The sequence below is a fragment of the Amblyomma americanum genome, chromosome 7 (genome assembly GCF_052857255.1).
Source record: "Amblyomma americanum isolate KBUSLIRL-KWMA chromosome 7, ASM5285725v1, whole genome shotgun sequence".
Taxonomy (NCBI): Eukaryota; Metazoa; Arthropoda; class Arachnida; order Ixodida; family Ixodidae; genus Amblyomma; species Amblyomma americanum.
Genome location: NC_135503.1, coordinates 71,810,511 through 71,882,310, shown reverse-complemented (window position 1 = coordinate 71,882,310; position 71,800 = coordinate 71,810,511). Strand labels below are relative to the sequence as shown.

Below are 71,800 nucleotides of genomic sequence, written 5' to 3'. Positions count from 1 at the left end.
TTAGAATTTCCTCATTTTCATGCGTTGAGTTAATTCTTTAGTCCCTTATTCGGTAGCAAACCGTCGACAGGCTGTTCTTGCTAGCCGACTGCTATGAAATCACAGGTGATTGACATCAATGGTAGAAGAACAGAATGCGAATCAAGAAAAAATTGTGCAACCCCAGAACAACGACAGATACTCGTTAATGAAATTGAAAGTTTCGATGAGACCCATAACTAGCGCGCTGCTGATAGCACTCCTCAATTCAAGCATTGAAAAATGCACAAATAACGAAACCAGCATTGTTACAAGTACCTCAAGCTACGCTATATAACATGTGAACGTAAACGTGCCAACATCAGCAGGAACTAAACAACGCATGCGCGTTGAGGCACAGAACAGAGTTTTCGTATAAATTTTTCATTTTAAGTAAACTTCTTACCACGCTAAGCAGTAATATGTGTGTGCGTGTGTGTGTTACCTGCTCGTGTGAGCAGTGCAGTATAGGAAAACATGCAAACGCTTTTTTTTTCCTTTTGGAACCATGTATCTCCTACCACAGCCATGAAGAATGAAGACCGCAGCATACAGCACGATCAGTGCATGCAAGAAAAACTTATATTTCTTGTATACTTGTGAATGGGTGTAGCGACGACAGCCAGGCTAATGTGGACTCAAATAGCGCGCTTTCTAAATGGTGGTTAACGTTTGTGTATGTGCCAAATATGGCACTAAGAGTGCGCTTCCTTTCTGACAGTAATGATTCATTTATAGCAGCGTAGAACATTTGTGCCCCTACCTAACAAAATTGCATATGCCTGACAAACTTCGCTGGAGGCAATCTTTGTACCGGCTTCTTTCGACACGAGCAGCGGTTTTAAATTTATTCTATTTGATCGTATTATTTCGCTGTAACATTGTTCACATGGCACGCTGGCACATATGCCTTGCCCTGTGCTCGTGCTGGCTTCGTACGACAATTACCAACAATTTCTGCCTACACTCCACACTCTAAGCTGCCAGTCACCAATAAAAATGTTCCTAACCTACCGTGATAGACGACAGCAGGGAGACTCCACTAGCAGCTGCGGCCTCGGGATCGTTGTGCGCCGGCCCGACAACGATGACCACCGTTAACAGAACAACCAGCAGACCACCGAAAGTGATGAGGAAGCGGCTGAATGCGAAGCAGTACGTGAACATGTTGAACGCCTGTAAGTAGTCGCTGTACAGGCGTCGGAACCGGGTGCAAAAGCGGTCCATGACCCCATAGCAGCGTATCAAGCACACAGAGTCCAGGGTCTCGGTCAGATTCTGCAGCACCCTAGACAACCTCGTACTCTCGTACAGGCGCCCCCGCATTGTCGCAGGCAAAACGTACCACTGCGAGAGCATGGCGGATGAAATACTGAAGGTCAATGTTCAAAAACAATGATTAGCGGATTGTTTCGGGTACTGAGGTGCAGCAGGATTTTAAGAAGCCTGGCTAGTTGGCACAGCTGCAAGCTTACTAAGACAGACATTTCCCACTGAAACGCATGCGTATGACACGCGCTCGTCAAGCACGCACGAAAAGAATGTGCTTCAATCGCTAAATCAACGTAGAACGACAGAAGCCACTAGTTACATGCCTCCCTAACAAGTGCTGGAGCGGATGTTTTTCAAGTACGAAACTTGTTTGATGACTGTAATGAAGGGCACTCACTTTATTATTTCCGCTCTTTCTCACTTTTTTCATTTTTCTAACGTCCTTTTTTGCGCTTGTGTCTTAGCGTGCGCATGCAAAACAGCGTGATCGCCACTCCCAGTGTCGTTAAAAGTGGTCCAGCATTTGACTTCTCCTCTACAACCCACCCCTCTGCCGCTAACATATGCCCTCTGCCATTGTCTGTATCCCTGCAGACGTCCTCTTCCTTAGCCCTATGTGGGTGTTCAATACGCTCATCAGCGCCTTGAACTGGCTTTTCGCTTCCGCATACCATCGATCCGTTTCATGCTCCTTTACCAGCGTTTCGCACTATCACTGCGTTGAACATATTTGCCTCTGCGTAGGTTACCGCGCATTGTCCCCCCTAACGCGTGTTTTCAGTTTTCAAGTATTCACATATTTGTGCAGTAAAGATAAATTTCGCTCAAAACACCCGTGGAACTTCTGCATTTCTTATTCAGTCACAGCACAGTCAGTAAATGTGTGGCGTACGGCATGTATCTTTTGCCGCTTCTTGCAAGTTCATAGTGCAGACGTGACCATGTGCATAGGGCTGGCATGCGTCTCTGTGCAGTTCTCAGATATTAGCATTCTGGATAATCGATCGGGAAAGGCAAGTGACAGCTGCATAGCGAAAGCTTAGTCTGTCTTTCTTTGAGCACTATGAAGTCAAGAACAGCAGCAAGCCGACAGCTAGTTTTCTTCCGCTGTGCACAATCATTCGATGCTGAATGTATTTTCTTTTGCACTAACCAAAACGATATATATGCCCCCGTCATAAACACATGTCTCGTAGTATTTTTGCCCGAATTCAACTTCCTTGATGCAACCAGCGTTCAAATGGATGCCTCCTGCGGTTTCCTTCGTTTCCGACTGTGTTCTCCCTAGCATACAACTCGCTGATGTGAGTACTCACCAAGCATTTAATGAAAACTCTCCCGAAAGACGTCAACGCGTGACTCGCAGCATTAAACTTAAATCAATGGCTTTGCACACCTCCGCACTCCCAAACGTGATCTAATGGTAATTATCCCTTTTGCTTCATCTAAAATTAATATTCATTCATACCGCTGGAAGGGCTAGCGAGGTAACAACTGCTAACCACAAGACTCACCATTATGAAAACCAGGATGATCTCTGTGCCGCAGGCGAGTCCGAACACCAAGGGTGCCTGCACCCCTATCACAGCGAGGCGTGCCCCAATGAACAAGAGATTCTGAAAAAGCTGCTTGTAGTGAACGAAGACGCGGCTGTCGTTAACTTCCAGGTCCACGGAGAAACGATTGAAGATCCTGCCCCGCGGCGACGCATCGAAGAAGGAGAGTGGACTGCCGGCGATCTTTTCCAGCATGCTAGCGTGAAGCTTCAGGGAACGGTGCCGGTTTGACCGGGCAAGCATGACGCCTCCGACAAGCCGGAAAAGAACTGCGCATTTGCAAAACGGCAGTCAACGAACGGAACAATCTAAATCAACTGAACAATTTAAAGAATAGATTTCAAAGCAACCAACAGCTTACACATAGCGTCTATACTAAGACTATCTATCCGCACTTGATATCCTTTGTTATACAAGCGATGTGATGCCACCATCTGACTACGCCTACAGCTCGACAAAGGCATCTCCCATATCCCTCGAATTATCCCTGTCCTCTGCCAGCTGCGGCCACCTTATACCCGCAAACTTCTTAATGCCATCCGCCAACCTAATTTTCTGCCGCCCCCTGCTACACTTTCCTATCCTTGGAATCTAGCCTGTTGCCCTTAAGAACCATTTGTTATCCTGACTTCGCATTACATGTCCTGGCCAAGCCCATTTCTTCTGCTTGATTTCGACAAGGATGCCATTAAGCCGTGTTTGATCCCTGGCTCACTCTGCCCGCTTCCTATCTCTTAACATTAGACCTATCATTTTTCTTCAATGATTGGGGCATCCAAGAATTCTTAGCTGCAGCACCACAGGGAGACGAGAACTACGAATTCCTGTTTTGCGTACCGTAGGAAATCAATGTGTCAAAATCCTGGCACTTCTCTTCCGCCCCATGCTGTTTCAATAGGAAGTGCGCGCCGCCGATGCTTGCTGGTCAGCTGATGACCTTCTTCTACCTTTCTCTCCTCGCCTCTATTGTTTTATGCCAAAGCGTAAGTGCCCCATGTCCACACACCCACTGGCGGTGTCATACTTTGCCTCTTGCAAAGTGGCAAGTGACACCTGACAAGAACACGGATGAGCCGCTTGCGACCTGCCACAATTAGCAGATGGCGAAGTGAAGAGGGGAAAATCCTTGCCACCTCTTTTAGAGGATAGGAAGGAGAAACCCCAAAATAGCTGCCATGGGAAAAACCCTGTCACCTGTCAAAGTAGTGCATAAAAGAGGCAACTGCGGCCTGTCGCCTGTCACGGTTGGCAGGTTGCAAATTTTTGACATGGAAATCCGTCTCTACTTGCATTTCTATTTCACCCTTATTGCATTTCCTATTTCACTGTTCTGTTGTATGTGTTTAATTGTTGTATTCCCAATGGTGCAGAAGAGCTTCAACTTGCACGGTTATTTTTGTTTACTTTTGCCTGTTTTATTAAACTGCTTAGTTTGTATTTCCACCCTGCTAAAATCTCAACTCCGGGATTGCAGTATCAATAAATAAATAAATAAATGGTATGTGCGGTCGCGCATGGCGGATGACAGTAAGGTTTTTAAGCTATCGCATTGCTACTCCTCATGGTAATTAGGTTCCCTCCTAGTTTTTTTTTTCTATATTCTCGGCGTGTCCTCTTTCATTTAGCTTCCCTGTCAGCCTTTTCCTATCAACAGGCCTTTTAACTTTGCCTTTAGATAGCATCGTTTTTGCAGCATACAAATGTTTAAACTTACAGGCTCGGAAAAATAATTTTTTTATGGAGTGATGAACTGAAAGCAACTTGATAATTTCGCCTCTCTTATTCTAGTTTCTCGTTATTTGCGACACTACCGACACGGATGGCCTATCGACAAGTGCTTGTGTTCTACTTTTGAGCATATTCTCTAATGACATTCATGACGTCAACCGACTGATGGAGACAAAATTCAAAAGAAGCAAGCAATCCCAGCAAATCCTTGCAGGCGTCGCTAAATTCCAGTGAAGTGCGCAGTTATACACTTAGTTACGTTTCCTTATCGCCATCATCGTCAGCTCTTGATTTTCGCGCGCTCTCAAAATCTGCGGCAAGACATCGCGGCAGCATGCTTCCCAAAATACAACTAGCTTCAGAGCCCATTACCGGACACATTCAGACATTAAGCATTGGTTACGCTTTCTAATGTAACCTACTCACCATCTCCGGTGCAAAACACAGCCAGCCATTGAACAATTTCTTGTCCGGAACGGCTTTTTTCTATGCTGCTGCTCACACGCAGCAGAGCCCACGCTTTGATGGAAAGCAGCTGACCGACGACAAACACAGCGCTGGCTGCGAAGCATAACAATGCGAGCGGTGCCGAGACACCCGAGTATCTGAAGTATTCGACAACGATCTCCAAAAATCCCTGCAAAAAGGATGAAAGAGCCAGGTGAATATGTGCTGTAAGTCCTACAGAGCCTGTTCGGTTGCCTCCGCATTTGCGGCAAGCGTGATGACTTCCTACAATTATCGATGTTATTCATTTGACCATCGGAAAGGCGAAAGCTTGAGTTTCGTTTTGTCACTCAAGGACTACGACCCCCTCCCCCCTCATTCTCAAACAGACGTTTGCTGCACTTACGGCCACCGCAGAGGGCGGCTCTCGCCGTCTACAGAAGAATACTCTCATAGTGCGGACGATCAAAAGCCTTCAAGGCTGATTTAAGAGAGCCAAGTGTCTACGCACTTGTGGAAAGCGCAAGAAGACATCGCGGTTTCTCTGCCACCCACGGAAGCACGCCATGTCGCTGTGAGCGCCAGGTCATCCTGACGTCATATGGGATGACCCATCCTATGCTTCCTCTCAGGCTGCCCTTCTGCATTTCCTTTCCGCGTGGCCAGCTATCTGTTTCATTCACACAACACTGACCTCGACACAGCAATATCAGAGGGAACAGTATGTGTAATTAAGCCATTCCTTACTTAATTTTCTGCCCCTGCACTCCCCAGCTTAATGTTAAGAAGGCTGCATTTGATGGCAAGCGCAAATGTACTTTGTACCTACACGACACCTTCTCTACCACATCCTCAACCACTTTGGATATTCCTCTAAAACTATACGCACTGGCCATCCCGGCAGCACAAACGTCATCAGGAGCTGTAATCCATAACGCAGCGGCTGACAGACCGATAGGTCAATCTGACGCCATGCTACCGATAGTAAACATTATGTATGAGCTGAGCGTCACAGCAACAGCAGTGTGTTTAACCTTGCCCGAGGCTGCAAACTTGGGGTTCTCTTTCAATTGTAATAAAAGCTTTCTGTAATCAGCAGCACAATTTCTCTTCTCCACAGCAAGTTATACATGTATTAACGAGATCAAAAGTAACTGAGTTCCCCTCCAAGTTCCGAACATGCCGCACTGCATACGGAGGTCACCTCACGATGCACCTCTGGTGTAGAGACCGATGCTTCCGGTCACCGTAACGCAGCTTATGCGCCTTGCAATACCTTGCAATAAACACAACCATAACTGAGTGGGAGAGTGGTACATGTGAAAGAACGTTACCCACTTAAGAGCTTCCTCAGCACGAACGTATCGTCTTAAATTTAGCTCTCCGTAGGCATTTTCGCGAGTTGAAGTGCCCAGGCAAAAACCAATAATTCCATCCTTCGATCAAAGTAGGCTGAGCTTTCAAACTTTCTGACCTTTTTAAGCGTCATTCCTTCTTCCTTGACCACGCGAAGTGATTCTTCCTCTTCTATCAAGAGCTGTTCGCCACATCTGAAAAACACACTAAAAAGTTAGCGACACTCTGATGTCAAAAATAACGGCCGCGAAAGCATTGAGCGCGACCTCTATCCAAAGAACTGTTGTTGGAAGGTTACTGAAAAGAACTCCACCCGCCATCGCTACTGAAGCTTGCGTGCTGATCTTGAACCACGTACACATTGCATGCGTTAGAAATTTCAGAAGACTTCAGCATCTGCCTGGTTTCCTCACGATGCGTGCTGTTCTTGAACTGCCTCACCTGAAGCTGTTGAGTCTTTTAGGCGAACGAGAAGTGCTTTTTTCCTCGAACAACATCACCGGTGCTCCAGGGTGTTCTTTCATTTCGCTCAGATCACGAAATGAGAGTGTCGTCTTCTCGTGCATCAGCACCCACTGGTAGACACAGAGAGGTAGCCGAGTGTTGTTTGTAACCAGCATCCGAGTCTGCAAAGCCGAACATGCAGATCAGCAACCCTTAAGAAAAAGAGGTCTTCGTGGAAGCTATAGACAGAGTGAAGAAAATGTTATTTTCCCTGGCAGCTGGTTTTAAATTTAACACAATACCCGCGTGAATGTTAGCCACGAACCGTTTTATTCTTAGCGAAAATAACCGGCCGGTACGTGCTACACATATCCTCTAAACGCAGTTGTGCGATGCCGGCACTTGCTCAAATGTAGATTGTAGCCTGATTGTGAATTGTCAATTGAGTTGTAAGAGAAAGACCTCGTCCGCAGCTGTAATGTACCGTATGTTAAGCTAAGCGCCGCAATGCACTATTTAAGTGCAGTTATTGCATAGTTTCGTTTTCTTGCAGTACAAGCTGGATACTTCAAATTTCAAAAGGAAAGTTGTCGCTTCGACGTCAGACACATAGCTACGCATGTCGGCATTGGTTTCACTCACCGTCAGTACAGCCAGCCTAAACGAAACAAAAGTAGATTCAGTCGCCCCAAAAAAAGACAGTAGCGCCCCTACACTTTGTTGCGACGAGGTTTCACTGTTTTCTGCTACCGTACAACGCTTTGCGGTATCTCCCTTCGTGTCCGTGTTCGTCTTTGCGCAGTGAATGTAAGCATGAAATACCAACTCGCCCAGCAACTGATTTTCAGCTGAGTTCTCGACGGTAAAGTCGACCGCATAGTTAAAAAAATGGCAGTGGCTTAGCTCGGCTATGCCAGGATATATGTAGCGAAAGCAAGTGTGAAACTCCCCGGTTGGCCTTGTTCACATATTCCACAACGTATAAAGCACAGGCATAAACGTCCAGTATGACCTGTAGGTGCATGTTTGATTTCAGCACCGAGGCTATCCAAGGATTGAAGGGGTCGCGTCACTCTTACGCCTATTCTCTAGGCTAACGGCACGTCGTTCTTCGGTTTCTTGAGCCCGCCGCTGAAGTCTCTTGGTCGCATTCCATCGTTCATCACCGGCCGTCTTCAGTGAAGCAGGACTCACGTATCTCCTCCGGCTGCTGTCACTGCTGCTAGCGGTCGAGACACCGGACGTTAAACGTGCCTGTCTCGTGGCGGCATACTGACGGCGGCGTTTAGCCAGTCGTTCGGCGCGCTGTTCGTCTGTTTCCTGGGCGATTCGTTTCCTCTTCATCTCGTTCTGCTGTCGATTCCAGGCCTCCTCCAGCTTACCAGAATTGTCGCCGTCCATACTGTCGCCTCCGCTGTGGTTGCGGCGCACGCCAGCTCTCCTTTTCAATCCTGTGACATCTTATCACGCATGCGACGCAGCTGTCGAAGCGAGCGGAGGCGAGCGCAATGACGAGGAACGCGGTGTCACGTCCTACCAAACGGCGGCGGCGGCGAGCGGTGCGTGTGACGTCATGCCAGATGGCGCGAGAGCGCGCGAAGCACAGTAACTTTCCGCGACGAGGCGCGCGTTGTGGCGTCACGTGCCTCGATGGAGTACCGCCACGGCGAAATCGCGAGTTTGCGGCCAATAAAGCTTTCGCTTTAAAAATTAGTTGTAGTTTAACGACTGTTGAATCTGGATAGAGCGCGAAAGCTGTGGTCTATCGGGTAACCATACGCGGCTTGGCGCCTGTAACGTTGAGTGCATTCCGGACAACTTCGCTATTCGCTTAATTGAAACATCTGTAATTTACTCGCTCATAACTAAATTATTCATGAACGCATCAGTACCTAACTCGAAGGTACGTTCCTAAGGCATCTGTTGACGGACGCACAGATGAACGGAAGGAAGGTAGGAGCGTCCCTATTGTAATGAGGTGATGGCAGTTGCTACCATGCTCAGCTTTTTTTCCTTTATTTTTTACAATGGTGTAAACTTTTAAAAATCGCCAATCTTCCAACCGCTTTTTGCTTATTTCTACCACAGATTTATTTACATGACTATTAATATCTCTAAACCCTAGGGCCTCAGGAAGAGTGACTGTGCCCGCATCGACATCGGGATGGATAGCATCAGATTTTACTACGAGGTGTTCTATTGTTTCTACAGATTTACCACACACAGCACATGTGTCATCTTCTTCGTTAAATTTCTTTTTGTAGCTGCGCGTTCTAAGACATCCTGACCTAGCTTCAATGAGTATGGCACTGCCTCTTGAGTTATCATAAAACGCTTCCTTCCTGATCTGCCTTTTCCAGTATAGATATAGTTCTACACTATGCTTCTTTTTCATTGAATCTATCCAATTTTTGCCTTCCGCGTTTTTAATCTGTCGTTCAATGCTCTTTCTTTCTGCGTCCTTGTGTCTGGCATACTTACTGATTAGCTTCCTAGTTCTTTTCCGCCTGTGTGTCAACGCTCTTTCTGTAAAAATATTTAAATACATTAGCTATCCACCTGTATCGTCCAATTTCCTCAGGTGTTGTTCATATAGTATTTTACTCTGAGCTACCCGTGCTTCGAACGACGCCCAGCCCATATCCCCCTGTACTGCCTCGTTTGTGGATTTCCCGTGGGCACCAAGTGCTAATCTTCCAACAGCTCTTTAATTTACTTCTACTCTACTGAACTTCTGCCCTTAACCACAGAACCGCACTCCCGAAAGTAAGCACCGGCACCAGTAAGCCCCAGCACCGCAGTCTAGGGTGCCTGGATGCCCGCACTGGCCCATCGAGGCACCCTACCGCAGTCACTATACGCTCGCCATCTGCTGGACCATCGCAGTACATTGCGTGCTGTAGTTTCAGTGGGTGCCGCATGATGGCGTTATGACTGCACGCCATGTAGGGTGCCTCGATGCCAGCGCCGCTTTTCAGGGTGGGGACACCCTTTGTAGCACTCCGCGCCGCCTCTGCGCCATGTTGGTTCTTTCCCGCCGGCCGTCGAGCTGAACGGAAGCGCGTCGCGTTCTATTTGCTGTCTTTGTGGTGTTGCGGTGCGAGAGCTCGTGTTTTATGTGGTCTCTTGGGATGTGCGCGCTTGTTAACGAAACATGACGGGCTGTTGTGTCCCTCTGTGCACTGGATCGAGCGCAAAAGGGCAGCGGGTATTTCGTTTCCCCCGCGATGCTGAACGAAGAAAGAAATGGGCAGCGCAAGTAAAACGTGACGGCTGGGAACCGACGGATACAGCTAAGATATGTGAGGTAAGGCTCATGATTTTGTGATTATGAATAATGTCATTTTCTATTGCTTTTCATCATCTCAATACAGCAGCATGCATATGTTGGCGTGCCTTTTGTAGTGATCACGCTGCAGTATGGTGCGATCGCCGTGTTTGACTCGTTGCAACGGCGTAGGTTTATTCTAGACGTGTGAACTGCGCATTTTTTTTCTATCTAGAAGTATTGGGGCGCTTATAAACTCGGTTCGTATCCAAGTTCGTGCATTGATCTTGATAGGCATAAGGGGTTTATTTATTCGTCGACTGGGGTGTGTGTGAAGAAAGTGCCTTACGATTCTGCTTGCCACCTCATCTTTCAATGACATGCTGTGCTTCTTTTTTTCATTCTTACAGCTCCACTTTGGGCAGGATCAATATGAATTAAATCGTCTGGATGGACGACGGCTGCTCGAATGGAACGCCTTGCCTACTCTCTTCGATTTTAGGCGTACGTAAACATGAATTTGTTGTTTTTTATCTTTTGCTATTGTGAAAAATCTTCTAAAGTTTGCAGTCGCGCGAATTTTTCGTGTTTGTTTTCCGCAGACTGCACTCGTTTAAGCTTTGCTCAAGGAGTGTGCATATGTTGCGTTGCATGTATTGCTCATTATGTAGAAGATCGGCGGAACTTACACGCGTGTTTGTAATATGCAAGCGTATATTTGATTACTCTATTGGACTCACTGATTATTGAATCCTTAATTAGGTCAAAAGTATTACAAATTATTAGCAGCAGGGGTTTTGTGCTTCCCATGACATGCAGTTATTGTGTTGTCATTGCCAGTTCCTTAATCACGTGGCTCTCATGGGTAACAATCTCTGTGGGCCGTCTGCTTTCAGGGTGGATTCATTGTTGTTTTTATGAACTTATTGCTCCCATTGGTTACGACTTTTTTCTCAAAGGTGTTGTCCTCATTTTTTCGCCACTTGTTTGTGTAGTAGATACTGAGGCTGCACTAACTGCACACAAGCTTCGAAGCTTAATCTAGGTGGTTTTAGATATGCAAAATTTTCGTAATTATTGATATTTGTAATTTTCACTTTTGCAGCTCGGCCCAGGCATAAAAAGCCTCCGTGTCAGCGAACGCTGCCCACGACCTTTGTCGTCGATGCTTCAGAGAGTTCGTCTATCGCACAAGGGGATTGTGACAGTAGTGACTCCGATATCGCTGAGCAGTGCAAGACAGTGACGGAGTCCGCTGATGTCTTTTCTCTGCAACCAAGCGAGCTGATCAAGAAATTGCAGGACTTGCAAAAGAAGAATACTGCACTCAATGAGCAGCTGTTACGTTCCAAGAAGAAACTAAAGAAAGAAGCAAAACGAACAAAGCGTCTTCAAGAAAACATGTCTGTTTTGACTTCAAACATGAAGTTTCTAAATGAGGATCAAAAGTCTGCCTTGCATAAGCGGAACAGAAAGGGGTGCGTGTGGAGTGCCGAGACTGTGAAGAAAGCTCTCCAGCTCAAGTTTGCCTGCGGCTCAACAGGCTATGACGTTTTGTTAGAGCAGGGCAATCCTTTGCCTTCTAGAAGAACTCTTTGTAGGCGGCTTCAACATCTTTCATTTCAACCTGGTGTCCTTAAAGAGATATTTGACATCATGGAAACAAAGGTTGCACCAATGACAGACATTGAGAAGGACTGTGTTTTATTTTTGGACGAAATGGAAATAAGAAGGGGACTCGAACTTGACCGTGGCAGTGATGCATTCCTTGGAACGACAACGCTTCCAGAGAGTGACCAACCTGCTAACCATGCACTTGTCTTTATGGTTGGTGGAATGAACACCCGATGGAAGCAGGTGATCGCCTACCACTTCACCGGGGCGTATGTTTCTGGAGACACGCTGAAAGACTTCGTGTTCCACTTGATACGTCTCTGCACGCAGATATCGCTGCGTGTGTTATGTGTAACCTGTGATATGGGTTCGTCAAACCGTGCCATGTGGCGGACTTTAAATCTCTCCTGTTCACGCAATTCAGTGACTACATGCAGTGTACCACACCCTTGTGATGAACAAAAGGAACTTCACTTTATGCCGGACCCTGCGCATGTCCTCAAAAACCTAAGAGGGCACCTTGTGCGAAAGGACACTATGCGCCTTAGTGATGACATTGTATCCAAGTATGGATTACCAAGTGCTCATGTTTCGATACAGCATGTTGAACGTGTGATTGAGCTGCAGCGAGATGACCAGCTACAGGTGGCCTCAAACCTTAGTGATGTTCACATATCAAAGGGCCACTTCAAGAAAATGAAGGTTGGCATTGCCGTACAGTTTTTCAGAGAGGTACCGCCAGTCATTCGGTTCTGGATTGAAAAAAAAATGTTTCCTCCTGAAGCTGAAACAACAGCATGGTTCTTTGAGCTTATCTTTCAATGGTACACGCTCATGACAGCTCGCCATCCCGTAGTTGCTTTGAGCCATCTCGATGACGCAAAATACAAGCAAGCCATATCAACTCTGAGTCTTGCTTCAGATGTGATCAGGGGTCTCAACATTGGCGTAAAGGGTGCATGGAAGCCATGCCAGTCTGGCGTCTTGATGTCAACGGAAGTGGTAATGAAACTACATGCTGTTCTTATTAACGAGCGTCGGTACAGATTTGTGCTGACTGGAAGGCTCGCTCAAGACTGCCTTGAAAACCTGTTCTCTGTAGTACGAATGATGAGTCCAGTACCGAGTGCTTACGATTTGAAAAACGCACTAAGAATAGTGTCGGTGAGCCAGTTCCTCAAGGTACCGAAAGCGTCTGGATACACAATCGATGACAGCACCTACCTTGTCGATTTGCTCTCACCAGAAATTAAACAGTTTCAAAGTATCATCCAGTCGGAAGAGAGCGATGAGAGAAGAGACTTCGTTCTTGACTTAGAGGAAGTGTCTTCTCTTGAGGAAGATGTGCTCGCCCACTTGGCGGGCTTCTTGTTAAAACCAATTGTCCGCACTGTGGAACACTGCTCTGTATGCATGCGCATGCTAGTGGCAGAAGAACCTGGACCGGACCACCACCTTACTCAACTAAAGGAATATGTTAAAGGTGGCAGGAATTTAATTTATGCAAGCAGACAAGTGCTGGACTTTGTTTTTAAATGTGAGAGCGCTTTCAAGTCCTTTGCTGAAGCTCAAGATCTGAGCCATCTAAGAACACCATTGAAAGCACTGAAGGAAATTATTGCAAACAATGTAACCTTGCCAGAAAACCCATGTTGTCAGCACAAAGATGTGATCGAAAAACTTCTTCAGCGCTTTGTATCCACAAGGCTTCAGATCTGCGATGGCTGAACACTCCAGAAAAGCCAGCTGAGTGTTACGCTAGCAAGACTGTAGCAGGTACGAGCCTCCAGTAAGGCAATTACATTTCAGCCTTATAACCTCGTTGAGACCTCATAACGTGAAGTATGAGTGATTATGTTACAAATAAAATGGGTTTGATTGTTGAAGACTGTTTTTAGTGCATTTTTTGCTCTTCCGTTAGCACGTGAGCTGCTTTCGGCGAACTTACGCGGCGTCTCCTCATTTTTCTCCTAGTTTTATAAATCTGACCGGAAACTCACAATAAGAAACAAAATTTTACGAAAGTACTGCAAACAATAAATTTCATCCAAGTGTGCAATTCCAGTAATGTTTGTATGACGTGTACGAGTGAAATGAGTAAATAAAAAGGGGTAACCTCAGATGCAAATCTTGCCAACATCAGGTTGTGATGCACGCGAAAAGTGTCGCCGCAACCACTCTGGAACTGAACAGTTTATGCAAACAAAATGCTCAATAGATGGTAAAGCAGAAAATTTGCATTTAAATAACGGTGGTATCGCCCTCATACGCCCGCGCCCCTTTCTTTCTGCCCGATAGTTAATCTGCACACCCTGCGCCTTCGAATTGGAAAGAACCAAGATGGCGCCGAAAAGAGTCGGTGTCCCCACCCTGAAAGCGGAAGCGCGGGCATCAAGGCACCCTAACGCCATGCATGAAGGAAATTCACTTCGCGGAAACGTACTTCCCTACTCTCTAAATTCGGATATATGTAATTTATTTCCTCATAATTAATTTATTCATGCACTACTCCGTACATATCTCGAAGATACGTTTCTTAGACATCTGTGCATTCACTAGACGCGCCTTCATTCGCTTCCAAGAGTGGAAGAGTCGTGGTGGAAGCGTACCCGTCCCGCATGCCGGAGGCCCGGGTTAGGTTCCCACCTACACCACAATTTTCTTCTCTTTTGTATTAACTGAGGCCGCTTCAAGGTTATATCCGCGCCGTAACATGAGCTTCAAGGTTTGTACGCGAGCAGTGGAGCTTTCGCTCCAAAACTGGCCCAAGCAATTTGAAATATGCATCTTCGTAGTGGCCAGGTACTGTAAAGGCGCAATTATTTTTAATCGCGGTGGACAGCACGCGATCTGCGTCGCCATTCGTCAAAGCCCATGTATATCGATCCTCTACGCTAGTGCATATATGCACTAGATATTCGAATATTTTAAAACATGTCCTAGGTATGATCGAACCTCTCCTGTTATGTGCATTTGTTGTTAATGTTCTGGGTGCACACAATCATGTCTCCGGGCCAGGGTCTTTCAATCCAGCGTTCCACACAAGTCAGCCCAAAATTAAGAAAAAAAAACGCAAATTGCATGTCTGAGTATTCTCTAAAAAAACGGCCGTGGCTTAGCTTGGTTAAGCCTGGTGATTGCGAAGCAAGCCTTGGTGAGAGATTTCTCCTGTCTTTTCTTCGAACGCTCTTGTCTCTGCTGGGGTGTTTCTTCTGCACGCTGTATTCTTCGCTTTTCGTTTTCCTTCTCTCGAAACGCACGTTCCTTCTCGAGCCGCTGCTGCCGCTGTTCCGGGGTTTCTTGGACACGCCTCTGCCGTTTAGTCGCGTTCTGAACTAGTAGAAGGAGACTCACTGTCGGGCAAACTCATAATTTCTTCCTTTGTTTCTGCTGTTTCCACAGAGGAGGTTGCACGTTGTCGCCGAGCTGCATACTGGGCACGCCGCTTAGAAAGTCGTTCTTCTCGTTCTTCTTCCGTCTCCGTAGCTCGCTGATGCTTCCTCTTTGCATTCTGCCGAGCTGCCTTGTTCGTAGGCACCATCGTAACATCTGGCTTTATGACTGCCTTGGCGAGAGGAGCGGAGCTGTTTTATACAGCTGGTGTGACGTCACTCTGACCGTAGCGCCCCTGGTGAGAGGAGCGGGAGTTAGGCCGCCGTTGGTGGCTACCGCCTCGCCTCGCGACGGCGTGAGATGGGGCCCCGTTTTTACACAGTTCGTGTGACGTCACTCTAGGTCACGTGGTGTGACGTTACGCAGCGAGGTCACGCTAAAGGTCAATGGTGCCTACCACCGCCTCGCCACGGAACGGGCTGAAGTGCGACCTAAAGTAGTATTGCTTCGCAATAATAATTCGCGTCAATTGGGCTATACGCGGCGAACAGATGGCAACTTATGACTCTCGCGTAATGCAACAACATTTGGTCCCGAAAAACCTATGGGATAAACAGCTGATCATTGGTCGCTGTCTCCTACCTCGACTAACATGCACTGAGATTTATATCAAATAAAACATAATTTCTTATATTTTAGGCTGCACTGCATATGTGCAGACTGCATAATCGTTCCTGCACTGCATAGCCATTCATTTCAGCGGCACTCTCACATTCCCTCAGGAGTTTTAATAGCGAGCGGTCATCAAACTCGATTGCGTGTCATTATTCTTTTAATGATTACTGTGAGATGATTTCCGTCGATATCTTGCTAGACATGAGCGCCAGCAGCTAACTTGGAAGGCGCATGTGTTATTTTCCCGTTCTATCACCAGAGCTGCATGCTAAACTGATGTTCCCTTTCCCATTAAAACACAAATGAAATGTTGCTGTAACCGACAGCGACAGCGCTTGTGTGTGGGAGTACAAAGAAGGTGCAACTGCTCGATACTAGCTTTTCGTATATTTTTGCTTAGCCGCCCAACTCTGTTTTTTTTTAATAATGTGCTTGCTTGTTTTATGCACATTTATATTATACAATAACAGGAAGCTAAAGACCTTACTCCCGATTCCAGTAAGGTTTGATTTTTATAGCTAATTACGAACTTGCTCTTCTCGGCATAACGAACAATTTCTTTTTTCCAACGATGAAATCGGCACAAAAGACGAGCACGATCGAGTCACACTGGACAAGGCGGATTGTCGCGTATGAAAAGGTTGTGTTTGTCTTTTGTTGAGCTTTACTCGTCAGGAAGAATCATGTGCAACTAGTAAAGCAACAAGTTTTTTCATGACCATCTAAATTCACTGTTAACTCTCCGCAAACGTTTAGACCACTGTGTGAAATGAGAGAACGATAAATACCCTTGTAAAGTGTATCACAGCTTAGTATACGTTACGGATGAAACAAAGTGCAAGCTTTACCTGAATGTGTATTTTTCGTTATTTTGAGCGCACTTGAAGGAAGCAAATGCCAGTACTCTTCCTAAATAATAAATACCTCTGTTGTAACATGACTTCCGCATGTGTATACGTATACGGCTCCAAGATAGCGCACAAACATTCCCCGGACGTTTTCATTGTACAAATGTAGAGTGATTACAGTTCGTGCAGCCGGTACAGTGGTAGAACTTCGTACCTGAAAGTCTCGAAAAATTCGGTTTTCGTGTCAGTCCTCCTCTTACCTTGTCGTTAATCATGCCGGCCTGGCCGATGACATTCTCGAAGATGCTTGAGGCCACACGGCTGTCTTGCGAGCTGGTAGGGTCATCCAGGAGGTAAATATCGCTTCGCGAGTACACAGCTCGGGCAAGGGCCACCCGTTGCTTCTGCCCTCCACTCAACATTTCGCCCTGTATAGTTACAGCAGGAAGTAAGTTTCAAATTATCTGGACAGCAAATGTAATCCAAGTATACAGTGAGTCTAAAAACGCTCTTGTTTTACCATTACGTCCATATGAGTTCAGCTCCTCCTCTATCTGTATTTCTGTTCACAACCGAGCAACTGGGCTCAATGCATGGCCTCACTTGCACCCACAGCATTATTGCGTGCATATTACTCCCAACTCTTGCTCTCTTCTAAGGCTATAAAGATTAGTATTTCATTGCAATAAGTGGTTAACAGCAAACTTTGGTACTACCGACACAAGACATAGACATTCGGCACTGATAATAACGTTGCCGTGGCAGTTCATGCGGCGTTCAGGTATCTTCCTTCTCCTCGCTTCACGTCTGTTAGCAAAGTACCACTTGCCACAAATGTTTTGGCATATTTCTCAAATCGTAATAGATTCTTTGAGACCTCTGTGGTTTTCAGCAGATGCTGATTTTTTTCCAGATTCATACCAGTTCTGGTATTATGCATGTGATCACAAACAACGTATGAAATCATTCCTCTCGAAAAGAAGCTTAAGACGCTTAACGAGTTATTAATTCTTTATAAAATCATCAATTAACCTTCAAGGTAGCCTTCAAGAAACAGTGATGTCAGGTTTCGTTCAGCGTGCAACGCCAGAAGTGGAGGTTAAAATTTAAGTCACGAATTACGTACGCTATAAAAAAAAATACCGCAGAACAAACTGAGTTCATCAAGAGAGGGTCAAAAAAGCGTGATTCATGGCGCGCTCATAAGACATATTTGTCTAGTTTGAATACGGGCCAAGAATAGCTTAAGGTAGTTGTGCCTGAGAAATATTAAAAGAACTACACCTGACTCTACACGCACCGAACATGTGGTAATGCTTTTGTAAATTTTTGTAACATCTCTAACCGCATCTACGCTTGCCCTGGCCTAAGTGATGCTGTTGACAGACGGCATCAAAGATCTTGGCGTTAAGCAGTCACGTCAACACGCTCGTGGCATGCGCCAACAAAAAGGCATGTGAGAAAGCTAACGCACGGATCGAGAAGAAATTTTATTGCGGGAATGCTCTTTATAGCGGCGCTCTTGGATTTATATAATAATAACGACCACTATATGTTCTCTTTCACAGTGACTGCCGTATAAAAGTCACGAAAAAATAAAGTACTTGTGCATACGACAAGGCAAGCAGCCTTCATAGCTCTGCTCTAGACGCAGTTCTCAAAACAAGTGTCGCTGATGCCTTTCAGTCAACAATCCAAGCAAAAAAAAAAGCATGCATCCTATTAGCTTTCAGGGTTCTTAATTCTGTCTGTTTTGCACCAGCGGCTGATCATACCTTTTCTCCTGCTTCAGTGAGGTCCCCGGCTGGCATTCTGCTGATGTCGCGAGCCAGTTGACAAGCGTTCAAAACATTGTCGTAATACACCTCATCAAATTTCTTCCCAAATGTTATGTTGTCCCTTATTGTCATGTTCATTATATGATGTCCTTGCGGCACCACGCCTATAGTACCCTGGAATAAGAAAACAACATTAACTGATTCCGCATATGTGAAGCAGCATTAATTTAGCTGCAGAAAACAGAAACGTACGCAAAGTGTTTCTCGTCGTAAAAAGCGTTTGAATAGTGCCCCACGCGCAATACATACCCGGCCGCCAAGAAGACCACCACATGTACCCTCCAAATAACCTCAAATTCTTTAGCGAGGGAGCTTTCCTGTATCGCACTGAATGCAGAGTTTTGAGCATCCTCACGATTAATGCCAAACTTCGCCACCCTGTGGCTTATTGTGCCTGTGAACGCTTAAATGTTGCCAGTTTCCTCTGAAGGGCGCTGCTACAACGTGGCGCATAGCGCACTGCTGCTCTGTAGCGCAAACGAAATCAATCACATTACCAGTATCAACCAGATTACCTGTAGTATGACGTAACTTGGGCTGATTTTCAATTAATCCTGTTTTACTCGGCACAATCATTATTCGTCCACATGAGACCGCCCTCTGCTTGCTAAACGCAAAAATGCCGCCCTTGTTTTCTGTTATTCCTGACGTTTCACGCAATGGGTCGCTGATTAGTGTCGCTAGATTAAAATTGAAAGTGCACCTCATGCTTTGCTGTAATGTTTATGACGTTATCACCACTCAAGGTGAAACGCCGCCTTAGGCCGAAGTATGATTTGGGTTTGGTTTCAGTTCCTCGTTTTTTGCTGGTTTAAACAGTTCGACGAAATGTTTGAAGAATTTATTTTCCGGACCTAAGAAAAGGAGCTCGAAGAAATATAATCCGACACTCAACTGGAATGGTAAAAAACCTTGGAGCTATCTTTTAATGGTTGAGCTCTAACTAGCGGCACTACAAAAAACTGCGAGACAAGACAGCCAACGTGTGGGAGTTTGTCAAAATTATTCGTTCATCAAATTGGTCCTGAAAGGCTCTTTCCGACAGGTGCCTCTGTAGCTTTAAACAGCATGCCATGCTTAATGGCTTCTGGTTTTGTTTTATTAGATTAAACGTCCCAAATTGACTTAGAATATGAAGGACGCCCCAGTGGAGGGCACCTGATAATTACGACAACTTGTAGTTCCTTAATGTGCACTGGCATCACACAGCACACCAGTCTCCAGCATTTCGCCTCCATCCAATGCGGCTACCGCAGCCGGGATCGAACTCGCGTCTTTCGGGTCAGCAACCGAGCACTGAGCCAGTGAAACGGCCTTAATGGCTTCTCCTGCACTGACGTTGATTTGGAAAGTTTCTCTGTTGTGAAAGAACAATTCTACATTTGCCGGCCTCCACCTGCAAGTAAAAACCGTGACTTTTAACTTGCATTTTACAAAACCGAAAACAAAAAAAAACATACTACAATGAGCACCAACGACTGATGACTCTTTTTGTGGCCTTTACTGCTCTGCAGTTGAAGCGGGTTTCAGTGCACCTTTAACTCAGCGCATCCTACATCAGTCACCATAATTCTGCTGAAGGATCTTTTGTTCCTTCACAAATTTCTGCTGAGTAAAAATGCTTCGAAAAACATTTTCAGTATCTGGAATGCTTCCGCGTTGTCTAAAAGCAAACGAAACATGTGGTTGTGCACCTGTCATCTCGCTTTTGGTGCACTGCAGAGGCAGACTCATATTTTCAGATCCACTACGTAATTGCCGCTCAACAATCTTTACGTCAAACTGGCTAAGCGTAAGTAAGGCGACTACGGCTGTTGAGTTGTCAGTGCAAAAAAAAAACATTTCTCAGCAATGCCGTGTGCTCAAGCAAACTGACTGTATACTCACGTTGCGTGCAAAACAGCCACCCAAGCGTCTCATGTCTCCGGAAATAGCTGACAGGAGCGAAGACTTTCCGCTTCCCACGGTACCAACGACGCCGACGAGGGAACCGGCCTTGACGGATAGACTGATTCCAGCCAGGGTCGGGCTATCCACGACACTGTCTCTCTTGGTCCAGGCGAAGGAACAGTTCTTTATGCTGATCTCGCCGACTGCACAGCAGCGTATTGTGACAGCATGTAGATATCGCAAAAGGCAATGAAGAAACCTCATTCAAATTACGTCTCTCTAATGGTGCGATTTATTTTCTAGCGAACTTCCTGCCCACTTGTCAGCTAATCGCGGAAAACGCTAATTCTGACAACTGACTTCTTTCTGCATGTTCAGCAGTCCCTCCGAGATCCGTTCCGGCGCCTCTTTGCGGGCTGGAGTCTTCTACTGTCAGGCCACCGCCCTGGCCCAGAGGTGGCCACGGCTTCCGCCTAAGCAAAAGGCGAAGCGTGTGGAGGGGCACCGAATCCACGTGGCGCGAACGCCCGCGAATCGACTCATGCCACCGCCGAAGCAGCAAGCAGCTCGCTTCAGAGGCCGCCAAAAGTGCGGACTGCTTAAGGATTCCAAGTGTCCGTTTATGCACTGGTATCCGCCCTAACAGAAGGAATAAAAAGCAAATATGTTGCGGCAACTTTAGAGGCTGCACCTCTGATCCCGATGCCTGCCAACCGGAATACTCATGATAGTCCTTGCAACAGGCTTGGAAGATTGTACAGGCACAAATCCTAGGTGGTTTCTTTACTTTTGTTCGGTCTCCCCTATTCGCAAATTCCTCCTATTACCAAACATTATCCCTGGAGCTAAAAAAATTGTGTAAGACCGTGCTAAAGCTGGTACGATGTATTCAATACAGATTTTAATTTTATAAGTCAGTAAAGTTACTCCGGCGGGCACTGAGCAAATACACTCTGCGGAAAGGGGACATTTACGTAATGCGGTGCAATTAAAAGACGTCTGTATAATTAAAGTATTCAACCTTTTAATGGCTGATTTTAGAGCGCAAGATTGTATTGTGAAATTGAAGGCCGTCAGCATAAAAGGAGTGCTGAGCTTTTTAAGCGTCGTCCTTGAAGACACCGAACGTGAAAAATGGGCTTTCCAAAACTCTTTGAGTTGGCTATCCTAAGTTACCAATAGATCAGATGGTATTGCTAGAACTTTTTGATGCAGGAAATACTTGCGCAATTCATGTCCATTCTGACATCGAACACTTTGACGCTCTTTCTGTGACGACACCACTCCATCTATATGCAACGTGAGAAAACCAACTTTAAAGTTTTCGAAGACGTCTCTTACGCGTTTGATATCTTGTGCCGCGTAGCCGATTAGGAAATTTTAATAGTGGGCTTACTTTTCACGCTGACGGCTTTAAATTTTGGAATTATATTTTGCCTTTCACAGAAAACATTTAAAAAGTTAATTTTTATTTTATAGTCTTATTTGCGCTTCACCATCTAAGTAACGCCCAACTGGGCATACAATCTATTCGTTTATTCCTCACAAACATTTTTTTCTTTCATCTTTTAAAAAAACAATCTGTAACCAATAGTTTGCAAAACACCCCGTAAACATTGCTCGATCAAACAAGCCGTAGTAAACAGTGCGAGACGACCAGTGTGTGGCTGCCGCCCAAAAACAAATCCTTGTCCATGATATTGTGCACTCGCCATCCTAAACCTGAATTGAAAGCTTTTGGATCAATTGTATCAGCTTTCTCCTCATTGTTGTGATGACTATGACGAGTACAAACCATTTCCTTGCACCGCTCGACGGATCAAAAGTGCATGTAAGCACTGCAGCACGTCACTTCCGGATAAATTATCTTCATTGAACTTCCTGTCCACCTTAAGTGCTCACTTTCGTTTTTAAGCGGAAAAAAGAAAAATATAATTCGTTCCGCCGCAGGGCTTTTGACAACGATTTTTTCTTCGTTTCACAGAATGACCTCGGGTTGTTTCGTTCGTGGTTGCGAACTCGCCATTGGCCTTACCATCTAACCGTGCTCCATAAAAGTTAGTATACTTACTTATTCAGGTAGTCATTCGGTCTGATTTTCAATATAACTCACGTCTAGCGCGGCTAGAAGAGAAAACATTTTTGATTTCGACTTCTATATTTCTAGAAACCTCCTATAGTTCCGGCTGAAACATTCAGTATATATACGCCGTTTATGTACAGCACGAGGCCTAAAAGTGCGGGGGCGCCTTTTACATTGACTGGAAAAGGAAAACAAATCCTGCAAAAGTTGCAATGCGACGTCCCGAATGTGGGCGCCGAAGTGGAAAGGTCCAGATTGATTTCAAGCACCTGGCGTTTTTCGGACGTTTAGTGGCATCTCACAAGACGCGAACGTTCTTGCATTGTGCCTTCAGTCAAATCCAGCTGCCGCGGCCGATATTCCATTGGGCAACATTGGGATCGGCCGCAGAAAGCCAAAAGCAGTCAATCTCTGCGACGGCTTATTGACAGTATTTATGGGCAACAACGACTATTTCGGCCAGTGACTACACCTCAAAAGCGCATAATGTCTGCCATTTGCAAACACAGTTTCTTTTTTATGACAAACCATTACTTCCAACCAAAGAACAAAAAAAAAACTTGTGGGCGATCATACGATTTGATCTGACAAAAGTTGTACACTCTGTCAAAAGCAAACAGCCCAAGGGGTCTGCTTCACAGCCCTGAAGTGCGGCTCCTTTTGCATACGCAGGGACCCTAATCTCATGAAGGCAGGAGTAATTTAAGTCCTCAACACTACCGAACTTTGTTAGTTCTAGTTAGTTAGTTAGTTAGTTAGTTAGTTAGTTAGTTAGTTAGTTAGTTAGTTAGTCAGTCAGTCAGTCAGTCAGTCAGTCAGTTAGTTAGTTAGTTAGTTAGTTAGTTAGTTAGTTAGTTAGTTAGTTAGTTAGTTAGTTAGTTAGTTAGTTAGTTAGTTAGTTAGTTAGTTAGTTAGTTAGTTAGTTAGTTAGTTAGTTAGTTAGTTAGTTAGTTAGTTAGTTAGCTAGTTCTGCTAAAGAGCCCCGCTGCACGGCTTGGAAGCAAATCCCTTGGTCTGTATATTTCTGAAAAAGACTGTGCATTTCGGTTTTGTATTCATCGCCTTCCCATTGCGTATCTGAATTTGATTTTGCCGTCCCTTTTTCGCTTCCCGGCTGGGTGCGCTTCCGATGGAAGGTTGGGTACTGGGTGGAGGCCTTTGTGGAGGGTGGAAGAAGGTGAAGGTGGATGGGTGGTGGACCCCTGTCACTCTTTCGCCAAGGCATCGGCCTCGGCTTGAAACAGCGGACCACGCCGTTTTGAGAAATTGTATCCCTACTACCAATCCAGTAAAAAAAAAAACATGGTTCTTACTTGGAACTTTAGTATCGTGCAGCTTTCCATCTTCGTCCGCGCAATGCTCCTCTTCGGCGAAAAATGCAACTAATCTTCTGCAGCTCCGAAACGCCTTCAGAGAAAAAGGTGACGATAAAATGAAAATGGCATTCACGCAGAAAAAGCTGCAAACCATCAGCGATTATCAAATATTAAAAAGTTTATTTTTTTGCACAATAAGACAAAACTCGACTTTACTGGACTTATGGTGTGGACTAATACAGAGCTTATGTAGATGAAAAATAGTTGAGTGCTGCTGCACGAAATACGCAGCAGAAACTGCCGGTGATCAAATGCTTAGAGAGCTGGACATGTCGAAAACCCAAACCAAACCAAACCAAACTTCCTAGGAGGACGCAGCACTAAGTGCACAGCTCAGCACTCGACTTTTGGCAGTTGACCGAGGCTGCCAAAAGAAATATTTGCCGTCCATGCTGGCCTCGTTAAACTAGGCCGTAGACGAATCCACAGGAGGTAATAAAGGAACATCAAAATCAAGAAATGAATATGCTTTTACCCCTGCATCAAGCTTGAGAATTAGTAAGGGGGTCACGCGTGTTTGTAAACGGTAAATACAGATCAACCTATGCTTCAAACCAATGTTGAAGGAGTAATTTCTGGCTGCATGCAGTTAAGGTCTTCGCTTTAAGATGCTTTGACTAGCAGTTTACATCAGTGAGGATAAACGACGCTCTAATGTACCATTCTACTTGTTGTCTGAAGGGTTTTGCAACTGAACAGCACTACAGCAAAAGCAGGCACCTCTATGTTGATTCGAACGGATGAATTGATATTTAAAATTATTCCACGGCAGGTGCCATTAAAACCAGTTGCCGCACTGACAACATACAAGAGGTTTCTAGAGCCCACTGGTTTGAAAGTAGATTCATACAGCCGACTTGGAAGCATACCATATTTACATTGCTGAGCGTACCACGTGTCATTTTTGTGATCACAATGCCGTACTATGATTGAAATGAGCCGCGTAATGAGTGAGCGAGCAAACACTACGATTTAGCTCACTAAGCTTTCATCTTTGGCATGTAATTTTATAATTGATGGATTTTTTCATGGTACATTCAGCTACAAATTTCTAATGGTCCCATTCTCAGGAGCACATCTGAAGCACATTCCCCTGAGATGTTCCTTCATCTGGCGGCCCAACATGCAAATGCCAGATGGTGCAAGGACCGAGCTGCGGAATGGGTGAGGCTTGTTTATTTGCAATGAGGTTTATTTGCAGAGAGTGCATTGTAGAACTGCCACTCACGTTATTCAACGGCGGTGTACAGAGACATGTACACCGATGGCTGAAGCGTATCGTCTCTAATGAGGACTATATCACAAAGATATATGCTCCTGCGATAGATGGCGCTTCAAACCTTCGTTTAATATTGACGCCTCTCAGTTATCATCAAGGCTACAACCATGTGGCAAGCTCGTTGTGCAACTCTCGTACAATGTCGGAAAAAACTTTCTAGGCCCATGCAAGTTTCAAGCGTTTCCGCCTTGTCATTATGGCAGTAGTAAGTAATACGCCTGAAAAGTCATTCCTCAGCTTGTGACCGTGATTAACATTATCATTTAAGCTTTAACGGGTTGGCGTGCATAGAAACTTAGTTAATCATTAAAACACCCTCAAAGAAGTCCTAAAAGCAGCTGTGGGAAGTAGCAGATTTTAGCTTGCACACAGTCTTTCGCCGCCGAGAGTTTAACTAGTCCTGAAGAAGCCGTTAGTAAATGCCATTTCAACTCCTTCGGCAGAACTACGTGTTTCGGTGTCGTAACGAAAACCTTAGTCAATTGGAATACACGTGTTTTCCTTATTTTTTTCTAAGACTCCTGAATGACTATGTGATAAACGCATTTTGGGCGCATTTTTTCAACACGTGGTGTTGATTTTAGACATGCCAAAGTGCGATGAGTGTTGCTCCAAATTTTTTCCTCAATTGCACGTAGGACCAAAAGCTTTCCCACCTGGCTCTTCATCCTGAGGACATGCGGCATGCCTGTCCCAAGAGAATCCGTTATCGTGAGCATGTAAACGCAGGAAAACATTGTAGCAGCGCTGAATGCTGCATCAGGGTTTGTGAAACTCACAGTGCCAAAAGCAGCAATTATCATCTGAAAAAAACACGCTCATTAGCGTAATAAAAAAATGTATAATCTCGAAAATGTTCACTTTGAAAGAATAATTAAAGTAAGCTTTCCGGTCTCTCTGTACCGCCTTAAAGTAGGAATTCGATGAAAACGCTCTCGTAAAAGCATCGCTGATAAACACTGGAGTGACCGAAAATAGCAAAGGATGTTGAATAAAGAGCGCGAAAAAATTCGTGCTTGCTGCAGTAACAGATTACGAGGCATCAAGCAAGAAAGCACCGCGAAGACACAATAATGAACACTATGATACCAAACCAATGCTATGTAGAGACTGCGCAGTGGATCAGAGGTGCTGCAGCGAAAGCTGCTATCTGAAAATCGGTCGTTTTTTTACTACTATGACGTACTACCGAACACGCGTTTTTTTTTACATTCCTACAGCCGTTTTTCTTATTTCTCTACGCTTCAGGCATTTCAGTCCGACCTGCCATCGGAGCCTGAGTACGTCATTCAAACAAAAATGAGGTGTTCAGTGCGCACCCTAGTGCGTTACACATTATACATGCACGTAGGGCCTTCTCAGGAAGTATATCGACATATTCCAAGACGTAACCCAGACGAACTGCAATTGCATTGCCTGCTCAAATAACAGGCTCTCTTGCCATTATGTTGTGCCCATTGTGTTGTGCCCATTGTGGCCGCTCCTGCTGCCAATGAAAGTGGTGCGACAGACTCAACTGCTTTTACTGAGATGGCACCATCCCTCCTGTTGTATCCTTGCCATGCTAATCGTCGCTTTGCGACTTCACGCTCTTTGAGTACGCATTAGTGACGAAGGGCCCAGGGCTGTTACACTGTGCCATTCGCTTGCATGGTGCGATGCATGCTAGCTATGCTGAATTTTGCACTGCATGTCAAACAAAGTACATTCTGCTAAGGTAAATACATATAAGCGGACAAAGTTCATGTTGCCGTACTCGATATTTTCGGCTTGTTTCAGGAAATATCTAACAAAACAACGAAGTACGAGCACAAGTTCAACAACGAAATATATTTTTACACAATAACTCTTTGTCGATAGCCGGTCCCTTACCACCGAACTAGAAGCGCTGAACAGCGTGTCAAGAACAGTCTCCAGCACGTTGAAGCGGTATGCCTGGTCGGTTTCCTTCGCTCGGAGCTGAAGAAGGTTCTTCTGAAAGACGTTCTCTAACGCTGACATTTTGATTGGACGTATCGACAACAGGAAGTCGGTGAACTTCCTCAGACGCTCGTCTCGGTACTTGTAGAGTATTCTCTGTGAAGAAAAAGCAAGACAGCCAGTTTTATTGTTGCTTCCTTCTTACAGGTTACTGTATCGCCTCGGACAAAGGAAACAAAATGTTATTCTGATGTCGTTTCCTTCGACAGGCTTACAAATTCGCTAGAAATTTTGACGGATGCATGCAGTAGCCTTTCTTCTGAATAGCACCGGCAGCAAAAATATTGGCCTCCAACACCTATTACGTATACTTACACCGCTACGCATCGCCAAGTGCCACTGATGACATCGTTAATACGCTGCAAGTAATTTTTTGTAGGCTAATGTAGTGTCCTAAAAAGAGAAGGTGATTTACCAGTGAAATAGTCAAAACTATTGCTCAGGGCACGTTGCACTTTGTCTTCTTACAATTGTTTTGTGACGTGTGTTCAAGCAACGCTACTTATTTATTTGGAAAGTGAGCGCAACGCTTTGATGGAGGCGAAATCCTAGAAGCTCGTGTACTGTGCGATGTCAGTGCACGTTAAAGAACCCCAGGTGGTCGAAACTATCCAGGGTCCTACACTACGGCGTTCCTCATAGTCTAAGTCGCTTTCGGAAGTTAAACCCAATATTACTAACCGAACTAGGCCTGGATTGGAATGGAAAAGCCATTTTTATCTAGAATGTATATGGATATGTCCTTTCTCGAAAACACATTTAGGAAGCCTAAAATAAGTGTCGCTTGTTCAATAACGTTTAAAATGGGTTCAAGAGGCAAGCTAGACATGTTGCTGATTGAAAACGGCATTAATAGGAAGAGATTGAAGAAACAATGTCAGGAACATTTTTATGAATGAAACGCAGTGCTGCAAGTAGAGGCTCTACTGAGAAAAGTTTTCGTGAACTGGCGGCGAGAACCGAGCGAAGGACAAAGCCTTGTTATATTTGTGGAGATTACATTTTGAAAAAATGTCAGCCCGAACGTGAATATTACTTTTTGGTAGCCTGAAAGCACACTTTGAAACACTTCACATGCCTACTAAAAACTATGGGGACGATTAAGTCACTCTAAAGGTGGAATGCGATAGCAATAAGTTTCGCGTTCGTCGCAGCTTCTGTAGGAAATTCTGTGTGTGCTGTATCAGTTCCTTTGTATTTGTCGGTACATCAACTAGCTAGCTGCAGTAGCAGGTATCCGCTAAGCTGTGACGGTGCCGACCTTTGCGTATATCACATTTTTGCTGATTTATGATTTTGATTGTGTATCTAGGTTGTTGGCTAGAAACTATAGGTTGCTCACAACCCGGTGGTAAGCTTGTAATGACGTCACAAGGTCACGCGACCTCTGTCGACCAATCAAAAATTTAATTGCCACCTGCCACGGTGCGGAGGTACCAAACAATCCAGTTACCAGATTGCCACCTGCCACGGTGGGCAGGTTTTTTGAAATCACAAGGGCACATGAAATCTCTCGACAAACCAGTGACTTTCGTGACACCGCACATCAGCAGCGTTTTGGTGAAATGATCACTCTAACGCGATGACTGAATGCATGAAGTCACATTGAAGTAGTGTGTGAGCAGCATGTTCTGTTCGTGCTAATCGTACATGTTCTCATGTTCGTATTAGTTTGCGTACTAGTCATTCGCGTTCTAATCGTGCAAATCCTATTAGAGAAAACGGGAAATACATCCTAGAACAAGCTGCCGCATAACGTATAAAGTGTCATGTAACACTTTATTTAAGCAAAGGACAACTAGCATTGCGGGCGACCATGGGAAATCCTAAAACTCATTGGGGAAAACGGACAAAAATAAATATCGAGAGCAAAATTAAAGCAGGAATGTCGTATAGCCCGCTGAGTTCACTTAACGGCCGTTCACAGTGAGTACTAAAGCATGTAAGGGAAGTCACAAAATAATACTGCACGTGTGGTGTGAAAATACCTATAACTAAGAGGAAAATCGCTTTTATACGTAATGAAGTTCGTTGAAGAGGTAAACATAAACTTAATAGCAGGTAGGATGTGAATGTGAACTACACAACGGTAATTTTCCTGGTAGCTCTATCAGAATGCAGAACAGCGACCATATGAACCAGTGGAATGTATAAAACGTGGAAAGCAAGCACCACATTTCGTAAAATTCTTGAGCAATTCAATATATAATCTTTTTTCATTCGCCAATTCGGCATTTTTATACCAGCCTGTAGCACACATCGCTTGCTGTAGCTCTATCAGCATTGGCGTCACAGACAAGAGGTGCCTGTTGTCAATTGCAGAAGAATTGAAAAAGAATAATCGTTCCAAAATACGGCCCCAGAAAAATGGCACCCACTGTATTGCTTAAAAGAGGTTGGGACGAGACAGCTGTCGGTGGCTATTCATAAATGCTACGGTGCTAGCACAACGCTGCCAGGTATAGACGGAGGCAGGAAGGTTTTCAAAAATAAAAACCCTACCCAGGCACATATACAGTAACATTTACTAGAGCTGATTGATTCACATGGAATTTCTTCATACGCGGAGTGTCTGCACCAAACCACACTCGCTTTTGTCTCTACGCCTACAAAAAGCGCCTCTCTTAGTAAAGAAAGTATGGAAGAAAACCGCATATGCCGGTATATATGAACAGGTGCGGAGTTTTATCTCTTTCGTGCCTATTTTCGAGCTCTGGCTGGCGTGTATAAATGCCGAAGCTTGCTTACTTCGTGACACATGCTTGTGAAAGATGATAAACGGCGTTCGTGCAGCATGGGACAAATAATGTTGCGTTGTTAGTGCAACACCTGCCGTGCCCTTTTATCTTTCGTATGACACATGCCGTGCATCCTGCGTTTCCTCTTCTTTAATGTCAACTGTTATTTGTGCCTCAGCAACAATCCCCTAACCTCCACCGTCTGTCTTCCTTGTCTTGAAACACCTGCGAAACGTGCCGACCAGGTCGGTTCGCTATCTCGTTGAACAAAAGCCATCTGAAGGCAACTGTTAGAAAGACAGATAAAGCATATAGTCGCACGCAGCACGGATTAATGAAATGTGTGGCCAAAAACCATCTGTTGTACAGATATATTCGAAGCAGTCATTAGCATAACATTAAGAAGTTACTGATTCTAGGAAACATAGCAGCGACGTAGTTTGTCTGGGAACAGATAGCGTATAGATCCACGGAGCACAAGGCACAGTGGAACGCAATAATACTGATTTGTTATGACGGACGTAAAGGTACAGTAACTGTCTCACTCTCGGTGTTCGTCCACAACTGAGCTCGCTTCCCCCATTTGTACACCTTATCATAACATGGTTACCTGGTTAGAGTCCATCCAGAACAGGGCTGCAGCACGATTCATTTCAAGAAACCATAACTACCATTCCAGCATCACTCAGATCCAAACCGATATTTCAGTACTGTCTTAAGCCACATCCCGTGACATTTCTCTCTTAATACTATTTTACAGTATGTTCACCTCAATAGATTATGCCCGCTTCACCTCGACATTCCATCTCTCACGTCTAAAAGATTGCACAATCACCTTAGCTTCACAGGGATATACGGTGACATATTAGCTCTTAATGGTAAGGTCAAGGGTTAATTTACCAGATAACAACGCTTCTGTCTCATCCAGATATATTCCTTCACCACTTAACCGCACATTTTAGTGAAGCCATCACTTAACAAGCCTTTAGTCATATCTTTTTAGCATCGTTTTTCTTTTGTTGCAGAGTTTATGCGCCATTTTGATGCAATTTTTGTACTAGCGTTTTTCTGTTATGCGCTGCATCTTTTTATATTTATTTTCCGTAATTGGAGAGACATGGGAGAGGTCTTTGCCCTGCAATGGTTGTAGTCAGGCTGAGGATGGTGGTGGTGGTGGTGGTGGTGGTGGTGGTGGTGGTGGTGGTGGTGGTGGTGGTGAATTGCACTGTATCACTACTTGTTCGATTACGCGCTGATAATGACTCGAGATACGAGCATTATATTATTTTTGTGGTGCTTTAACATTTCCTACATCACAAAGCAGCAGGTTTACACACAAGAAAACAATGACACTAATTGAGGAACAGTTTGAGATCAGTATGAGACTAAATGTTGCGAGATCATGTTGAGAAACCATCACCGGCACGTTAGAAGTTTCTTTAGCATGATACTGACCGATATTTTAGGACGAGCAACTGAAGTGGTCCCAGTTGCTTCTTAATGCGCATAAAACTGGATAGTTGAGCATGCAAGAGGAGAAGTCAAACTACACTAAGACGAAGATGATGCGAGAGACAAACGTGACAAACTTCTGAGGAGAACGTGTAAGCTGCATAGAATAAGGATCCAAGCAACAAAGGACCAGCTACGGTGGTGGACTGCAAAGAGTTTTTTTTTTCAGAAAATGGCACTGTTCTTTAATACAATGCCTCCGATTGAAACATAACGTTTTGTCTAGCTGTCATTCAGGTATACTGAAATCGCGACAGCAGAGAAGCGGACACTGTATAGTCACGTATGCGTGTAGTCGCGGGAGAGTTCTCGATGTTGGCCCAAAGGTGAATTTGCTGATAGCGGTCAGATGCGAAAGTGTGAATTACGTAAACTGTATGGGCGCATAGCGGCCGTGTGTGATAGAAGGACGAAAGGTGAAGAAAAGGTGGAAATGATGCTGAAATAGATGGATCACCGCAAAAACCGCACAATTTTTTGGCAAGTTTTGTTCGCCAAAGTAACGATGAAGACGTGTGCCAGAAGGAGGGAGTAGGGAAGACGGTGTACAATTCTGAAACCGCTTGTGCTTGACAGGTTACACGATGCAGTAAAGCAAAGCGAACTAATTAGCACACAGAAGACACTTTCATTTTTTTATTTGACATTTACGATTACGCCATTTTTTCACTAGTTTCATTGTAAAATGTTACGACTCTTGAGCATAGGGGCACGACAGTCCTCGTATAGCAGACTAACATGAACGTAACTCATTTAAGGTTGAATAATGTCCCCCCTATTAAGAATACATCGTTTTGGTAAGAAACGGTCACCGGCGTGCCGTGTTCAATAGATTTATTAAACTACTAAACAAGCATATACGACCGACCAGTAGTAGAAACGCATGACAGATCATGTTATATAAAATAGAAGCGCTGGTTGCCTGATCTAGCGAAAATGCGATGCCTACAAACAGCGTCGGACGGTTTGACATCACTCTATCCAATACTCATGGTTTTTATGTCATCATACGCTAGTTGTTGTTCTTGCCTTAGTGACATGGCATATACCCATGATGGGGGATAGGCCAGAGTTCAGTGAGGAGGGTCAAGAGATGAGGGTAAACGGGTTGTGCTTTGGGTAATAATTCAAAGATGAATTAACCAGGAAAAAAAAAGTTCAAAGGTATTTCCGGGCCATTGCACCTTTATTTTTTCTTTGTGGCATCATAAACCAGATGCAACACATCATTCTGCACAATCATTTGAGGATTTGTAATTGATAATCTGCAAAAGAAGCAGTGAAAAGGTGTTCTTACGCAGCTCCTGTCGAGCACCGGCTCTATGAAGGAGCAAGCAATCCCTAGCACGAGCAGCCAGACAAGGCATGCGAGCATGGGCGCGTAGCCAATCTCGCGGGCCAGACCACCCATAGTGACGGGCAGGCACAGCAGTCCTACGAAGGCGTTGGAGAGAAAGCTCGTCACCAGAGCCACAGCCCAAGCGTCGACGGCCAGGAGCGAAGACACGTACCCCGCCGAGTTGGCGGAAACGCCAGCAGCAGACAGACAGGTCACCTGGGGACGTGAGCAGTGCAAGTCAAGAGCTTTCTCACAGCATCGGCAATCTTCGCCATCAGCTTAGCTACGTCTACTACACAAGAGAGGCCTCTCCACTGAATCTCAACCCCTACCCGACTCTCTGGCGTCACCTGATAGGATTGCGTTCCCTTAGAACCTATTCCGTGACCCTGAAGGACCATCAGTTATCTGCTCTCTGCATGTCTACAAACGTGTCCGCACTACAGGCCTACTAGCACGCTCAAAACGGCATGACTGAAAAAAAAACGTGTTTTTCTTTTCATTTTAACGTTTTACATTCAGCATAATTGGCGGAAGAGTTTCATTTACGCCTACACGACAGGTACAATTTTTGCAGCCGGCAGAGAAGCACACTGTCTGTGCTGAAGTGGCAGTATCGCTTTCATGTTTAGCGTTACAGCTTAAAAATATAACTAGGCCCAATGTTCACCAGGAACACTATTCAATAAATGCCAAGAAGTCACATACGCAAGAAGTTACACATATCTTTGAAAATTATTCATTGATTAGATACTCGTACGGTGTCATATCTCATAGTGAATACCCTTGGGCAGAGGTATGTAAGAGGCCCTTTTTCTGCCTGAATCTCAATACCCGCATACATGAGAAACCTGCCGGTGTTCTTTCTCTAGTCATCAATTTATTTGTTAAAAGCGCCTTATTTCATAAAATTTCTTGAAACACTAAAAGGCGCCGCAACAGCAGCGAGCCACGCTGCAGTCGTGGGGTCCACCACTTCCGCTCCCTACTGTGAGCAAGTAGTGCTGGCAGCACAGATGTACTGAGGAGACGATCGATAAGCCCGAGGACGCTGGCTCTGCTGACAGAATCTGAGAATGACTGACCTTCTTGAAGACTGCAGTCTGGAGTAGCAATTGAGCCCTGATCTGACTGCGGACAGTTAAGTTGACATAGACGCTGGACACGAGACATTCCGCGACGCAGGAGGCTGTCAGCAAGAGGACGCTCTGGCTGAAGGAGAGGCCACTGCTGCCTGCGAGTAGGCCACTGCACATGGCACCAGAAAGGAAACGGAAATGAAACCGACACGTTGTTGGAACCAGCGGAACTGTGGAATACGGGGAAAAGCATTGTTTGAACAGAGCACGGAAAGTAAACGTCGCCAGAAGATATACACGTCGAAGCCGGAAGTACATTGGCAGGTTGTGTTCTCGGAAAATTCTCAAATAGGGCGCAGAGCGATGTAACTTCGCCTGTTCTAAACTAGGTTTTCTTTTTTTTTTGTAGCAGCAAGTCTGCGCTTACGTGACCTCCAAATTTTTGTTCGTGTCAAATCCACTTTAATTCAGGGTTCCATTTTCCAGAACACATCGGAGCAAGCTGTGATTTTGAACAATTTGGCAAGAGCACTGTGTTCTCAGAGGAGAATGCGAACCGAAATACTTGCACGATATCTGGTTATAAGCATCGCATTCGTACTGTGTGATCGCGGACACTAAAACATTTACCTTTTTTCTGATTTTGTTGACTTTGCTTTACCTTACTTACCTTACCCTGCACATGCTCTCTAAATAAACGCACTTTGTTTTTAAGACCACAAGGACTTTTTTCACGTGAGTTGTCCCTAAAAGGCAACTCACATGCCGAAAAGCTATGACTTCAAGTAGGGTGCACTCGGTGGAGACAGCACACAATCTTTGTGAAGGAGTGTAGTGCTCAAACGGGTACCACTGTACTTCCAATATTACCTTCTAGTGCGTCTTCTAGCTACTGACGGAAGATATGTCACGGTGATGACAGAGCGACGAATCCAAAGGTGCCTAATAGCATTGCTCATATTGCACAAAATTCACGTTTTGTTGAAGCTTTATGAAATTAATGTTTTTATTTATAGCATGCACAGTAAAGAAAAACAATCTATAGGGGAGCTATCGTGACCCAGTACTGACAGCTATTGGTGACCCAGTGCCGAATTCCGTGTGCACAAAAGCAAATTTAAAGCGGAGCAAATCTGCGCACTCACTGGAAAACTGGAATCCGCATAAGAATGCTGGAGTAATAGAGCACCGTGACGGCGTTCGACCACAAGTGCTCCTTCCAACCGTGGCGTATGACCAGCCACATGAAGAGGTAAGGGCTGCGCAGTCCACGCCTGGAAGAGCAAATCAACACTTACTTTAAAAAAGAAAATCCAGAAGTGAGGACCCAGCTACACCCGTCAGTATATCTGCGATGAGTAAGCGCGCATTTAATTCCAAAAGCAGTTTGCACGTCTAATATCGATCCGCCGTTGGTCAGTGCCCAGCCCGTCACCTCGGTTACTACAATCGCCGGCCATGACAGAAGATCCGCGGAACACGAAGCGAACTCAAGTGCAAACAGTGTCGCAAGTTCACTATCAAAGCTGGCATAAATTAGTCATCTTTTCGTTTCTATTCTGTTCCGTCTTCGTCGTCCACCACATCTGTATAGTATATTAGCATTTCATGCTTACTTTAACTTGCTCCTGATCTAGTGGTCGCAATCAGTTTACAGCGTAAACTATCAGAGCAATACGAGGTATAAGAGCTTATGCTACGAGCTTGAGCGTATGCTACGAGCCCATCCATGATATACCATCACCGTCAACACAAAACGCGAACAGGAAAACTTCCCTGCCAAACGAGAATACAAACCTATTATACACTAGCGAAGAAAAACATTTGCGTGGCCTATTAAACTTTGCAAGGAGCAATCTTCGCACCTCAACGTGAAAATTCAATGTACTAATAATACATCAAGCAAAATCATCGTAGTTTGCTGCTGCCATTTCAACTTTCTTGTTCGCGTTTCCTTCGACGCTGAGATTACATAAGAGCCAGGAATGCTCTCTATTTGTAATCAAGCGCACGTAGCTCTTCTTTATTGGCTTTGACAAGAGTGTCACAAAAAAATACCTACGTCTTCTTCATGAACTCTCGAGATTCATTCTCGCTCTCAAGGCTGCTCCGAAGTCGTGACGTCAGCCTCGGCACATCTTCCAAGATTAGTTTTGACTTCGTAATCATGTTTTGAAGATGCCTGCGAGAAAATATTAAGACACAAAAACGAAAATAAGAAAGATCACCTACGCAAGGGGCCCGAAAGACGCGGGTTCGATCCCGGCCGTGGCGGTCGAATTTCGATGGAGGCGAAATTCTAGAGGCCCGTGTACTGTGCGATGTCAGTGCACGTTAAAGAACCCCAGGTGGTCGAAATTTCCGGAGCCCTTCACTACGGCGTCTCTCATAGCCTGAGTCGCTTTGGGACGTTACACCACCATAAACCATAAAACCTACGCAAGGAACAACAATGAAGGCAAATTGCTATTTTTTTTTTGCTTTCGTACTACATTTCTCCCCGCTGGAGCGCGAGTGATGACGTGACAACAGATGTCTGTCTGATGAATAACAGGTCCATAAATGCACCACTGCTAATAAAGGGGGGGGGGGGGGGGGGGGTGTCTTCACTGTCGCAGCAATGGAACGCGATGTTTCATGACAGCTGCGGGAGTCTGAGGCATTACGCCTGTGCCGCAGCAGTGTTTTAGTGCTGGCTATCCCATCGCGTCTGTAAGCCGGCTTATTCCGAAGTATCGGCGTCAACCGTACGCAGCGTATGCTGCAGGTACCAACATTCCGCATTTGTCACTCCTCTCTCCACATACAGCGTCCGGTCGCGATACGCTTACCCGCTTCCGGCTTCCAGAAGTGGCACTCCTCTATTCAAGTACCAAGTATCTTCAACACGATCTAGAATACAGAAAAGACGCGAACAAGACCTCCTCTTCTATGTGCCCGCGTTACTAATGCGAAATGATAGTTGTAATATCAGCAAATGGGAAGGACCCCGCCGGCGCGAGCCTGAATGTGTCCCGTCATAAAGCGCGAGCGTGCGCAGGCTGTCTCCTGCGAGTACCTCCTCTCCTATTTGTCCGTTGTGCGTCCACCACCGCGACTGGGTTCTCGCAAAGAAAGCTGCTATCTCTTGACTCTGTAAAACTTCAAATATCCGAGATTAGTGCGGTCGGTGTAAGCTCGGTTTCGGAGGAGATGTAAAATATTACATTTGTTCTCACTGTGTACAGCAACTTCTTGAATCTGTACCTTTTATTTATGCGCGAAGACTAGGGCTTCGAAGTCCTAAATCTCTGAAATGTAGCTTTTACACCTTTAGTCTAAACACTTCTTTTCGCTGAAATTTATAGACGGAAATCATAGAAACGACCTGGATTGTTTACTTACTTGATGATAATTGTTATCAACACTCTTGAAAACGGGGAACAGTAATCCAAATCACGAGTTCTCGGCTGTAATGAAAAATAGAGAGGGCACCAGATATAACGAACTTTTCTATTCGAATGCATATAATGGCATCCTAATAGCACTAAAAAAATTTGTTTTCTATGAAAAGCTGAACGCCTTCCGGTTCGTCCGATACGGGAAACATCCCCAAGGCAATAAAATCTTATACAATGCCCCTGCCCAAACTTTGCATACTTTGTTGTTGTTGTTGTTGTTGTTGTTGTTGTTGTTGTTGTTGTTGTTGTTGTTGTTGTTGTTGTTGTTGTTGTTGTTGTTGTTGTTGTTGTTGTTGTTGTTGTTGTTGTTGTTGTTGTTGTTGTTAATACCGCGCCGACATATCGTGTAAGCTTTCCTGGGAGCACACCTGGCAAGTTTTACACCATGTTTTGGAGCTGTTTTGTCACCTGCACGTCTGAATAGATCAGAGTATCGATAGATCAATACGTTTTTCTTTGTCCTTTCACTTTGCAATCCCTTCCTCTTTTTCTTTTGCTTTTTCTGACATCAAGCAAGAGAGAGAGAGAGGGTTTATTGATAAGAAAGGCAGAGAGGTTGGCCTGAAAAATAAATATCTGGCCTGCTACTCTGCTCTGGGGGACGGGAAGAGGAGATAAAAGGTCACGATGGGGGACGATGATGATGGGAGGAGGCAGATGAAAAACTACTTTAAAAAATTAAAAAAACACGGCACACTTTCTGACATAACAAACGCGAGACAAGGTCCGTGTCGCTCAAAAAGCGCGAGAGCGCTCGCGTTGCCTTTACAGTTCTAAAACTATCTGGCCAAGCGCCGAGGATCAAATCCTCAGAGAGGAGCGATGTGTCCATAGGCTTCAGAGCAGATGCGAGTATGAGTCTTTCACGTGCATACGCTGGACAAGCCACTAAAACATGTTCTATAGTCTCTAGCACGCCACATGTGGTACATTCCGGGGAGTCCGCTTGTCCTATTAAGTGCAAGTATTTGTGCGTGAATGCCACATTTAAACGTAGTCTACGGATAACGCATGCAATAGGGCGAGGTATACCTGCGTGGAAGAATATGCCAGTGCACGAGGCCTCGCCTGCTCCACCGAAAAATCAGAACTCCTGCGAGTCCACAAAGGGAAACACAAGGAAGGGTCCCTCAATGTCTCCCTCGAAGGACAGCTAATTCCCGAACGAGACAAGATACGCGTCTTGGGAATGTGGCTGCAGAGCAACCAGCGATGCGGCCATACGCTCGGCCTTCTCAAGCAATCGACCACTCAGGTCGCCAGAATGAACACGCGCGTGTCGCAGAAGCGGAGCGGCATGCGAGAGGGGGATACCCTGCGCCTGGTTCAGAGCCTGGTGGTTAGTCGCGTGGGTTACGCCCTCCCGTACTTCAACCTCAACAAAGTAGAAGTTGATAGTGCAGACACCATACTCCGCAAAGCTTACAAGACAGCCCTGCATCTACCAATGAACACCTCCAACGAAAAACTATTGGCTCTTGGAATTCACAACACCTTCGAAGAGATCAAAGAAGCCCAACTGGTCACGCAGTTAGCTAGGCTCCAGCAGACTCCTACGGTGCGCTCGCTCCTTAGCCGACTGGGGCTAGGCGGAACTGCGGAATTCGAGAATCGTACTGCGAGCATACCGGACGCAATCCGCCAGACGCTAAAGGTTCGCTCCCTTCCCCGGAACATGGACCCCAACTTGCATGCGGCCCGTAGGGCATCCCGGGCGAGGTATGTACAACAAAATCTAGCTACAAAATCCACAACGGTATACACGGACGCGGCTCCGTATACAAGAAGCTCACATAACAGCACAGTGGCGGTAGTTATTGATTCGAACTTAAAGGAATTAGCTAGCGCCTCAGTGAGGGATTGCACGGTAACCGAAGGGGAGGAGCTGGCCGTAGCTCTAGCGGCGGTAGCCGGTTATCGAAGCAACATGTCCCTTACCATCCTTACAGATTCGAGAGAAGCGTGCCGTAACTACATGAACGGCCGCATAGGTCGCGCCGCGCTCCGGCTCCTCCAGAGCGCGACCCCACTAAAAGTCATACATAGCATTTACTGGGTGCCAGGACACACCGACATAGCGGGGAACGAACGCGCCGACGAGGTAGCTCGAGGGTATACGAGCCGAGCTTCCTCCCAATCGGACGATCTACCCGACCGAGTCAGTCCTACGTACTCAGACATTCTCAACTACTATAATGGGGTACGGATCCGCTATCCGCCGCCTCATCCTGATCTAAATCAACTAGAGGCAGTGTATTGGCGAAGATTGCAGACAGGAACATTCCCAAACCTGCATATCCTTAGCAAGATTTACCCGACGCAATATCGGGACACTTGCCCGTGGTGTGGCAGCAAACCATCGTTGTACCACATCACGTGGGAATGCAGTAAAAACGACAGCTTTCGCAAAGACCCGAGTGCGGAACAGTGGGAGAGCCGGCTCTCCAGCGGCGATCTGGGTTGCCAACAAGGTCTGATCCAGCACGCCCAACGAGCAGCGAAGCTCAGCGGAGCCCTGGAATAGGGGCACCGACCCTGTGAGAAGAAGGAAGATGGACCTCTTCTTTCTCGTCTGCTACTAGCACCTTTCTAGAGCATTAAAAGTCTTTCCTACCTACCTACCTACCTACCTATCCGCGAGGAACTGAAAAGGTCATCGTCGGATCTAGCCGTTTAAGGCGGATGTGGCGGGTGTCTGGCAGGGCCCAGTACCTAGCCGTCGCCCTCCTCATCAATTCCGAAAGGAGACAAGTTGTGTCCACTATAGAGAACGGTACAGCTGTACGCAGGCCACTGCTGAAGGCGCTCCTTGCTTCAGCGTCGGCGGTCTCATTTCCATCGAGTCCGCAGTGTCCGGGGATCCACTGAAACACTATACGGTGGCCGTTTCCCTGAGCAAATGATACGAGACTAATGATATCAAGAGCCAGAGCTTGGTAGGCTGTGTGTGGTAGGAAGCATCCTAAAATGTGTACCGCAGGTTTACAGTCGGTGAAAATGCACCACTCCTGAGGCGGTTCTCCGCAGATGTGGCGAATCGATTCCCGAAGGCCCACAAGCTCTGCAGTGGTTGAAGTAGACTTGTGTCCCAAAATGAATCTGCGGGTCGTCTGTTGTGCAGGGATTGCGAAATCTGCTGTTGATGCATTTGGAGACGCAGATCCATCCGTGTAGACGTGCACACATTTGTGGTATTCTGACCAAATGTAGGCAAGTGCGAGTTGCTTCAGTCCGCTAACCGGCATCGCTGACTTCTTGATTATGCCAGGAACATGCAGGCAGACTGAAGGCTGAGCCATTACCCATGGGGGCTGCGAGGAATGATGCGGCAGGGCATAGTCTGATGGCAATTCGTAGCAATGGAAGCGCAATGCGCGTGCAAAACTGCTGTCCGGTCGCTCATCAAAAATCTTCGTCAGCGGGTGACAGCGGTGCCGTGTAAGTGCACGTAAATATACACGAAGTGGTTCGTGTGACAGGTAGACCAATATTGGGCACGCACTAGATTACTCAATCGTGCCTTTGGTCGAGGCACAACGTGGTAATCCGAGGCATATCTTGAGCGCCTGTGCTTGGACACTCTCTAATGTCCGCAAGCAGGAAATACTCAAGTTAGAGAGTACAGGAAGGCTGTAACGAATGTAGCCAATAAAGAGGGTATAGTAAAGTCGAAGCAAGGAGCGCTCCGTTGGGCCCCATTTAATGCCTGCCACAAAGCGAAGCACATGGCAAAAAAGAGTGTCTTTTCTTTAGCATGTTTATATGCCTCGACCATGACAGATCGCGGTCAATGATAATGCCCAGAAATCTGTGGTGGGAGACGTATGGTAATGCAACCCTTTGAAGAGATACCGGGTAGTGGCAGACAGACTTGCGCGTGAATGCGACCAGAGCACATTTTTCAGCTGCCAAGTGCAAACCCTGACGCCGTAGGTACCTTGAAGTAGATGACACGGCACGTTGTAATTTCGCACGCATTTGCGGACGTGTCGGACCCGACGCCCAGATGCAGATATCATCAGCATAGGCACTGATGTGAATGTTAGTGGGAAGTTCATTCACCAGTCCAATCAATGCCACGTTAAATAGGGTTGGGCTAAGAACTCCTCCCTGAGGAACTCCACGGCAAACCTGATGGCGGGTAGTCTCCCCATCAGGCGTAGACATGTAAACAGACCGGCCGTTGAGGTAGCTTCCAATCCACGAATACATCCGGCCGCCAACGCCAATGTCGTCAAGGGCATCAAGGATGGCGTCATGAAGTACATTATCGTAGGCCCCTTTGATGTCCAAGAAGACAGCAGCGACGAGTCGGCGACTACGTTTTTCATGTTCCACTGTCGATATGAGGTCGATTACGCTGTCAATCGAAGAACGTCCCCTCCGGAACCCGGTCATCATATCCGGATAGAGAGCATTCTGCTCTAAAAACCATTCGAGCCGCGCCACCACCATTCGCTCCATAACTTTGCCGACGCAGCTTGCTAGTGCAACTGGCCGGTATGAGGTAAGCTCATAAGGAGGTTTGCCAGGCTTCAAAAGTGCAACCAGGCGGCTGATCTTCCAGTGTTCTGGAACGATTCCGGAAGCCCATGTATCATTGTAGTAACTGAGCAGCACAGTTCGGCCTTCCATGCCAAGGTGAGAGAGGGACGCGTACGAAATCCCGTCAGGACCAGGTGCAGATGGACGCCTACACGAGGAAAGAGCAGCTTCAAGTTCAGGCATCGTGAATAGCATGTCGTAGTGGTCATCTGGTGAAGGTGGTACAAAAGCCTCCAAACTGGTTGATGGTACCATAGTTGTGCCCACAACCATTTTGCAGAATTCTTCTGCTACCTCTACATTATTACGGCGTTGGTTAATAGACAGGGCATGGAAAGGATAGCGTTGCTGCGGGGGTGAACGCAAGCTCCTGCCTACATGCCAAATACGCGACAGTGGTTTGCGAGGGTCCAGCGATGAACAGAACTGCCTCCAACGTTGTCTCCCTAGTCTCGCTAGGTGGCGCTTTATTTGTCGTTGAGCGCGGCGACAAAGGGCAAGATCATATGTGGATTTGGTTCTTCTGTATTTCCTTTCGGCGCGCCGACGGACTGCCCGTAGTCTTTCGAATTCCACGTCAATAGTAGACCCTGGCGTAGGCGCACATATATACCGCGTGGTCTCACTGAGTGAGGACGTAATTAGGCCTTCTATTTTAGATGGTGCTGAGAGGTCCACACAGGAAATCTCCACGGACGACCTAAAGGCAGGCCAGTCTGTATATTGCACGCGAGACGGAGTAGTAGGTGCGTACCACTTGACGCAAACATACGTTGGAATGTGGTCACTCCCATGTGTTTCCACGTCACTGCACCAGCTGACGTAAAACTGGAGACTTGCTGAAACAAACGCCAGATCCAAGCAGCTGCTGTACGACGTGCCACGCAGAAACGTAGGTGAACCATCGTTGATATTGATGAAGTTCTGGGAGTGCATAAAGCCAAACAGGTTCCTGCCTCGGTTATTCATAACAGCACTGCCCCACTGAGGGTGATGAGCATTAAAATCGCCCACTATGGTATGAGGAGCTGGACAACTCTGGATGGCTGAATATAGGTACGAAGTATCAATGGCATCTCTAGGTGGAATGTAGGCACCGATTATCGAAAAGACCCGTCCTTTTAGCGTGACTGTCAAACAGATGTAATGGTTTGTGTTGTGTGGCTGTAGAACTTGGCGGACGTGCGCAATGTCTTGGCGTATGCAAACTAACACTTTGCTAGTTTCGTCTTCTGTGCGAGACCACAGCAGCACGTATCCAGAAAGGCGGAAAGGCGACGGCATGTTGGGCTAACATATAACCAGCACAGGGAAGCGGTTCACGCCTCACGTATTGGACGAGCGGTAGAGAGCAAGAAACGAAGAGCAAGGTAGAGAAATACACAGACAGGCAGTGAACTCACAACTCGCTATTTTATTCAGAAATGCTCGCTCAAATAGCATACAGCCGTGCTGACACGCTCGTGTCAGCGCGGCGGTAATATTATAGCATATTTCATTTCGAGTACTGTAAAGCTGGTACAGCACTGTGAACCTAGTACAAGCATGTACCTTCGCTGAAAAGACCTCTCTCACGTTTACTCAATGCCACGGATGCCTTGCTCATACCCGTATGTGCTTCGTAGTAGGTATAAAATGCCTCTAGGATTTCCCGCACAAAATGATCTTTGTCGTATGCTACACAGTTGCATTGTCCAGATAAGCGGGAAATCATAGAGGCACTCCTATGATTTACTGTTGTGGATTTATTTCTATAGAATAAAAAATTGACAAGGCGGTGTACGATCCAAGTGACTATATTCACTAGTACGAAAGAAAAGTCGCTTCCCATTGAAGCGTCACGGACAGCGCCCTAAAGTGCGGCTGGTCTCATTTCACGCTCACATCGCACCCACCAGCATTCAATGAACGGCTGCGACAGATAGTCCAAGAGGAGCTCCCAGCATCGATTCTACTGTGAAATGATCGCACCTAGGCCTGTTATCTGTGCTATATATCTTATTGCGTACGTATGTAGAGGTAAATTGTCCGGAACTCTGACTTCTCAGTCATGATCCAAATTTACTTTTACTTCGGTCTTCAACTAACAAAATCCTCAAAGCTATCATGACCACCAAAGAAAACTAACTTAGTAAAAACGGTTAAAGTATTCATTATAATAGTACTTAGACTGCAATCATTTATTTCAGCCTGGCAGAGTATTCTGTTTCATATCGCCTCGGCATGTGCAATGTTATAGAATGTTCCATAGTGGCAAACTCTGACATTCTTTCTGAACGCCTTGGTACCACAATAGTTCAGGGGAGGCTTGCGTTACTAAATTAGTATTAATCCGGTTATACAAACTGGTTTCATATAAATTGGACTACGCAACGACCACTTGCGCCGCAAACTCATTTAGCGAATGAACCAAATACGCCGTGTTTCCTATGAGCAACGTTTTTTCTGCCACTTGCCACATAGCTTGTGTTAACGTTTCTGCGACTGAAAAAGGGGCGCATCTGCTTGCTTCCTGACATCAGTGAATTCAAGGATAACAAACAGGTTCTACTGCCGAGAAAGAGAGAGAGAAGTGCGTCGCTTTGTCAGCTCCCAGATATGTACAGGCTCCCGATTGTGTACTGTGACCACAGCGTGCGTCGGTTACACCCGCTATAAGAAATATCACCTAAAGTGAAATTACAACATGCCGCTCTAATCGACATTACATTCACTGAACCATATTACGATAACCGGCTCTTCACCAGTGTCTGGCATAAACACATAGAACGGTACCTTCAATGTTGTATCCTGCACCGTTGGTCTGTCAGCAAGTCCAACTGTCAGAAAATTTCCAAGGGCCAAAAATGCAGAACCACTCAACAGAATTATTCTATTCGCTAAGGCAAGGTTACGTAGGTTGTCGCACTGTGCCAGCTGCAATAGAAAAGTAACAAACATTATTCATGACCGAACAATACTACCGCTGCGCGAGAGTTATGTAACTTTCAGGCCTAAAAGACCATTAAAGGGACACTAAGGACCGACTAGAGTTGAACTGCATGAATACCTTATCACATTCTAACAACAACGACGGTACTTTCATTGTAAATGAACCCACTGCGCAGTTTTGATACAGTGCTGAAAATAAGAGATAATCTGATAATTTACACCTTCTCTGTCAAGAATACCAGGATTCCTGTTGCCTCAGAGGTGGCGCTGTTGGAATCGAAACAGCATTTCTCTTTCTACCCTAGGTCGTTTCTGTTTTTTTTTTGCTTTCTTTTGTTTTGTTTTATTTTTATTTATCATTTTTCCCACTTCAGCGCTACCAGGGTATGTTTGCGTCCGTGTCATTTTTTTAATAATTATGTTTTTAGATAGGCGGAGGTGGAAGGGATTATTCCCTAGTCGTAGAAAAACTAAGCAGGAATTACAAGACTGCTCCATTTGAGCAATGAAGTATGCTTACCGCATAGTCCCATCTACCTTCAACCGTGTCGAATACGTCGCTGATCAGAGCGGTCAGGATCAAACCGTGAACTGCGCAGGCAATACCCGGCGCCCCTTGACTGCGCAGTCTCTTCACAATAAATACCACACACATGAACACCTGCGACCGAGAAAAAATAGTTTTGGTAAGGCAGCTTATACGCCGCTTTCGAAACTGAAAGCAGTGCTTCTTGGCGGACGAAGACTGCACGTAACTGCGTTTATAGCAAATTCAGAGCTTGTATTGTTTCTTTCTTTCACACGAATTAAGCACGCTTTATATAGTAATCAGAACGTTTTTGTGTAATAATATAATTTATTTCTGCGCTTTCAGAGTCATGTACAGCTCCGAAATAATCAATTAAATCCCCTGATCTATCACTTATTGCACAAATCCTGGTGTTTAGAAATTAAAATTTATAACCATTTTGTCACTTTCTACGGGATTTTGTACACTCCAGTACAACAATTGCAGTTAGTTTACCGTTTCAGACCAGACAAATGGTCTTTTTCGGTGCCTGCAGGAGCTTTAAGATGAAGAAATAAAATTTCTGAACATAATTGGCTAGCGACGCCCGAAAGAGTTATAGGATATAGACACTAATTTCTTTGTTGCGCGTTTTTTTTATTCTTTGTAATGATACTTAAAACATTAGGAAAGACGGATCGTCATTAGGTATTTGCCTAGGAAAACTAAACAATTTATTACTGAAGACCTTCTATTATGGTACCTGGGCATCGATTTCAATAGCCGAACGATGGGAATGGCGTCAAGGTTCAGAACAGGGGACGTTAGTAATAAAAAAATACAATGTAATCGCTACGTCGTGGTTTTAATTAAAAACTACGCTGAAGCCAGACCTCCTCAAGAGCCGGTATGACATTGAATAAAGACGCAGTAATTATTTCGCAGCTTCTTTTTATGAAACGCTCCAATAGGCTCAAAAATTTATTACGAATAAAGAAGTTTTTCTGAAAACCGCGTCCCACTAAAATGTGTGCGCGACTGAATACATATTTAAATCTAAGTGACAAATAATCTCAAGGTGAACAGGGAGCAACTTTGGGGTTATTTGGTCGCTGATAGCAGGAATCCGGTTTAGATAAAGCCACCAACTTAAAAGAGAACTCAGAGTACCCCAACTATTACACAGTTTTTGAAAAGGTGACTACGACGGAGCCCAGTGCGTATTGTGACTTCCAGTGGTACTTACAGTGCAAATCGTATGCGTATTTTTAACTCCTTAAAAGGCAGATGTCCAGTATAATGTGCGCGGCGCCTTAAAAGAATATTAGCCTATGCTCCAGGAAAACAAGAAGGAAATATACGCCATTAGCAGACAAAGAATACAGGAATGCAAAGTAGTACAAGAAAGCTTCTTTTGATATCACTCTGCCGAACTTTCAAGCCCATTGTTGGTTTGGTTGCGTTACATTACTGAAGCATTAAATAACTGATTTATTCTTATAGGAAGACGTACGAAATTGCTGATTGCAGATTCGCAGATTGCAGATTGCACGTGGAAATAATTCAGCTGTACACTTCTTTTTCTTTTCTTGTAAAATTATTTGCCTTCTCAAACTATCAAACGAACACTGAAGCCGAGGGAACAATGATGTGACCTAGCCACACAGAAACATACCGGTGCCAGAGCACATCTGAGGCGCTAAACTGTCCTGCAGTCGTTCCGGTTCACAGAACGTCATTAGTAAGTTTTTCAAACGCAGCGAAACCTCTGGCTGTCGCTACTGCAACGAGAACAAGCTACACAACGACTCGTAAAAATGTTAACGCCGCGGTTACGACAGATCAGGCCAGTTCGTACAGAGGCGGCACTACATCTTAAAATCATGTTATAAAACGTGCACTATTTTGATAGAGGATTGTCAACAAAGGTGTTCTAGCTTCATTACCACTGCATGCACGTCTTTAAGTTTTTGTCCTCCTCATGGTTGCTGCATGCCGCTGTTGTTAATCACATTTGTTCCTATTTGAGACGCCCTTAGTGTTGGATTCGATTAACACGCTGTAACAGTGCCAGGACGAATTTCTGAAACATTCCCCCGACTAATGAGAAAGATGCCACTAGATCTCATTGAGAGTTGGAAGCAGTATTTTTTTTCGCATATTTCCTTCGACTTTTTGGCCGGTCGTCATTTCCAGTGCGCAGTGCTTGTCAGGTACCATTTTTGTTATTGTCAGGATTAAAAGATACACTGTAAATATGACAACAGTGCACTGAGCACCTGAGTACACGTCGTTGCGTCTAATTGCTTTCCTGTGTAGGGCTTGTAATCCTGCTTCTGCCCGGTAAGCCCAATAGCGCATCGTGTGATTGGATGAGCTTAGCAGTACTGCTAGTGTTGAGCCAACAGGGAATGCTTTAATAATTGCAATTACAATAAGAAGGCTTAAGCAAATTTGTTGAGAAAGATTAGGCGGAAAAGGAAGCTTTAATGACACACATACTCTGCACAGTGTTTTAGGGTGAAAAAAGGGAGTCGCTTTGCTGTGGCCATCCTGGAGACGCAAGCTTTCGTGCACCCGGCTGCTGCTCAGCTGTTCGCCTTGCGGGGTTCATTCGTGGACGTGCCGACTTCGACCACGTTTCTAGAGGTAATACAGCGTAGCGCGGATGCGAAAGTGGCAGCGTCCCACCACGCTGCGTATTTCCATTCCGCCAACGATACAGCGCACTACCTCCTGGTGGTCTGAACGCCTTTTAAACGGCGATTTCTGGTACAAAACTTTTCATGATGCAACATGTATAGAAGGTAACACGCACCGCAACAGTAAATAGCAAATTATTTGCGGGGTGCGGTAATTGCTTGCTCAGATAAAGAAAAAGACGAGTTAAATTTATTTATATTGAGTGGCTTAAACAGTGATTTTCGCTCGCACTTCAGAATTCGACCTTAAAGGCAACACACCGCCAGGGAAAAATGACATATGGCTTGCGTGGTGTAACTACTGAAAAGAAAAAAAGAAATGATCAAACGTGTTCAAGTAAAATTGGGATTCAAATTGCTATTTTACGCATTCTAAAGCAGTGCTCTAATCCATTGCGCCACAGAAGCACTTCTGCTGTGTTATTTCTTCACTTCCCTGTTTTCCCACATATTCTATATTCCGCTAGGTGGCGCAGCTGAATTGGTGCGCTGTACCGTTTACGGTTCGGAAACACGTCATCGCGCTACTATAAGTAGGGACACTGAGGAGAAATTGAAGTAGGCCTGTATCTATCGATAGTATCGTTCTAATGACAAAGAGGTTATATTTATTGAAAATGAATTTGCCATACCCTATAAAATGTCGCAAAATAAAATACCTAGAATAGGAGGCCGCCGCGGTAGCTCAGTGGTTATGGCACTCGGCTGCTGATCCGAAAGACGTGGGTTCGATCCCGGTCGCCGCGGTCGCACTTCAATGGAGGCGAAATGCTAGAGGCCCGTGTACTATACGATGTCAGTGCACGTTCAAAAACCCCAGGTGGTTGAAAATTCCGGAGCGCTTCAATACGGCGTCCCTCAAAGCCTGAGTCGCTTTGGGACGTTAAACCCCATAAACCAAACCAAACCATTTCTAATCGCTCATCACGGAGTCTTCCTCAGTCTTAACGTCACATGTTCGAATCGAGAGGCCGTAGAAAATTTTCAACCTTTAAATTCAACTTTCGCAACAATAAACGCCTCGTTTGCTGCAGGACAGACATCAGAATAGCCACAAAATTCTAGAAAATCGATTGTTTCTCAGATCAAAAATTAAATGACGCTGTGCTCAGTGTCCGACATCCCTGTGTGTGCGACCAGGTAGACGAGAAAGCACCCTCCGACATTTTGGAGATATTGCGCTTTTGCGACATGATCAGGCGAGAGCTGCAACAAACAGAGCAATGCAAAACACGTCGATCAGCATCGGCGCTGTGCTTGCTGGCCAGACCAGCCAATTCTGCCCGTTTCTTTCATACTCCACCGGAGTGCCGTTTGTCAGGTCCTGAGACAAGCGAGCCCGTTTATTTACCAGGTCATTCACCCAGGTGTGGATCGTTGACCTCGGTGGCCGACGAAGCTGGCGCGTTCGTTTTATCTCTGAACCGACTGTTTTTATTTTTTACGCGGTTACACAGTACATGCTTAGCCTCGACAGCGTCCAAAGCAACCAGCTGGAAGAGTTGCTTGGCGCTTGAGCTCGTCTGTGCTGCTTTCTAGTGATGCCTGCCGTCAACTGTACTTCCTGCATTGCACTGTAGCGAACTTAGAAAACAAGGCCGAAATACATAGAAGAGAAATATATATCGCAGATAAAGCTTCACTGTCCTCTACCTCACCACCAACCGTCTTATGCGAGGCCCTACGTGCAACTCGCGCAGTGTGATGTGACATAACGAAAAACTTTCCACTCAAAGAAAGCTACACATAAAATGTGTTGAAGGTGTCTATACCAGCTGTATATTTTTGTGCCCACTCGGTAAAGTAGCGTGTACCGAAGGCAGATGCTGCTATTGCGACAATGAAAAAACTAAATCGTGAAGCGAGAGCTTCAAGCAGCGTTCACACCAACCTATTGCTGCTATTGCCAGTATGTTTGGCAGGTTTGCTGGGGGATTGCTGCTTCACGCATGTTTTCAGCTTCGCTTTAAATTTCCCACACTAGCTGAAGATGGCAAGAATCGGCAATGGGAAATGCGTCGTAAAGTCGAACTCCGTGACGCTGGCGTTGAAATCCGCAGATTTATCATTAATTAAAAAACTAGCGCATAAAACTGGGACGCAGACAGAGAAGAAGACAGGGCGAGCGCTCTGTCTGCGTCCCAGTTTTATGCGCTAGTTTTTAATTATTGATGACATACCAACTAGCCCAACTTTCCGCATTGACGCAGATTTAGGCAAGCGCTCAAGCGCTGGGCATTATCCTTGCTGTTTTATTAATAAGATGATCCTGGTCGATCCACGATCCGCACCTGGTTGATTGTTGCACGTACGTGGTATATTCACCTATCAATTAGAGTGGCTGTTTTGATTCGTGCACCTAGTTTTAGAGCGTTGGTCTCAGGCAAGCCAGAGCTGCTCTAAATCAAACTTTCGTGCGCGCCGCCGTTAACAGGTGGCTGATCTGCCGTATAACCGCACACTGCTTACCGGTGGCAGCTGCACAGACATCCCTTTGACTATAATATGCGATGCTTGAATCGCTGCCTTTATTCATGACTTTTGACGCCAGCCCTTACAAAAATTTTTTTAGACAGTCTATACACTGTCCATAGACTTTTGTCTAAAAAGCCTATAGACTGGCTAGAGACAAATACTAGAGAATAGTCTAAAGACAATACAAATCCTGTAGACAGTCTACACATAATCGATAGATTTAATAATAATAATAATAATAATAATAATAATAATAATAATAATTGGTTTTTGGGAAAAAGGAAATGACGCAGTATTTGTCTCATATATCGTTGGACACCTGAACCGCGCCGTAAGGGAACGGATAAAGGAGGGAGTGAAAGAAGAAAGGAAGAAAGGTGCCGTAGTGGAGGGCTCCGAAATAATTTCGACCGCCTGGAGATCTTTAACGTGCACTGACATCGCACAGCACACAGGCGCCTTAGCGTTTTGCCTCCATAAAAACGCAGCCGCCGCGGTCGGGTTCGAACCCGGAAACACCGGATCAGTAGCCGACCGCCGTAACCACTGAGCCACCGCGACGGGTATAGATTTATGGCCACATGCTTTTACTAGACAGTCTATAGACTGTGAATAGACAAAAGTAAATATCTATACGAAGCCAATAGAGTCTATAAGAAGTCTATAGACTGTCTATAGACCACGTTTATAAGGGAGCGTTCAAAGCCCGACGCAATTCTCAGCGTCGATTCGTCAAATACGCGTGTGCATCAAATACTCTGTTTTCATAGGACATTTTTCTAAATATTGTAACCCAAGATTTACAGTACTAATGCTATACTATTTAGGTTGTCGTCTTGCAAAGACCACCTGGTTTCTCAGTAACAAAATTCTCTGATCGGTCGAGAGAATCGTGGCATTATCTGCACCGCTAGATTTGAAAATATGAAGACTAGAATTGTTGGAGTACATTCCATTTGATTATCATGCGCAGATTATCATATGGGATTATTCTAACCCTACCCACTCTTCCACTTTAATCCACCCACTAGTCCCAACTCATCCTCATTATTTCACCCACTGACCCCCAATAATCCGCCGTAATCTAGTCACCAATTCCAGCTAATTTACCTGAATTTATTTTCTTCGGCATGCCTACTGCAAAATTTGGGGGCTCCTTTGGAATTATTGGCAACTTCCAAACGCTATCACATTTCTTCTTTAAGAATGCGGTTAAGAAGGCCACAAGTTTGTTTGTTTTTTGTCTCAGTTGTTCTACTTGCTAATTTACCAACATTTCCTCATGCCAAGAAAAGTGAAAGAAAAGAAAACTGATTAAAGTTAGTTTATTGGTGTGCGCATCAAGTAGTTTTCTGCTCAGTGCGGTGGCTTCCTATGCTAGGCTGGCTTCCAAAGCTGAACAAAGAAAGAACGGCTTTGTCGAGTAGCAAGCTACTGTCGCTTAATTACCTCATCGATAATAAAATTTGACTGTTTTCTGCCTGCTATACTTAGCGGTGCAGGTGCGGGCCATTTTTTTTCTTCTCTTTTTCAGACCTCCACTTCTCAAATGTTTTGAGCACAAAGCAGTCGCGCGCTTTGTGGCGTTTCGTCCCTTCGTCACGCTTAATACCTATATTTTGTTTCTGAACAAACTTGCATCTTTTACATCGCCGTAATAAACCTTTGTACTGTTTACCGAGCGATTTCTTTTTTTAACCTTTAGAATTTTTTTTTAACACCTACAAGAGACACATCAATGAGGTCTGTGCAGGTGGACTGTACAGCAAGGCAGACATTATGTACGTTCTAGAGCTCGACAATAAGATGAATAAATATTTAAAATTAACTAATTATTTTTTTTATTTCTCGACAATAACATGAATAAATATTTTAAACTAATTATTTTTTATTTATATAGACGCAAGGGCGCAAGATTATATTTGCAGAATTTAAGAACATCAACTTTGAAGGTTAGCCCTGTTTAATCGACAATGTGCTTTGAAATATCCGCAGCCTAAAATACGCCTTTGAAAGTTCGTTGAGCTGGCTTTCTCTCATTGCACATTTATAAAATGGCGTCGCTCGCATTTGTGATGCATGAAATACACAGTTTCTACATTTGATGAAAAAATTTAATGCGTGAAACCTTACTCAATGAGCTTTGAACCACCTATTTTTAGGTAGTTTAGGAAATTTAGGACCATACTGTGGATTTTAAAAAATTTAAAAACTGCGCACATCTTCATTTTTACTTCTTGTATTTCTTTAGTTTTTTTATTTAGATGCAAAGGGCAAGATTAAAATACAAAATGAAGGTCGTCAACATCGAAGGTGAGTCCAGTTTTTAAATTTTCTTAATCCACAGCATGGTTGTAAATGTCGAACGTCAAAAAAAAAAAGGCATTTCAGAGCTTGTCGGGTTAGCTTTCACGCACTACATATTTTCATCAAATGCACAAAAGATGTCTGTGTTTGGTGCTCACGAATGCGAGTGACGCCATTTTTTTTTTTAATATGCAATGCGGGAAGGCCGAATCAATTAGCTTTCAAAGGCGTATTTTTCTCGTTCGAAATTTCAAAGAACATTGCCGATTAAGAAATTTTAAAAACAGGGCTGACCTTCTATGTTGGCGGCATTCAATTTTGCAGTATAATCTTACTCCCTTAAATCAAACATAAAAAGTTGATTCGTTAGTTTTAGTTAATTAATTGAACAATTGTTGATACATATCAGGTGCATAATGTCCACCTTGCTGTGCAGTGCATCTGCACAGACCGCACCGACGTATCTCTCAGTTTTTACAATAAAAACCTGCAAACGTTATCGCCATGTATATTATTATACCAAACCAAGGGCGCAACGACACTCACGATATGCGGGCGCGATGGCGGTACATCAGTGCCGAATAGTATGTGCGTGGCGACATTCGCCTCCCAGCTGCCGGCGTGCCGTGCTGCTGACCCTGACCGCAAGGGCTGAGCTTGCTTAGCTCCCGATCACCGTGCCTCGCGATGTTGGTGTGATATTCGGCGCGTCCGGAGGAGTGGCTGTTACAACGCGCAGTGGTTGCAGAACGCCGGCATAACAGCGCGCCGTCATGCTGCCGCATGAACCCCGATTTTACATTACTGCCGTCGCGGATGCTACTGAACGCCTGAGCGAAGCGGCAGACACGGGCAGTCACAGGGTTCACCACCCGATGAACTTGCTACTGTTTCCGCTCGCTTTTGACCGCTGATTTCACGCATTGCGGTAAGTAATCACTTTGTTAAGAAGCTCGATAGATAACATTTCTTGAATTATTTCGATATTGTGCCTCTATATTATGAACAAAAACTACATCACCGCTGTCGAAACAATATTTAAACATAATTCAATGGCTTCATATATCGCGAATTAATAAAGGCGAAATTCTAGAGGCCCGTGTACTGTGCGATGTCAGTGCTAGTTATATCTCCCCACGTGGTCGAAATTATCCGGAGACCTTCACTACGGCGTCCCTCATAGCCAGAGTCACCTTGGGACGTTGAACCCCCAAAAAACAAACCAACAATAAATTGGCTGTTCAGGAAAGGAAAGGCTGCAGTAAATGTCTCACATCTCGGCGGACATCCGAACCACGCGAATTGCAAGTGTGTAATATTTCTTAATATCTGATGGAAATAAATGTCATGGAATAAGCTGGTCAATATTTTATATCAGAATATAATATTTACATGACCAACCTTTATGACATTGTTTTCTATTCAGAGTGCTTAAGTCCCAATAAGGTATACGGCTCGCCTAAAATATGTAAACGCTGATTTGTTTCAGCACAGTCGATAACAGTCACGCCTTCTATTGCCGGTATCCTGCGCAGAATGCCGATCTCAGTTCATAGTATAATATCTGTTATACACCCTGGATATATCTTATATCACTGAGATATGTGAAGGGATATAATCTTTCTTACTCGCGAATTCATTAGTGCGAAAGCACTCGTGTGGGCTCCAGAGTCGAGCATAGGAATTGTCGGTCTTGCGCCGTTGCTACTGTAAGAGCGAAGCCTATGCTTGGTATAAACTTAGCCGTCGATAATTTGCTAGATTAATAGTTTAAACACTAGTGATAATTAGTGGCAGTGATGGTTAATGATATCACAGCCACTATATATTTAGAATCCTAGTGGTACTATGTACAAGTCAGTTTAGCAACAGTGGTAACGTTAGCTACACCATGAGCCAAACAGTGCTTTCTCGTGGTATCATCGGTCTAACCAGGTTCAATCTAGGCTGAAGTTTATTTCTATGGTCGTGACAATACTGCTGCACGCATGCTTGGCGTGCCTTTTGCTGAAGCTTAGAATAAAGAGTGATAAGCTAGCGCTGTTGAAACATCCATTTAGTCTGACAACGAAAACTATATAAGCAACAAACTTGCACTTTTTTATTTTAATTGGAGAAGTCTTTCAGCGCAAGGTGAAAAATATTTATAACGCAGGAAGGTGTTCTGCCTTAGAAAACAAGAGCGTTTGAAATGAGTTTGAAATGGCGTTTGAAATGGCGAAGCAGGCTTGTTACGGTAGATCATACTGTAAATAGTAACAAACGCACATGATAATTCAATAATCAGGCTTACTGAATTTCTTTCTTGAATAGGTTACACCAGAATTGAAGCGGCAACAACCTTTCCAGAGCTTCGTCCTTCCTTTGAAAACTACGAAGCAAGATCAAAGTGCAAAATCGTGGGACGCTTCCGCTACTGCATCTGAGTGTCCTATTTTGCCCCCGGAAGACCCAGGAACAACCACGGAAGAGCGCACACAGTCGAAGGGACATTCCCGGAGTTCCCCAGTCACGAGATTTTTCTTTATAGAGGTTACCAAAGACGGCTACAGGTGCAAAATTTTCAAGAGGGCATATAATGAAGGGACGCTTCTTGTTGACGGAAAAACAGGCGGTGCGTGGATCGTCAAGCCAGCCAGCAAGTCTAATGCATCCAAGCTTGGTGAAAAGGCCACGAACCACGACGCTTCTGGACACCGCAAACATGCTGTAAACATTTTGAGCCAGCCGCAGACAATTTCAGAGGCCATAAATGAGGCTGCAAAAAGTGCCAACTATCAAAATAAGCTCATGAGGAAGAATATGGCTGTGGCAGCCTACTTTCTTTTCAAGCAGGAAGTAGCCCACACTACAAACTGGTGACCTTTGCTGAGTACGTTCTCCATTGTGAATCCCGAAATCAAGCAGTGGTTCAGAAAAACACCCGCACATGCGCATTATCTTTCTACAAGGAATTCAAACGACTGGTTAGAATCATGTGGGGCGACCGTGAAGAAATTAACTCTTGAAAAGGTGCAATACTCAATTTCCACGTACAATAAGTTTTCTTACATGGCCGACGAATGCACCGGCATTAATGGACGCCAGATCTTAAGTCACTGCATCCGCTATCTTGATGTTAATGGCCAACCGACGGACGCGTTCCTCGACGTCGAAGCTGCATCTGACGTCTGAGCTTCTTATATGACCATGCATATCCTGAACGAGTTAAGCCCGTCTGAACTCGACGCAACCATGATGGCTTCTTTTTCATTTGACGGAGCTGCAAACTTCACTGGTCGGTCCGGAGGGGTACAAGCTTTACTTAAGCAGAAATTCAATCCTCGTCTGTGTTACTCTCACTGCAGAGGTCACCTGCTCCAGCTTGCCCTAGTGCGTGCTGCAGAGTCATCAAAGGAAATTAAAAGGACCATTAATCTTGTGTCGTCACTATACTTTTTCTTAAGTAAGAGCCCTAAACGCTTGAGTGTTCTTGAAAAAATCGAAGATGCTGTGGAGTTGAAGCTGAAACTTGTGCAGCCCGGCAAAACTCGGTGGCCTCTTTCATGAGCGATCGTTGGCTGTGATCTTGAAAGCACTGGAGCCGCTGATACTTACTTTTGAAAGCACTTATCAAGACGGTGCTGACATGGGCAGTGAAGCTGGGAGACTACATTTACAGCTACGTTCCAAAAAAACGATTGCTCTTATTATGCTTGTGGATCGTTTCCTGAGGCCATTGGCGACTCTAAACAATGCTATCAAGGCAACTGCAACGACAGCGGTTGATCTTTGTCTTTTGATTGAAGCAACCACGGAGGTAATGGCGGAGATTTCTGTGGAAGCAGTTCTCAAAGAAGTGCGAACGTTAGCAGAGAAGCTTCTTCAAAATGGCACTGTTATTGAGGTATTAACCGATGACAACAAGAGCGACCTCACGCGTCAGTTGAACAAGTACAGAGACTTGATTCTTGACAACCTTCGGCGGCGACTTGTCGACCCCACCAGAACCCTGCGATCTTTTTAAGTGTGCCTGTCGCAAAAGAAAGAGAAAGTAAATTGGAGGGAAGTCCTTCTAGCTAATGGCTTGCTATACGACAAAGAACAGGGGAAGAATTTAGATGTGGAGTGGAACATCTTTCGACGTCTGAAGGAGGATTTGACATCCAAAGCATTTCTATCTTCGCTTCTCGTTGTTCTCCACTTCGCCGCTATGTTTCCCAAGTTGCAAGATGTTGCCGGTCACCTTTGGTTAGTACAAATCACCACAGCCACCGTCGAACGCTCCTTTTCAGCCCTCAACAGAGTTTTGTCGTCAGAAAGAAACCGTCTTCTCCCTAACCATGTAAATGAGCTGCTAAGCATCAGCATTGAAGGCCCGGTGCTGCCAGACGTCAGAGATGCCACTGAAAATGACCAACGTGTTTTTGAATATCTTATCGCAAAAGTGGTGCGGTATTACATTAAGAAACCCAGGCGGGTTTAACTGTTCGGAATGTTGAGAATGCACATATATATTTGTGGTGGTTTAGTTTTTTTTTTTGTTGTTGTTGTTGATGCTTAGTTCTTGGTTCATAATTCTTTTCATAATCGGGACATGCAAACTTTTTGTGCTTGTACGTATGCATACCACTGGGGACAAAATTTTTCGGGACGAGAATTCTAGGAAAAACGTTTACTGCAGCTCCACCTCTCTACCCAGTCGATTGATATTGTATGAGGGCATTAAAGGCTTTAATGCTCCTCCTTCTCTTCACAATATCAGGCGACTGGGTAACGAGGAGGGGGGGGGGGGGGGGCTGCAATAAAAGTTTTTCCTAGAACTCGCTTCCCAGAAACGTTTGCCCCCAGTAGTACATATTCAACCAACTGTGTACAGCATTGTCAAACATAATTGCGCTTTTAGACTGGCGTGGGAGAACACAGGGAGGACACAAACACTGATGCGCATTTTTTTTTTTATCAGAAAGACTTTCTCCCATCATATCGGTTTATGTTTGGTATCTCTTGTCCAAGAATTGCTTTTCCTGTTTGGTAAGCAAAACTGAAGGGTCACTAACACACCTCCCTTCTTTTCCTGAATCAAAGCAGTAGGCTTCCCACAGCTTCCTGGTTGTCTTATCTCTGGATTTCATCAGAACTGTAGTCTGTTGGAAGTGGGGTTTGCAGCTATAGCATCTGGCGCAATGTGCCGCCAGATTTCCAGGTGATTTAATCTGCCGGCAGTTGTGGTTATGCTTTCTGAGTCTTTCATTTAAACATCTGCCCGTCTGGCCCACATATGCTCGGCCGCAAGACAGCGGTATCTTGTAAACCACTCCTTTACAGCACTCGACGAACCTGTTTGTGTGCCTGACGCCACAAGGCTCCTCTTCTCCAGGACTGGTTTCTTCATTTACCTTCGCGCACATTCCTTTTAGTTTTCTTGGTGCGCAAGAAACTACTTGCACTTCATGCCTTTCGGCAACTTTTTCAAATTGTGAGAAAGTGCATGAATGTACTGTAGAACCACAGGCCTTTTGTTTTCTGGTTTTTTGCCTCGGTCCGTTTCTTTCACAAATCTTTTAAGCCCTTTTTCTCCTAGTGATGCAAGCAGTGGTTTCAGGTAACCGGCTTTTTCCAGTCTTGCTGCCTGGTTGTTCAGACTACTTCGCACCTTGTGGCTGCAGGACTTTTTTATGGCCTGCTCGAAACAAGAAATGGCCATGTTTCGCTTGATCAGCTTTGAATGGGCCGAGTCATATGGCAGTAGGCCTTTTTCGCTACATGTTGTGTACTCCAAGCACAAGTGGGTTTTCATAGACAATGCCGGATCAAGGAACTGCAGGTTGCCGTCTGTGGGGACTTCTTGAGTGAAGGTTAGCCCTGAGTGGGCTAACTTGAATTGTTCCAGAGTTTTTCCTACAAGGTTCGGTATGACCAGAGTGTTGTCAGCGCAGACTAAAAAGTCATCGATGTAGCGAAAGTACTTTGTAACACCAAGCGGAGGCAAGGCTTCTTCAAGTCTCTTGTCCCCTCTGGCAAGGAAGAGGTCACATAGAACGAGGGCTATGGTGGATCCAATACATATCCCGTCATTTTACGAGAATACCTCTCCTTTCAGCTCTACACAAAATGACGTGAGATATGCCTTCAAAAGGGGGAGGAAATCTGTAGTCTAATACCACACTCGTTCATAAACTTGACAGAACCAAATTCTTCTATACACATTTCAACACATTCTAGCACTTCGTCCCGGGGAACGTTGTAGAATAGATCCGTGACGTCAATGGAGAAGCATGTCACACTAGGCTCTGTCTTGAGGTATTCGATGATTTCATTCTAATTTCTGATTAGGAATAGATCTTTCACAGGAAGCTTGTTCAGATGGATCTGCAGGTATCCAGCTATCTCCATTGTCATGTTTCCTTATCTTCTACTATCGTTCGCGCACCAGTGTTTGTGTCGTCCCTGTGTTCTCCCACGTCAGTCTAAAAGCGCAATTATGTTTGACCATGCTAACTACCAACTAGCCCAATTTGAAACCCTCTTAATGTGTACAGAAGCCGTAAATTCAAATCGTGATATGTCAGTGTCACGCAAACTTCGCAGTCGATATCGCAGCTCTGATATACACCTTTCGCGTCGGTGTACAGTGTTTTGCATGGATTTGACTTCCTGTTGTCTGTGTTTAATTATGAGCTGATATGTAATGACTAGTGCACACAGCCATGTGTTTTACACCGTTTTCCACGCCTGCTTTGTGCAAGTGGTCTTGAACTGCTAGATTTTATAACGTTTACTGCTAGTAGTCTGAAACGTAGCGTTGTTCCTCGACACGTGTTATGTAGACCTCGCTGTTCAGTTTTGTCTCTGTAAATATGTATTTCGTCCTTGTGTAAGGTGAAGTAATTGTTCGCAGTTTTGTCTAGAGTGTTGGAATCAAGGACACAATCTCAAAATTAAATACGACTACCGGTTGTATAGCTCTTGTGTTCTCCCCCCCCCCCCAGGAAATTTAGACCCCCCCCCTAGTTTAATTCCTGGGGAAACACCTGGATGAAACCTCTTCCTTGTGTCCGGATTAACTGCTTGAACCACGTATGCCAACTGAAGAAATTGGACATGCTAATGCGTCGTTCACTGAAACGTGTGTTGATCTGTTTGAGTCTGACCTCAAACAGAAACAAGGCTCTTCCTTCGACCAAAAAAAGCAAAGCTTCTGCTCCGTACTGAATAACTTGAAAACAACACCTGTGAAGCTTCGTTTTAAAAAAAAAAAACAGGGAAAATAGCGAAAGCTGTAAACTGGTTGGTGCGCTTTCTCCTGGCTCGCATATTGCCGTTGGCCTTCATTAAAACCTGCGCGCACGGTAGAATAAAATAAGAGACATGAAGCTCAAACAAACCTTGTACCCGCACGCATTGTTTATGCTCGCTGAGTGCAAAGCAGAGCGCATCTTATTTCGCCTTTCAAGTGCAACGCCTTTATAGGCTTATTTATCTAACGCCGAGCACCGCTTTCATTTTCTCCATTAAGCTAGCATGACGGGCCTAGTTACGGAACGCCTAATAGATGGCGCTGCGCTTTTCACATTTTGAACACGCAGTGCCGAACGGAGGCGGACATGGGTTTAGGCTACGGCAGCGCGCACAGCGATCTGCAGCTGCTGAGCTTATAGCTCTCCTCGAGGAATCCTCACTGGAAACGTGTGCAGATCACACTGCGGCTTCAGTCACGTGAAACCAATGCAAGCAAGGTTGTCAACTCTGGCTAATGTAATTCGTCTAAAATTACATGTCTGTCGTCGGAAATTACATGTCGTCGAAAATTACTGTCTGTCTGGTACTGTGGTGACCTGCGCAATCCTGTGTGCGTCGCGAGAGGTCTATTTGAAGGAGGGAGTGAAAGAAGAAAAAGAGGAAGAGGCGCCGTTGTGGAGGGCGCCGGAATAATTTCGATCACGTGGGCATCTTTACCGGTTACTTTAATCGCATGGCACACGGTTACACGCTTCGCGTCCATCGAAACGCGGCCAACGCGACGGGGTTAGAACCGCGCCATCGGGCTCTGCTGCCGCGCGTGTGCATGAGTGGCAGCACGAAGGAAAATGAGGGTGTGAACAGAAGAGAAGTGAAAGAATCGAGAGGTCCAGTGGCACAGTTGCGGCAGCAGATGCCGCATGTTTATGAACTGAGGCTTTTCGTCCGCCAGGTGTTGCACGGCCGGGATCCTACGACGCCTGCGACCTAGTTGCGCAAAGCATAGGCGAACTCGTATGCAAAGCAGGTGTTGTCATCTAATGCAGAAAGGGAAAAGTGGCCGAGTGGCCTCCGTCCGCATTTTCTCTCGCCGAGCAGCGGTTCAACGCACGCTTCGTTGTTCGTCTGTTTCTACGGGCTCGACGAGCACTTGTCCTTGAAGAGAGACCCAGGAAAAAGTGAAATTGGCCTTTATGTGCATACTGTCGCGTTCTAATGACAGAGACTCTATACTTTCACTGCAAAAGAAGTTTTAAGCTTTAACGAGAAGGGAGAAAAAACCAAATGCACATGACTCCGCCATCGGCCATTTTCTAAATAAAATTGCGATCACTTTGATGCTCTCTTGTTGTTGTTTAATGCGCATCTCTGAGGCTAGACCACACTGGCATTTCTTTCTAGTCTGTGATCACGGAGTACATTTCTCAATGACATCACGAATCGGAGTCTAGAGGCGAGAAAAAGTTTTTTTTTAATCCATCGATCAATCAAATCAGTTTTATAATTAAACGAAGATCAAAAGAGTGACTCTGAGCCAATTAACTGATTTTCACAAAGAACGAAAATAAATGGCTGTCGTTTTAGCATTGCTAAGCACGAAACATTGTGCGAAAGCATAGTTTTTTGCAGATGGACACCACCTAGCTACCTGAAAGCGCGACACAGGTCCACAGGGCCAGAGAGCCATTTATACGGGTCTTCAACTTTTTCATCGTCAGTGCCGATTTACCCAGAGCACGCCGGAGGCCTATGCTGCCCTGTCCCGTTTCGGCAGTAATGTTGTCAACGCCAACGCGTGTTGCTCTATTGTCGTGTTTCTGCCACAGCGCTGTCCACGCCAACGCATGCAGCGCAGATCTCTCTGCTCTGTCACAGTCGCCACATAGCTCAAAGCACGAATATTAGCTTGACAGTGGTATTAGTTGATTAAGACGATGTGCAATGCACAGCGCGAGAGAGCGTTGGAGTTTAACACGAGGCGTGTTAATAGCGTACACTGTTCTCGCGCAGTGGCAAGCAAAGCTGATCTGTTCGCGCCGCCGCGGGTGTGAAACCCAGTTGCGGATATCCATTTAATTTATTTCACTTGGCACAAAACAACAAACATCGCAAGATCTTGTCCGGGTTTTGCAGTCGGAATAGGGCCTTCCCACTAAAAGGATGAAGCATCATCTGCGCCACTTTAAAGTGAGAGGCATCTAAGCGGCGGTCGCATCATATCCACGAGCTCTGGGATCAGGATTCTGCCCTCAGGTACCCGTTTTGGTTCCGAACCCTACAATTCCTCTCCCCGGGACCAAGCTCAGTGAGATTCCGTCAACTATTTGCGATCAACGTTGCTTCACAACTGAAAATAGGAAGTCCTGCGTTGTCTGCAGCGTTGATTCTATGCGGTGACTGCTGCGTCGTTTCGCATTGTCGCCACTTTCCTTTCTGTTAATTTTTCGCCTTGTGCGGCGCGAATCTCAGTTTTTTGCTATTTTTCGTTCATTGTTGTTGTTCTTGTTGTTTACCTTAGTAAACATGGCACATACACACGCGGGGGGATTGGCCAAGGTATGGTGCGAATACCAAGGAAGTATTTTCGCGAGAAAAAAAGGCGTGAGGCGGCGAAGTAGAATAGTGGAATAAGCGAAACTAGAAAAACAGTAATAATAATTGTTGAAAAATTCAAATAAAGTGAACAAACTTGAGGTGCCAGGAATATAAAAAATGCACTTTCTTAGGCGTACTCATCTTCCTCGTTCTGTGGGCTTTTAGTTTTCCTACCGCGTTTTTTTCTGTATTTCTTTTTTTTTGTATGCTCCCCATCCTCTTTTCCTCTTGAGAAAGGATGATTCTGTGTCCTACCATGTGGCAGTTGCCAGCCTCTCGCAGCAGTAGTAATATTTTTAAAGTGGTAATTATAATACTACGGCTTATGATGATAATTATGAAAATATTTCTGAAATTCTAGATCAAGGAGACATACAGCGCTTCGAGCTCTATAACAGCGATGTAATTCACTATATCGCTGTTATTGTAGCACAGAGCTGTAATTACACTACTATGCCATTCCTACCGCGCCGCCGTTACACTTATCTCAATGAAAACAGCTCGTCACATGAAGATTGTAAGAGCAAGCTATTTACACACACACACACACACACACACACACACACACACACACACACACACACACATATATATATATATATATATATATATATATATATATATATATATATATATATATATATATATATATATATATATATATATATATATATATATATATATATTAGTGTGGGCAAAGAAAAAGAAAGAAAAATAATGTTGCCCAGACATACATACAGCCTCCGCCGCCGCCGCCGCCGCCGCGGTGGCTCAGTGGTTATGGCGCTCGGCTGCTGTCCCGAAAAACGTGGACTTCGGTCCCGGCCGCGGCGGTCAAATTTCGATGGAGGCTAAATTCTAGAGGCTCGTGTACTGTGCGATGTCAGTGCACGTTAAAGAACCCCAGGTGGTCAAAAATAACGGAGAACTTTACTACGGTGTCCCTCATAGCCTGAGTTGCTTTGGGACGTTAAACCCCCATAAATCATAAACATACATACAAGGAAATCAGTTCATTATGAAAGAACGAAAGCGCTAAGAAACGGAATAGATGCATAGATGCAGAGAGGGACAAACTCGCCGCTGACCCATGTATATATTCTGCCAGTATAGCACACCATTCGAATTATAGACTTGAGACTATTGAGCCTTACTACTGAAAAGGGTATTATCAACACCCTCCAGAAACGCGCCATTAGCAAAACAAAGAAACTGGCGCCCGGGGTAAAATGCCACTGATCCACCCCATGCATGGTGCAGCCTTTCAAACCTTTCAAAGAAACTTACGGTTGAGATGCAGAATGCGCAGACGTAGAACAGGTCCAGGCATAGTTTTGGAGTCCAAGCCGTACACCAGCTGCCGATGCGAACGAGGTGGCATCCCTCCACTACCAGAGCAGCGCATGTCCCGGCACACGTAATCTGCGGGGCGTGTGAAGATTCCAAGAAGAGTTCAACGTCAGTCATCAGGTCACAATTTTAATTACCAAAGATTTCATTTCTTAGTGTGCTACTGATAACTTAGGCTTGATTACGAATGGTGGAAGGCAACACAAATACGCTGCCAGAAAAAAAAACGAAATGTTTATCTGTACACATATCTTGGCTAGTTTTGTCATATTGCATTATAGGCAGTGTTTTAGCTCATCTATTGCAGTGAGAAGACTCTGAAAATATCGTTCGCATGAACAATTACTGTAATCTGACTTCATGACTACATGATCAAAGCGTCTGTGCCTGCAGTTTATTCACTGTGTTAGAATGGGATATATAACGTGTTTGTTTCCTATTATATTCCAAATAAGCTGTCATTCAAAGTTTTCGGCCTTCTATAAACGCTCTATTTTGTCTAAAAGGGTGTCACATCATGTCCTGAGTATGTATTGTGCAATTTTACGCGGTGCGTATTCACGTGCTTCATTTCATCTGTTGCCACATGGCTCGCCACCCAGCAGAACGTTGAATTCGTTCTCTGTCGCTTCTGTTTTTGCAAGTCAAAGACGGCTGACTGACTATGGCGTTTTTGTTTAAGCGGACATCACCCTACGACAATCGCAAGACTACGAGAGACAGTGAATATTACTTATTTTTATTCAGCTCTTCGTACCTTCTTTTACTCTAAGGAAAACACCATGCAATACCACACGCATATGGGGGCTTCGGGGCTAAGATTAGCCTTCGTTCTTGTCTCAGTGCATGCCACTGCTTCCGTTGCTGAGTTTTAGGTGCTCGAATCATCGGTGCAGTACGTAGCGTACCCGTGATACCATTCAAGGATTTCCATGAAAGCGTTTTGTATTGTCCGATGTAGGTTCTTTCGTTTGTCACAATTTGTCTTTGTTAAACTGGGAAACGTTCACTCCCATTCACAAGGAGTGAGGACCTCAAAAAAAAAACGGCAAACATCCACTTCCAAAGGTTTCAGTTTATGGGCATAAAACAGCCTTGAACTCCTCAGTGGTAGCGGCGGTGCGCAGCACTGTCGGACTTCTGAGATTATGTTAAAGGGGTGTCTTTTTTAGTACCGGGAAGTGACGCGAACACATGAGTGATGTACGACAGGCTCAGCAGGTTTTGACGCCCTTCAAGTAGGGGCTGTAAGAAATCAGCATGATGGTGTTCGGGATAACAGGTCCAGAAAGCACCGAAAGCATGTGCGCCTATTTCGCCCACTTCTGTTCTTTGAACAGGGAAGTGCATATGGTCTTCTTGGCTGCTTTCGCGACTTGACAAACCGCCTCCATCAACTACTTCTCTCCTCCCAGCTGAACATCGCGCACGGCGTCCCGCGCCGCCTTTAGAGCTTTAGGTGCTGCCGCCTTCAGCTTTTTCACTTTTTCGCGCGGGGGAGTGCTCTCAGCGTTCCTCGCTGTATGCGCTGTTTGACGCCGCGTTCAACCTGTTTTCTTTGATTGTAGCCAGGCGTCCAGCCACCTTGGCCACTTTCTCACATTTTCGTGTGGCCTAATAATGCTGCTGTTCCCTACATACACCCTTTTGTACTCTCGCGTAAATACCTACAAAGCGTCTCCTTTCTATAATGTGCTTCCTACCTCTTGACTCATCCGGCTTTATTCGATTTATAAGATAGCAAGCAGCGCCAAAAGTCTATATGCCAGGTGTTCCAGGGAAGGCTCACAAATTTTCAAAAATAGGATTTTTTTTAAATAAAAATCTGCCTTTTAAGGCATATATAATATTATCACTGTTTGAGGACACCGGAAATCTGGTAAATTGGTTAACTAATTTCTAAGAACTGACTTTTTAACTATCACAGGTAAGGCAACTGGCTGTAATTAGATATTTGTAGCCGGTTCTTAGTAATAGCCATTTCAGTTTTTAGAATTTCGAAAACGCGATTACCCTCCCCGCTGTGGGTCGACAAAATCTGGCTGCATACTGCGAAAATGCATGCGCTTTCGAAAACACGCAGGCAAAGCAAACCCTCCTGTGCACGTAACTAGGCAAAAAAGCCAAATTTTGTCGAGCCACAGCGCCAAGGCTAATGGCGTTTCCGAAATTCTAAAAACTAATATGGCTATTAATAACGGCCGGTTAAAAAGTTGAATGGCAACTAGGCACCTAACTCTACCAGTTATAAAGTTAATTATTAAAAATTAGTTCACCAGCTTACTACTTAAGACGATTCGCAGGCTTTCCAGTGCCAGCCAACACTGGTATGCAGCAAAAGCCATATTTTTATCCCAAAAAGCCTATTTTTGAAAATCATTGAAAGTGTTCGCTGAAATACCCGGTATATCAATTACAACACACCTTTTGCTAGACGTTGCAACAAGCCGGGCGGTATGAGTCATCAGGAAATAAAGCTGTTGGTTTGGTGCCGGCGTTGGCTCGGATCATGCTCAGGGCGTTGCTTAATGATTTTCTTGTCCATTCGATCCACGAATGCAACACTGACGCATGTTATCCTCTCAGCCTTGGATGACGTACACTCCAGATATATCGCGGCTGCATGCTCTGCTAGCTGTAACATCGTTTAGCAGCACGTGGCAATACCGCTACTCTAAAGCGAGTAACCCAACCGCAAAAAAAAAAAATGTCAAGAGTATTTCATTCTAGGCCCAGCAGAAAATATATACTCCAGCATTCCATCTGTGGACATGACATAGTCGATAAGGAAATCATATATGCGCCAGCATTCCACCTGTACGCATAGTGAACAAGGAAATCGTTTGCTGCCTTTACTCAATGCATGTGTTTCTCTTCCGGAATTTTGATGTGCGGGCAGTGATAGCACAGTGCTAGTGTGACTATGTACGACGGGTTCGTGGTATGCAGGCTGGTTAAGCAAGGCTAGAAGCCTGTTAGTGCTGCACTTCCATGCAATAAAAAAATATTTGATGAACTAGCAATGTACACGCGCGCGTTAATGACCTGGCACCTGAAGCTCCCAAAAGTGTTTGCGATTTTTTTTGTTGCGGGTCATATATATATTTCAAGTAAAACTTGGTGCTGGGCCCGTTCATTAAGCATATTTTTGAAATAATATATTTTTGGACAAGCACGATCAAGTCTTTGTTGATAGTTGGAGGCTGCGTTGCCTTGCGTTTTACTCCTGGCTATCCTTTAGTTGTCGCTGTTTGCATTCAGCCGTCCGTTAACTCATATACCGCTACAGATTGCGGGAGGTGAGATTATGAATTCCACTGGCAGAGTGCGGTTGGGGGCAGCGCTTGGAAAAAAAACTGCATGAGACACCACGCGAGTGAAAATAATATATAGTTTGTATTAAGGAAGAAAGTAGCTTAGAATGGCAAAAAACTTGGTTTCGTTTACGGGGGTTTAACGTCCCAAAGCGACTAAGGCAGTAAGGGAGGCCGTAGTGTAGGGCTACGGATAATTCCGGCCGCCTGGGGTTGTTTAACGTACGCTACACTACACGGGCGCGGCCGGGATCGAACCCGCGTCTTCCAGGTCAGCAGCCGAGCGCCGTAAGCACTGAGAAACCGCGCAAAGGAGTGAAAGGTTTTAAAAACGTATATAATAAAGCGATCAGAATTGGTTCATAAGTATACGAGAAATAGCTTAGAGTACCTTATAACTAGAGCGTCCCTGCTGAAGAAATTACGACTCAGGAGTCAGTATAGCACAAATTTTAGATAAGGCTTTTTCAATTCCCGTCTACTCTTCCATATCGACTTGGTCATTAACTAAATGAACGTGTAAACTTGTTAAGCAAGGCGTCTCTGGCCACTTCCCGATTCAGAGCGCACGCCAGTAATATCTATCTATCCAGGTATAACCCACGAATGAACTTCAGTGCACGGCAGAGCCAATTGGAGATCAACTGGAGAGGACTCTGTCATGCAGTGTGTGCTCCGCTTGGCCGGTGCGTGATTTTTGTGATGATCAGTTCCTCCTTCCTCACATTCTTGTTCTTTCTTTGAAGCATATACGACCCGGCGACCCGACTCACAGCGCCCGAAGCAAGCTGCACGTGCCCAAACATTCCTGTTTTAGAAAGTCACAACACTCCTATGCGCGGTGCTGTTCCAAGCTGTACTAGTTGATGACTACGCGAGTGGCGAGTTAATAAACCGACTCGTCCTACCAGATTTCTCACTCTAATCCAAGCAATTCCAATAAAAAAATACGACAGAGCCGGTCCCAAATATGGCAAAAAATTTGGTTGTGCTGCCATTACTAGAGATTTTCCTGTAGTATTGCGCAGTTTTCTCTTTGTCGCGACAGAACTGACTGCGTCGTTGCGACAGGGAACTGCACAATACTACAGAAAATCCTGTTATTACTACAAGAATTTCCGTCGTCATGCCCCAAAATGCTATTGGAAAATATGTTGTTTTTCGATACGGATGGAAGAGTATTCTCAGTTTCACTGCTGTTAGAAAAATATGCAGGCATGCACACAGCTCTCTAACACGCATGAGAATGCATCAACCTTGTGTGCTGTCGACGCACATGGTCACTATGAGCCTCGTGGCGCTAAAGCAGGTCGGCAGCTATAATGACTCCGGCTGCAGAACACTATACACCGGAAGTGGCATTCTGTGTCAAGAGCATAACACACTGCAGCTGCGGTGAAGTTTTACTTTTTTATCGAAACGTTCGTTTTTCCCTCTTAAAACACAAGCCGCGCACGCGTAAACACACACACGCGGTACCAAAAAAATAAGGACGGTTGCTATACTCATTAATGAGAAATTTGAGCGCAGCTCTGTAAGAGTCTCAGGCTCTGTATGCTCATTATTTTGCTTTGCTGGGTCGTCGGCACGTCTGGCGACGATATTAGTTCGATTGTAGTATTGGTTAATAAAGACGACGATGTGCAATGCACAGCCCGCGAGAATGTGTATATTAGTTATTAGTCGAAGAATAACACGACGTGCAATGCACAGTGCGACAGTGCGCTGCAGTTTAACGCGGTGCGTGAGCGGCTGCGGCGGTAGCCAAGTAGTTTCGTGCAGTGGCCAGCAAAACTGATCACTTCGCGGCGTTGTGGGTTCCAATCGTAGTCGCGGCCGTTTATTTCATTTATTTATGGTTTGGTTTGGTTTGGTTTGGTTACACTGACAACGGCGACGCGGCTCAACCCACGAACGGGCTGCGCTCTAAAATAGGTCATAAAAATAAGCGCTTGCAACCCAAGTCTCCGTGATTATTACGGCGACGCTTCACAGACACTCCTTTCGACTTCATTGCCGCACTGTACAGAAATACGACAGGCGGCATCGGTTAGTCAGTGTTCAAAACCCAGCTATCTGGTCATGCCAGTTGCGAATACTTTCCATACACCCAGGTTTTGAAACCCGGCAGTCCAACTGGGCCAAAACTCTGACGTTAGCAAAGTGTCGCTACGCCTCTAGGCAGTAATATAAACTGTATGCAAGTTATAAATTCCGTGAAGGTTGACAACCGGCCGCGATGGCATCTGGTAACAAAATAAATGAAGTAGATACAGGAACAAACATTCATGTTCGAAATAGTCTGGTAGCACTTCTGAAGTTAATGACGATATAGGGCGACAGTATTCATTTGCCACTCCTAGCTGCTGCCATCACCTGCTGGTCTGGTCAGGTTAGATTCTGAAGCGGAGTTCCGCAACTCGGTTGATCAAAGAGATCTGATTAAATCTGCACAGCACAGAAGCCGGCCTGTTGCGAATGTTCTCACTGGCGAACTACTTGGATTTGGAGCTTTTGTCCTTTTTAATAAATCAACACTTAAATTGCACATATTAAAACTTAACCTCAAGTTATTATAACTGATTTCACGACACTTTGTTATACTTTTTATTTTATGTTATCCTCTCTCATTGCCTTGATATATGATTCCTGTTCAATTTTTGGGCATTATTTTTATTCACTTACATCTTTAACATGCTATTCGGCTTTTGCTATTTCTTTTTTTTTTTGTAGTTTTCCTTTTGCTATTCAGTTTCAGCGCTTCGATACACGATGCGATTCATTTTTTTTATATAATTCGCATGCAGTTTGAAATTATCATGCTTTCTTCGGTATTTGCTGTATTCCTTCTTATGTGTAATCAATATTTTGTTGTTTTCTTTTTTTTCCTTGCATTATATAATTGTATTGATTATTCTTTGCTCAGATGTTTTGTTTCACTTTTCAACACATAATCGAGGATCCCATTTCAGTCTGCAGCTCTGGAACCCTCGCATGTGCTATTATTGCTGATTGTACTAAGTATCACATGTAATTAATAAACTGAAACTGAATTCGGTCCTCCACTGGCTAACACCAGCTTAGCATGGACGTTTTCGCCCAAAAACTATCCGTTCAGGAAACTTTGGACCTCTCAAATGAAACAGCTACCTGTAGGTATAAGACGAGCTTGCAGGTACGCAGTCCACTATCATGTTAATTTTCAGCGACATCCAATAACCAGCAGGCTTCGCTTGAAATTCATTACTCTCGAACTAAATGTCTTCGATAAAGGCTCAACGAAATGCCAGAACGGCGAGCTTTTTAATCATCGTTGGAAAGCGTATAGTCATCAAGTTTTCGCTATCATAGGCTAGATAAAAGTAAGATAAAGATGCGTTAAGACGTGCTCCATACACAGAGAAAAGATGGTAAGAAAGAATGCGACTTCAAGGCACTACCTTGATAACTTGTCTGCAAATGCTTAACTGCATGCGGCCTCGAAAGTTGGAATGGTGGAAGTTTAGGTAAACCATTTTTGTTACATAGCTTTTTTTTTTCATTGCTGTGGGCGTAAATGCGTGCTTGCACATTAATCATTGCGTTCCCATGCTCGTCACATTCGCGACCTCTTACCAGATATGCTATGTCCATTAGGCTGCAGATAGCCGGCTTTCTTGATGGCGACGTCTTTGACTGTAGGAGTTCCACGCCGCCCAGAAGCACGCAGCCAAGAGTTGCGAATTTCAGGGTATCTGATATGTACAGGAATTCCATGGTGTCTCGCTAAAATGCAGAAAGAAATGTCATTTATGAGAGCAGCAAGTGCGGTCCCAAATTATGTGTCAAAGGCAACCACTGCACTCAGTTGGCTGGCTGACGCAAGTGATTTGAACTTCTTTCTTGTAGCGTAATACTTCTGCCATAAGCACTGGCTGTAAGATGTGAGTTCTTTTTATTGTTAGACGTTTCAGCATGCTTGTTAAAACAAAGGCAATGACAGTTTTTCGATTACAGTGATAGTGGGTATGTACGCTAATGTCAAGTCATGCATTTTTCTCTTAAAAGCAACGCGTTAGTTTCAACGGAACGTTTTGAAAAGTCCTAAAGAAGCCACACGCAAAACTCCTCGAGCGCAGCGCTAATTTCAGAGTAGTTCTCTTTGGCTTATATTGCTGTTTAACTTTGAAGCCATGGCTATAGCCCCCATATGTTCGCAGTACTGTATGTAGTTAAACCACGCGCTAATCACAGGCTCCTATCCTCAAGCTGTCTTGTTTTGCCGTGCTACATGTCTAGCCTTCCCACGAGTGTGTCGGGAAGAAAAACAGATAAAGAGGTTTTTACGATCAAATAAGATCTTGCTCGGAATATTATTTGGTTGCTGCGTAGGAGACATAATTTTAAGCGCAAAATCTAAATTCGGATTAAAAGGCAGGAAACAGTGGAGGATTCCGGACTGATTTCGGTCCCTTTAAGCTCTCTATAAGCGCACCAAAAATCGCAGCACACAGCAAAGGCTACATCTTGCCTCTGAAGAAATGCGGCCTCGCTGCAGTGAATCGGGAGCCGTAAATTCATACTCTTCAACCGAGTGCCATTTAGCCACTAATCCATCCCGGAAAGGATCACCCCGCGAGCTTTACGTTGTTTGTTATGCATATTAGCACTCGACTGCAAGTGCGTGTGTTGTGTGCAGGCACACAATTAGCTGCGTAGCCACGGTTTAGACCACATTACACACCACGTTTCAGATCGTG

The 71,800-nt window shown here is 45.0% G+C and overlaps 2 protein-coding genes across 2 annotated transcripts in view; both read right to left on the bottom strand.

Annotated features, from left to right (window-relative positions):
• The window catches only part of LOC144099307 (multidrug resistance protein mrp-7-like), a 45,391-nt gene extending 8,275 nt beyond the window's left edge, over positions 1–37,116 (bottom strand). Inside the window, exons 1-16 of the mRNA XM_077632519.1 lie at positions 37,058–37,116; positions 35,736–35,855; positions 34,819–34,947; positions 33,680–33,842; positions 32,553–32,810; positions 26,898–27,101; positions 25,682–25,828; positions 23,684–23,777; positions 20,285–20,490; positions 18,335–18,511; positions 16,820–16,987; positions 6,819–7,003; positions 6,496–6,571; positions 5,001–5,211; positions 2,805–3,115; positions 1,033–1,365 (exon numbers count right to left, since the gene is read on the bottom strand). Coding sequence (XP_077488645.1) covers positions 1,033–1,365; positions 2,805–3,115; positions 5,001–5,211; positions 6,496–6,571; positions 6,819–7,003; positions 16,820–16,987; positions 18,335–18,511; positions 20,285–20,490; positions 23,684–23,777; positions 25,682–25,828; positions 26,898–27,101; positions 32,553–32,810; positions 33,680–33,842; positions 34,819–34,947; positions 35,736–35,842 — 2,769 coding nt within the window. The 5' untranslated portion in view covers positions 35,843–35,855; positions 37,058–37,116. The remainder of the gene's footprint in view (positions 1–1,032; positions 1,366–2,804; positions 3,116–5,000; positions 5,212–6,495; positions 6,572–6,818; positions 7,004–16,819; positions 16,988–18,334; positions 18,512–20,284; positions 20,491–23,683; positions 23,778–25,681; positions 25,829–26,897; positions 27,102–32,552; positions 32,811–33,679; positions 33,843–34,818; positions 34,948–35,735; positions 35,856–37,057) is intronic.
• Positions 37,117–44,352: 7,236 nt separating this feature from the next.
• Positions 44,353–70,820, bottom strand: LOC144097798 (uncharacterized). The gene is made up of 4 exons (XM_077630428.1): positions 70,677–70,820; positions 63,685–63,819; positions 45,110–45,250; positions 44,353–44,574 (listed from the first exon to the last, which is right to left on the bottom strand). The coding sequence occupies exons 1-4, from the start codon at positions 70,815–70,817 to the stop codon at positions 44,353–44,355; spliced, it is 639 nt and encodes a 212-aa protein (XP_077486554.1). The 5' UTR covers positions 70,818–70,820.
• Positions 70,821–71,800: the final 980 nt, after the last annotated feature.

What these genes read in the sequence shown, in the direction of transcription:
- LOC144097798 (XM_077630428.1), bottom strand. Translation starts at nt 70,817, where the DNA reads ATGGAATTCCTGTACATATCAGATACCCTGAAATTCGCAACTCTTGGC. An exon ending in TAATGGACATAGCATATCTG is followed by an intron (nt 63,820 to 70,676) that starts GTAAGAGGTCGC and finishes CACGCCCCGCAG; the next exon opens with ATTACGTGTGCCGGGACATG. An exon ending in AAGGTAGATGGGACTATGCG is followed by an intron (nt 44,575 to 45,109) that starts GTAAGCATACTT and finishes TTTCTATTGCAG; the next exon opens with CTGGCACAGTGCGACAACCT.